The sequence below is a fragment of the Glycine soja genome, chromosome 14 (genome assembly GCF_004193775.1).
Source record: "Glycine soja cultivar W05 chromosome 14, ASM419377v2, whole genome shotgun sequence".
Classification (NCBI taxonomy): domain Eukaryota; kingdom Viridiplantae; phylum Streptophyta; class Magnoliopsida; order Fabales; family Fabaceae; genus Glycine; species Glycine soja.
The window spans coordinates 18,801,498-18,873,586 of record NC_041015.1 but is presented as its reverse complement, the minus strand read 5'-3'; the positions used below and the strand labels follow the sequence as shown (position 1 = coordinate 18,873,586).

The 72,089-nt window shown below is 33.7% G+C and overlaps 2 protein-coding genes and 1 long non-coding RNA gene across 7 annotated transcripts; 1 reads left to right on the top strand and 2 right to left on the bottom strand.

The window, feature by feature from the left end:
- Positions 1-33,044: 33,044 nt before the first annotated feature.
- LOC114385044 (glycosyltransferase BC10-like) lies at positions 33,045-42,014 on the bottom strand. 4 transcript variants are annotated; one of them, XM_028344981.1, is made up of 11 exons: positions 41,719-42,013; positions 40,799-41,208; positions 37,950-38,048; positions 37,296-37,396; positions 37,138-37,209; positions 36,899-36,989; positions 36,101-36,181; positions 35,279-35,341; positions 35,072-35,194; positions 33,729-33,767; positions 33,045-33,635 (listed from the first exon to the last, which is right to left on the bottom strand). In XM_028344981.1, exons 2-11 carry the CDS (start codon positions 41,183-41,185, stop codon positions 33,507-33,509), a joined length of 1,185 nt encoding a protein of 394 aa, XP_028200782.1. In that variant the 5' UTR covers positions 41,186-41,208; positions 41,719-42,013; the 3' UTR covers positions 33,045-33,506. The 4 variants fall into 4 exon arrangements, with proteins under 4 accessions (XP_028200782.1, XP_028200780.1, XP_028200781.1 ...); XM_028344979.1 differs by having other exon boundaries at positions 40,799-41,278; positions 41,719-42,012; XM_028344980.1 differs by having other exon boundaries at positions 40,799-41,240; positions 41,719-42,012.
- Positions 42,015-56,416: 14,402 nt separating this feature from the next.
- Positions 56,417-57,476, bottom strand: LOC114384320. The gene is made up of 2 exons (XR_003660648.1): positions 57,097-57,476; positions 56,417-56,966 (listed from the first exon to the last, which is right to left on the bottom strand). It is a non-coding gene; the product is annotated as an uncharacterized LOC114384320 (long non-coding RNA).
- A 5,109-nt stretch (positions 57,477-62,585) lies between these two features.
- Positions 62,586-66,723, top strand: LOC114384360 (putative RNA methyltransferase At5g10620). 2 transcript variants are annotated; one of them, XM_028344025.1, is made up of 7 exons: positions 62,586-62,741; positions 62,822-62,853; positions 63,393-63,535; positions 63,729-63,795; positions 64,806-64,883; positions 65,727-65,872; positions 66,479-66,723. In XM_028344025.1, exons 1-7 carry the CDS (start codon positions 62,696-62,698, stop codon positions 66,516-66,518), a joined length of 552 nt encoding a protein of 183 aa, XP_028199826.1. In that variant the 5' UTR covers positions 62,586-62,695; the 3' UTR covers positions 66,519-66,723. The 2 variants fall into 2 exon arrangements, with proteins under 2 accessions (XP_028199826.1, XP_028199828.1); XM_028344027.1 differs by lacking the exon at positions 66,479-66,723 and adding an exon at positions 65,945-66,467.
- The last annotated feature ends 5,366 nt before the right edge of the window (positions 66,724-72,089 follow it).

Below are 72,089 nucleotides of genomic sequence, written 5' to 3'. Positions count from 1 at the left end.
TAGCCACATGACAACCAACCTCTCTGAATGTATAAATAAGGTATTGAAGGATTGTCGCAACATACCGATAACAGCGTTGGTGAAATCAACATATAGTAGGTGTCGAAAGTACTTTGTTGATCGTGGTCACCACGCCCAACGACAATTAAATGAAGGACAAGTATATTGTTCTAAGGTTGTTAAAGAACTTAGAAAAAATCAAGAACAAGCTTGTTTGCACATCGTTCGCGTGTATGATATCCACTCGACAAGGTTTGAAGTAGAGGAGACCTTCAATCCTATAACGCAACATGGTGGACAAAAGTGGGCAATTAACTTGAATGGCCATTATTGTCAATGCGGAAAGTATTTTGCGCTTCACTATCCATGTTCACACATTATTGCAGCTTGTGGTTACGTGAGCATGAACTACTACCTATATATAGATGTTGTTTACACAAATGAGCTCATCTTAAAAGCTTACTCCGCACAATGGTGACCTCTTGGGAATGAAGCGGTAATTCCTCCTTCTGATGATGCATGGACACTTATCCCTGACCCAACTACAATTCGTGCGAAAGGTCGGCCAAAATCAACAAGGATAAGGAATGAGATGGATTGGCTCGAACCATCTGAGCACCGACAAAAATGTAGTAGATGTGGAGTAGAAGGGCACAATAGACGTCGATGTCCAATGCAATATGACCGTAGGAGTTGTTCATTTAATTGATTTATTTATGTTAGACGAGTGACTTGTATTGGTTTAAGTTCTCTTGAATGTATTTAGTTTGTGGTCTTCAATGAAATCGTTAGTTAGTAACATTACTTATTTTGGTTTGTGTAGTTTAGTTTTTTTTTTTACATTAGTTATTTAGGAATGTAGCAGTCTCTTAATGGCTTGCGACATATTGGCTTGTTTGATTTTTTACATCTGCATAAGATGGACCTCAAAACTGGCTTGCAACAACCTATAGCTTTGATTGATGAGGCAGGGTGCTGTTTTTTCCCTGAAATCTATGCTGCTTCTGGTGATGAACCTTATAATTTGAGCAAACAAGTGTTCATCGTTAGTTAGTAACATTAGTTATTTTAGTTTGTCTACTTTTTTTTTTTAACTTTATTTATTATTATAGTTTCATGTGTGACATAAACTGTATCCATTACTAAGCTTTAATAAACTGCATACGATAGATTAAGTGTCAAATTCAAATGACAAGCATACAACAAATTTAAACAGAGACGGAAAATAATTCATTATGATGTCCGTGATGACGTGAGGATGTGCCACATGGTCGATCCCATCTTCGCGTTTGACGATCAGGATTTCTTCGGCCGCGATGTCTCCCTGCTTCTACTTGCTCAGCCTCAGCAGAAAATTTGTGACACAAATCAACACCTAATAAGTCACCCATATCAGGTATTGCTCCGGGTACATTCCATTGCGGACCTAATGGGGCATTAGGTGTTGCAATTGGGGCATCATGTTGCTGTGAAGGGGTCATAGTCGGCCATGAAAAATAAGGATGTATTTCCGCGACACCCCCGAACGAATGTTCTCTTACAGAAGTATCAGTGTGATGACCTTCGAAAGGATACTGATACATCTGTGAAGGATACTGAGAAAATGTTGGTGGCGTGTAATACATTCCATGGCCACGCTCCTCCATTTGTTGGGAAAATTCTTCCGCTTCAACAGCCTCCCTTCATCTGCCAAAACCCTGAGTTTCAACACTTGACTGAAGCATGTGAAACTCTTGTGGTGGAAATCGACGTTCTGATGTTGGACCATGTGCCACAGGCTCAGTGATTCTCTCTTGCTCTTCGGATAAAATCGTTATCTTCTCCACATAAGGCACGAGATCATCAACTGTCCATATGTTCCTCGCGTGTGGTGACACCATATATTGTAATGTCTCTGCAACTTCACCCTGCAATTATTAGGATGAGGAAATTAATGTCGATGCTTTAAAAAATAATTTGAACTTAAAAATTCAAAAACAAATAAATACCAATGTAGTTGTGTTTGCATTCTTCGGGTCGACAAACATCTTCGTTTTTCGCCTATACCAGACCATGTAGTCAGAGTTAAAACTCAATAGGTCCTCTTGTCGGGAATAAACGTCGACCCTAAACTCAGCTCGATTGTTCCATTGATTGATCATTGGGGCGAACAATTGTCTCCAATTTTCATCTTGTTTGCCTTTCAGCGTTATGCCATGGGTATTCAGTGGTTGTGAAGGACACTCGGGAATAGGTTGTTGCATTCCAAATTGTCACAAAACTCTATCGGATTGGTGCCACTCAACAACATGGAAACAGATGAGTGGCACCACCGCGCACCATGCTACACTTCCAATCAAACAAATTGGAGGCAACGCTGACATAACAGTTGTTGTATAAGGCTCCCACTGAAACTGCATACAACAACACAGGTGTTAATTTTCACTGAAACATGACATATTATTTATTATTTAACCAATACATTACAATCTTCTTACCTCATGTCGCTTCATGATATCCAATTTGCGACGAAAAACTATCAGATCATCATTGCCAATATGCTGATTTCCACGTCTCAGCCACCTACAAAAAAATATGAAATCATCGTTGGCCACACATTACATTATTAATTATTTTAAAATGAAATCTAATTTTTAAACGACTAACCTATGTCTGAGTGGTTTATTTTCTATTACAGGAGGAGTCCTCTTTGGAGCCAAGGTCGTGCATCGTTCCTATGCCCACATTGGGATTAAGATGCACATACCTCCAATTGATTTAATTTTGTAATCGGTGGCACTACACATCTCTCTATATAAAAAAGCAAGCACGGAAGGTCCCATGCATACGTGTTGCACTGTCCAAAGTCACATAAAAATTGCAGGTACCTCAGGGAAACTTTGTTACTGCTTTTATCAACAAATATGACACCTCCTATGAATCTAAGGATCCATGCACGGGTAAACCTTTGCAGTTGTTGTATGTCACCGTCATGGTTATTTAATTGTGAAAAATGTTGAGCCAACCAACTTAATTTAACCACACTGCCTTGAAGTTCACCTTCATGTGGTCTGACTCCTAATAATTCTTCACATAAATCAGCCCAATAGAGATTTGTTGGACCAATTAATGGTGCTCCATCAACACGGAGACCTAATAATACAGAGACATCTTGAAGAGTAATTGTACACTCTCCGCATCTCATGTGAAACGTATATGTTTCGGACCTCCATCTTTCAATCAAAGCACTAATTAATGAGGCATTTATTTTTAAGTAACCCATCATCATAATCCAATAAAAACCAGATTGCCGAAGTAGAGAAATAATTTCCTCTGGTATTTCTTCTTGGCCTTGATAGGTAGGGACAGCTCATCTGATGTGTAATTTTTTGTCTTCTTCCCCATTCCAAATATGTTCTGAAATATGTTTAGCTTGCATCCATAAAACGTCACCATCAATTGGACCAGACTTAACGTGAATATTTGATGAACATGACGACGAAGATGTCATTGATACTGCAAAATAAAATATAATACAATAAGTTGACAAAAAAAATTTTAACATTATTTGTTCATAAAATAAAAAAAATTAACTACATTTATAAAAAATTAATTAATTATATATACAAATTAAATTATGTAATACAATATGTAACAAAAATTAATATGTAAAGAATAAATTAAAATTTATATACTACAAATAAAAATATATTTTTCACTAATAAATATTTTTCAATTAAAAATATATACTACAAATTAAAAATTAACACAATAAATATTGTTCACTAATAAAATATATACTACAAATATCAAACTTTAAATATATTCTACAAATAAATTAAAATACATACAAACACAACTTCAAATAAATAACAGATTATATATTTTTCAATAAAAAAATATATTATACAAATAACAAAATTTAAATATTTTTAACAAATAAATTAAATTACATGCAAACACAAATTTAAATAAATAACATAATATATATATATATATATATATATATATATATATATATATATATATATATATATATATATATATATATATATATTTGTGGACAAAAATTAAAACAATACATATAAAAAATTAATACAAACTAAATTAACGTATCAATATTAACTTGCAATACCTAAAACTAAAACTAATTTAACATACAAAACTAACAACTTAAAATACCTAAAATTAAAACTAACCGTACTATACAAAACAAAAAACTTAGGATACCTCAAACTAAAACTAACGTAATATATAACATTAAAATTAAAACTAACATACAAAACTAAAAAATTAGGATACCCCAAACTAAAACTAAGTACCATAAAAAATTATAACTAAAACTAACCTACAACTAAAACTAACAAATAATATTAACATAAAAAGTAAAACTAATTTACCATACAAACTTATAATACCTAAAATAAATAATATTAATATCTAAAATAATTACTAAATAAATAAACGTAAAAAATATTAATTAACTTGCCTAGTTTGACACATTGAAAGAACGGAAGATGGAGAACAATAACAAGCAAAGTTCCTCTTCAGCACAAGCGCAACACGAAGGATGAAGAGATGAGATGAAGGTGTGGCTTGTTTGGTTTAGGGAAGCGTTTTATAATGGAGGAGAGCACGAAGCTTGTCTCGCTAGGTGCAATGGCGAGACACTGCACGAAGAAAAAGCTGCCCTTCCTGCACCATAGTTGCACCTCCTGCGCCATAGCTAGCTAGCTAGCCTGCTCCTCTGCACTCAGCATGCCACCTCAGCTGTCTCGCCATTGGCACTGGCGAGACAGTGTCCACGTCAGCCCGTGTCTCATTGCTACAACTGGCGGCACCCATGTGGCACCTGTCTCGCCATTTGTCCTGGCGGCATCATCCACTTGTCTCCACCCCACTCATACCGCCATGCATGCTGGCGGGATAGGCTGGGGTTACGTAAAAAAAGTGACTCGGCTTGGAAATAGTTTTGAAATAGACCTATTTTGGGAATTAGTTTCTAAAACTAACCCCATTAGGTCAAAATGCCCCAAGTTTCCAATCAACTATTTGTATCTCTAACTCTAAAAAGGAGAACCAATATGTGGCCTCGTGGCAGTAGATATTAAGTTAGAGTATTACCAATTGGAGTTTTTCTTTATGACCTTAGGATATACCCTTTCTCCCTTTATTGGACGCATTTTGACATTTGATCTACGTTATATGCTTGGGTATATTGAACAATTTTGGTACCAATACAACGTACTTTATTTTATGTATGAGGTATTACTAAAATAATTTTGTTGTGGCTATTTATTTATGATTAAGTGATCAATATGTATGTTAAACTCGTTTCTTACAATGCACAAAAGTACACATAATTAAATTAAATAATATTTCCTTGCAATAAAATTATTTACGTAGTTACTATTAGTTAATTCAATATGGCATCACAAGCATTACCATTGAAAAATGTCACAAACCTCCTCCTTGGGGGAAAAGTCACTATCCTCCAAATTCTAGTCAACTTCATCTTCAGAAATTGCTTTTTTGTTTTTCTTTGTCACTTCTTCGGAAGTTGAACTCTTTCACCACTAAGTAAATTTCTGATTCTCCCACCTTGTCTCTTCCTCGGTAGAGCAATCTAGAATATTAGAAATCTCTATGCTATGAAAGCTACAAATTTCCAAAAAAAAAAATACAAACATAGGCAGATTATTGATACCAATTATCAAGTTTTCAAATATTTTGGCAATGCAAATAATAAGATATTATGTGACTTTTTGTGAGAAAAATATTAGTGTAAATGACCATTTCGGTCCTTGAAAGTGTAAATTGCATATAGATTAGTCTCTAAAAAATGAAAAAGATTAAATTTAATCCCAGAATGTGGAAAATGTGACACATTGGTCTTGTCATTAATTCATTTCTGTTAGCATTAAGTTTTATGCGTATATGACACCTCTAATGATAAAATGGTTGTGGGGACTAAATTGTAAGTAGAAAGTTTGTCCTTACTCTTCAGTACTAAATAGCAAAAAGTTTGGCCTTTTTACTACTTGAATAACATACAAAGGCATTCCTCATTTGTTATCTTGTTTCACCAAAGAAAAATCCTTTAGTCGTTTCTTCTTCCCACCTTGTATGAGTGAGTTCTACAACTCTGATGACCTCCATAGCCACCATCAACAAGCTTTTCCATTCTGTTATTTGAAGACGAAGCCTAACCTCTCATGGTCTACACCACATCACTGTTAGCAATTTTGGGTCATACGCGCGCGCGCGCACACACACACACACACACACACACACACACACACACACACACACACACACACACACATATATATATATATATATATATCACATAATTGAATGAGTTAGGGCCATTATATAATTAGTCAAAATATTAAAGCGGTCTAATCAATATAAAAGTATGGCTAAGGACATATATGTCATAAAAAGCTAATTGTGTAGATACCATCAGTGATATTATAATTTGATGATGGGCCAAATTATGATTATCAAGTTTGGGGTAACTGATGATAATTATCAATATAAGGGGTTATGGTTCCCATTTGTAGAGAGCAACGCAAAGCGTACAATTGCTCTCTTTATCTCGTCAGAAGAGAAAAATTCTGAGAAGAAAAATAAAGGGTTCTCTACAATTGGAAGATCATAAAACTAATCTTTTTTATCAACCTTTCATCATCATCATTCCATTATGGCTAATCCAGATACGCTTCCGCATCTAGTTTTTATCATGATTTTGAGTATGAGAACACAAAGGGGTTCTATTCATCTCTGTACAGTGATTTCTCTCTCTAAATGAATAGAAAGCATGTGGTCAGGATTGATGATTATCTGTTAGAATGAAATTAGACTGATTGATTGAATCCCAATATTTGGAATTGAATCCCAACATTTGGTATCACAACCACCCATACTTGATTCAAGTATGATGTTTGGAAAACATACACACATTAGGTACAATGTTTTGAGGAAACAAAATAAGATCATCACATTACTGCGGAATGAACAATGATATAAAGGGTGATTGGTAACAATAAATCAATGTCACACATGTAGAGTAACACTACGGTGCATGCATACAAATTTGATGTGTTAATGGGTTGCACATTTTATGAGTACCATGTACTTATTTCATGTGGGATAATAAGTATAAATTTACATGCATCATTTATGTGTTTGTTCTTACTTTTAGAGGCCATTGCAGTATATTAAAATAATAATCATAGGCCTCTAAAATTTAAAATAATTTACTCAAGAAACATTTTAATTTTGGATTTGGTGCTTCAATGTTCAAAATTTAGTTATGGTATATCATTTTAATTATTTAGCATTTAAATGAGCTAATTGAATCAAGATATCACCAAAGTGACCTTTCTTGTGTAGATTGTTCATGAGAAATGTTAAATGTTAACGTGTGTGATTATTTATATGAATGGTGATTGGTCCAAATGAAAGTTACCATTTAACTAAGTTACATACACACCTGTGATGTTAAACGTGTGATAATTAAGAGGTTTTGCATGTGAATGATAAATCACATCAAAAGATGAATTTGTTATTTGATATGTTTTTATCATCCATGTTTGAACATTACAACAAGGATATCACTAGTAGTTAATACCACTATCCAAAGACTTGATATTAATGGTGCACTAGATATCTTGAGATGGGATATACCATAATTTAAATGCATTGATGACTGTTACGTGAGCTTATTGTATTATTTGTTTTGATCTTTTTAGTTGTTGCTTCTATATATATGCTAATATGAATTCGGTTATAGTTCTTAATGGTGCAAATTTTAAGGACTGGAAAGAGAACATGCAAATTGTTCTTGGGTGCATGGATCTAGACCTTGCATTAAGGATTGAGTAACCCCCTTCTCCTACGGATTCCAGTACCTCTGAACAGAGGAAACTTCACGAGAAGTGGGATCACTCAAATCGCATGAGTCTTATGATCATTAAGCGTGGCATTCCTGAGGTTTTCGGGGCACTATTTCAGATGATATAACTAGTGTCAATTCCTTGCTGAAATTGAAAAGCGCTTTGCAAAAAGCGATAAGGCGGAAACAAGTACTCTCCTTCAAAACTTTGATTTCCATGAAGTATCAAGGAAAAGGAAATGTCAGGGAATACATTATGGGAATGTCAAATATTGCTTCAAAATTAAGGGCACTAAAGCTTAAGCTATCAAAAGACTTGCTTATTCATTTAGTGCTAATTTCTCTACCTTCACAGTTTAGTCAGTTTAAGATCTCTTATAACTGTCAGAAGGAGAAATGGTCTCTTGATGAGCTTATTTTATACTGTGTGCAAGAAGAGGAAAGGCTGAAGCAAGGAAGGACTGAAAGTGCTCATGTTGTGAGTACCTCTAAAGACAAAGGCAAAAGAAAAAGAACTGAGGAACCCAAGAATGAAGCTGCTAAGGATCCAACACAAAAGAAAAAAAATCAAGGTGACAACTGTTTCTTTTGCAGTAAGCATGGACATGTAAAGAAGAAATGTACCAAATATCATGCTTGGCGTGCAAAGAAGGGTATGTTTCTTACTTTGGTCTGTTCTGAAGTCAACTTAGCTTCAGCACCTAGAAACACTTGGTGGTTAGATTCTGGTGCCACTACTAACATCAGTGTTTTCAATGCAGGGTTGCCTAAACTACCGGAAGCCAATTGATTCTGAAAGATGGACCTATGTTGGAGATGGTAAATCGGTGGAAGTGGAAGCTATAGGGCACTTTAGATTATTATTATGTACTATTTTTATTTGGATTTGAAAGACACTTTTGTTGTACCATCATTTAGACGAAATTTGGTTTTAGTTTCTTATTTGGACAAATTGGGTTATTTGTGTTCATTTGGAAACAATGTGTTCAAGTTGTCTTTTAATTCAAATATTGTTGGAACTGGTTCAATCTTGGTTAATGATAATCTATATTTACTTGATATTGTAGCTTCCTACGGTGAATCCTTTAATGCAGAAATTGCGTGGTACTAAGCGTAGAATTGATAATACAAACTCAGGAGCATTATGGCATAAGCGCTTAGGTCACATTTCTAAGAACAAAATTGAATGACTTGTGTCAAACGGAATCTTGGATTCCATTGATTTCACGAGCTTTGATGTTTATGTTGAATGCGTTAAAGGTAAACAGACCAAAAACCAGAAATTAGGTGCATATAGAGCTACAGACGTCTTGGAATTGATACATACAGACATTTGTGGGCCATTTCATACACCTTCATGGAATGGCCAACAATATTTTATATCATTCATAGATGATTACTCCAGATATGCATACTTGTTTCTTATACATGAAAAGTCGCAATCTTTGGATGTGTTCAAAACATTTCAAGTTGAAGTTGAAAATAAGCTCAACAAAAGAATAAAGTGTGTCAAATCTTACCGTGGTGGTGAATACTATGGAAGATATGATGGTTTAGGTGAACAACGTCCGGGGCATTTTGCCAGGTACCTAGAGGAATGTGGAATCGTCCTATAGTACACCATGTCGAGGTCATCTAGCATGAATGGTGTGGCTGAAAGATGAAACAAAACTCTTAAGGATATGGTAAAAAGCATGATTTGTCATTCTAACTTACCAGAGTCACTCTGGAGAGAGGCACTAAAGACTGCAGCTTACATTCTAAATAGAGTGCCAACCAAGGCAGCTGCCAAAACACCTTATGAGCTTTAGGTTGGGCAAAAGCCTAGTCTGAAACATTTTCATGTATGGGGATGTCCAGCTGAGGAAAGGCCTTATAAGCCAAATGAAAGGAAATTGGACTCCCGAACAGTGAGCAACTACTTTATTGGTTATTCTGAAAGATCCAGAGGCTATAAATTTTATGATCCCAAATTAAAGACAATTTTTGAGACGGGAACCGCCACATTCTTTGAGGATATTGAGTTTGGGGGGAAGAATAAGGTTAGAGACTTTGTCTTAAAGGAAGAATCAGTAACAATTCCAAAACTGATTCATATAGTTGTTTTTGATAAAGCAAATTCAGAACCTCTACAAGATATTGTTATTGAATCCCCCACTCAAGATAATTTGGTCATTCATGAAGAACAAACTCAAGATCCTCAAGAACCTATGCTTCATGAGCCAGTACCTTTGCGGAGATCTACAAGAGAAAGGAGAAATGATATTCCTGATGATTATGTGGTATTTCTCCAGGAACATGAGGAAAATAATGGTATGATGGAAGATGACCCAGTTAACTTCCATCAAGCCATGCAAGATTCCAACTTAGAAAAGTGGATTAAAGCAATGAATGAGGAGTATAAGTCCATGCAAGACAACAAGGTTTGGGAACTTGTCCCATTACCAGAAGGTGTGAAATCCATCGGTTGCAAATGGATATTTAAGACCAAGCGGGATTCCAAAGGTAATGTGGAGAGCTATAAGGCTCGTCTTGTGGTGAAGAGCTATACCCAAAAGGAAGGGATTGACTTTAAAGAGACTTTCTCTCCAGTTTCATCGAAAGACTCTTTTAGGACAATCATGGCTCTTCTTGCACATTATGATTTGGAGCTTCATCAAATGGATGTCAAGACGACATTTCTCAATGGCAACATTGATGAGATAATTTATATGGTGCAACTAGAAAACTTTGTGTCAGGAGACCCAAAGAATATGGTTTGCAAACTGACAAAATCCATTTATGGGCTAAAACAGGCATCTTGTCAATGGTACCACAAATTTCATCAAGTAATTCTCTCATTTGGTTTCGAGATGAATCTTGTTGATGATTGTGTGTATCACAAATTCAGTGGGAGCAAGTACATTTTCTTAGTCTTATATGTTGATGACATACTGCTTGCCACTAATGATATAGGCATGTTGCACGAAACCAAGAGATTTCTATCAAGAAACTTCGAAATGAAAGATCTTGGTGACGCCTCCTTTGTATTAGGAATTCAGATACACCGAGATTGATCTCGGGGTATTCTAGGATTATCACAAAGTAGCTACATCAAAAAGGTACTAAAAAGGTTTGACATGCAAGAATGTAAATCCTGGGATACTCCAGTTGCTAAAGGAGACAAGTTTAGTCTTAAATAGTGCCCAAAAGGAAATTTGAAAATTCAGGAAATGCAGAAGATTTCCTATGCATCAACTGTAGGGAGTTTGATGTATGCCCAAGTATGTACGCATCCGGATATAGCATACATAGTTGGGGAATGAGGCAGATATTTGAGCAATTTAGGAATGGATCATTGGAAAACAGCCAAAAGAGTTATGAGCTATTTGAAGAGAACAAAGTATTATATGCTCACATACAAGAGGTCAGATCAGTTGAAGATCACTGGGTATTCTGACTCGGATTTTGCAGGATGCCTAGATAGCTTGAGATCCACTTCAGGTTACATTTTCATGTTAGCCGGTGGTGCGGTTTCTTGGCGCAGTGTCAAGCAAACCCTTACTACTTCATCCACCATGGCAGCAAAATTTGTGGCATGCTATGAGGCATCAAATCATGGAATATGGCTGAAAAATTTTGTCATAGGGCTACAAATTGTGGAAGCAATTGCAAGACCACTTAAGTTATATTGTGACAACAAATTAGTTGTATTGTATTCTAACAACAATAAGAGCTCGACCAAGTCGAAACATATTGACATCAAGTTCCTAGTTGTTAAGGAAAGGGTACAAAGTGGATAAATTTCCATAGAACACTTAGGGACAAAATCCATGATAGCAGATCCTCTTACTAAGGGATTTCCACCCAAGGTCTTTCATGAGCATGTTGCTCACATGGGTGTTTTACAGTTCAAGGAATCTTTGGTTTAGTGAGAGTTAGTCACTTTTATGTATTTTATGTTCTATGTTAGATTTTATGTAGCATACATTGACTTTTGGATATATTTGGTTATATATATATGGTTTATTATTCAGTTATTACACTTTGTACATTAAGGTTATTAAATGTCTTATTGAGGTAAAGTACGACCAATTGAAAATAGACGTGTATAAACCACCTTCACATAATTTTCATGCTACACATTTCATGATGAGTCTATGTCATTTGATTCTGTCAGCATTAGTGATCATTGATGGGTTTAGTTGTGATTGATACAATGAAAACTGCTTTGGTTCTACATGCGGATGTAATCAATGAAAAAGATTTTTAGAATATGCTCAAGGCATGTAATGGCAAATTTTGAGCTCATAAAGTCTATCACATTCATAAGGATTGTAAGGATATATATATATATATATATATATATATATATATATATATCACATAATTGAATGAGTTAGGGCCACAATATAATTAGGCAAAATATTAAAGTGGTCTAATCAATATAAAAGTATGGCTAAGGGCATATATGTCATGAAAGACTAATTGTGTAGATACCATCAATGATATTATAATTTGATGAGGGGCCAAATTATGATTATCAAGTTTGGGGTAACTGATGGCAGTTACCAATATAAGGGGTTATGGTCCCCATTTGTAGAGAACAACATAAAACAACACAACGCGTACAATTTCTCTTTATCCCCGTCAGAAGAGAAAAATTCAGAGAAGAAAACTAAAGGGCTCCCTACAATTGGAAGATCATAAAACCAATCTTCTAAGCAACCTTTCATCATCATCATCATTCCATTATGCCTAATCCAGGTACGCTTCCGCATCTAGTTTGAATCATGATTTTGAGTATGGGAACACAAAGGGGTTTTATTCATCTCTGTACAGTAATTTCTCTCTACATGAATAGGAAGCATGTGGTTAGGATTGATGATTATTTGTTAGAATGAAATTAGGTTGATTGATTGAATCCCAATATTTGGAATTCAATCCCAACAATCACAAGGTAAAACAATGAATAAACTTCAGTCCATTAATTTTTTTGCGTTAAAAAATCATTCCCTGCACCTCCTACTCAATAGAAACCAATCCCTACACGATGCAAACAAAATTTTTTAGTACCTAATGTTTACAACTTACTGACAAATAAGTCCCTGAACAATAGAACTTAATGTCATTTTAGTCCCTAAACAACAAAACTTAATGGCATTTTAGTCCATAAACAATACAACTTATTGACAGTATAGTCCATGAAACCCATTACAATTAGTCTAAAATGAAATTACATAACGAGTTACATCATCCCTAACCCAACAACGTACATTATCACTTCATTCAACGTTAGTGTTAGTCGGTCAATACGACTAACTTTTGTGTAAGAAACTGTTGTAAATTGTATACAACTCATCCCATTTATAGTTCTTTTTGTAGTATTGTAATTACTTTTTGTTAATATAGATAATCGGTACTCAATATCCCAATTTTGTATATTTAATGATCATTCCATTTCAATTTCAGGTAAAATGGGCAAGATTGGTGAAGTGTAGAATTCATTGACTTACTAAGCTGTTTCATGCGCTGAGCGAGCCATCCGCTAAGCGCGACATCCGCTGGTTGAGCGCATAGAAGACTATGGAAGAAGGATGAGTTGTCCAGAAGCATTGAGCGAGTGTCAACTCGCTAAGCACACCGCTTTCATCCTCCAGGCTGAGCGAGAAGACTGGCGCTAAGCCAAAAGCCACTTATGGGCGCTAAGCGAGCCATCTCGCGCTAAGCGCGCGCCACCGACACGATTGCCTATTTAAAGTTGAAATCTTGAATTTGGAATGGAGGTGAGCTTTTTAGAGAATTAACTTTTAGTTTTGGCTGTGGAGAGACTGAGAGATAGCTAAGCTTGATGAGGAAGCCATCTTGCAGAGCTTTGGATTAGATTTTGAGTGATTGTGAGGTTTCTAGAGGTGGAGGAGACATCCCCACTACTTGTACTTCTTCAGTCTTTCATTTTCTCTTTTCATTGTTGTAAAAGAAGCTTTCCTGCTATGGAGAGCTAAATCCGCAGTTGGTTCTTCCTATGGGGTACTTGATGTAAATACTTTCATATTTATCTAATGATGTTTTATGTGTTCACTATGCTATCAGTACTTCATTCTAGTGTGCCTTTGCCTTTATCACGCAATTGCATGCTTAGTTAGGGTCACTTAACATTGGGAAATGGTTTGACCCTTAAACTGGATAGGACGGGGCTAGCTTATCGTATTTTCATGAGACATCGGGGTACGATAACTTAGTTTTTGGTATGTTATGTCTTAATGTGGTTCTGGTTAAGTTTAGTCCAACAAGAGACATCTGAGGACGACGCTTGATTAGGATTAGGCTAAACATGCGCGAGACATCGGGATTTAGTAGTCCAGGAGACAACATAGAACATAGGAACATTGTTAGGTAGAGAACATCCTTAGTAACAACAATCCACCCAGTAGGAAGACCAACAAGTTGTATATCTGTCTTCACACACCGCTACTCACCTTTACGTGCTTTTGAATAGGTTAGTTTACATACCCATCCATACCACACACCAAACTTTTATCACAAGACGCTTATTTGTTGAACTAGAGCTTTACCAAGTAGAACAAGTTCCCCGAGAGTTTGATACTCGATATTCACTTACCATTTTATACTACTTGAGCGATCCAGTAATCTTGCCAGCCTTCGACCAAGTTTATGACACCGTTGCTGGGGAACTTCTTTCTATATGGAAATTTTAGTTCAGTTCTTTAAGTGTCTATTTGTTATTCTTTTATTACCTGTGAATAGTTGTTTTTGTTTATGTTTGTTTTCATCTTGAATTGGATAACCGTCCGTTGTTTCTGTCAGTGTTTTGTATGTACAGATCTCCTACAGGTAATCTAGTTCCTCTGGATTTGGAAATTGAAGCCACTTTGAGAAGGAACAGAGCCGAAAAGAGAAGGAAATTGTTGCAAGACAGGACAATAGCTTCCATTTTAGAAGAGGAGGTTCAATCCTCTGATTCTGCATCATCTTATTCATCGTCATCAAGGGAATCCACTACAGATTTACCAGAAGCCTCTGTCATGGCTGAAGAACATCAACACAGGGTTACCCTTGAAGATTACTTCAGTAGTTTTGTGCCGCAATTCTTTATAATTATAGCGCGGCCAGAAGTCCAAGCAAAAAATATAAACCATCCTCACTCTTTGATTCATCTGATACAGGGGAACCTATTTCATGGATTACCAAATGAGGACCCCTATGCACACTTAGCAACATACATAAAGATTTGTAACACTGTAAAGATTGTGGGAGTGCCAAACGATGCCATTAGACTCAACTTATTTTCATTTTCTTTGGCAGGAGAAGCCAAGAGGTGGCTCCATTCATTCAAAGGCAACATTCTGAAGACATAGGAGGAAGTTGTTGAAAAATTTCTGAAGAAATACTTCCCCGAGTCAAAGGCTACAGAAGGGAAGGCTATTATTTCATCATTCCACCAGTTCCCTGATGAGTCCTTGAGTGAAGCATTGGAGAGATTTCGTGGTTTGTTACGAAAGACTCCCACTCATGGGTTCTTTGAACCAATTCAGTTGAACATGTTTATAGATGGGCTGAGACCGCAAACCAAGCAGTTGTTAGATGCTTCAGCAGGAGGGAAGATAAAGCTGAAAACCCCTGAAGAGGCAACTGAATTGATTGAGAATATGTCTGCTAGTGATCATGTTATCCTGCTTGATAGAGTGCACCAACCCACCAAGAAAATCTTATTGGAGTTATCATCACAGGATGCTTTGTTGGCACAAAATAAGTTGCTCTCTAAGCAACTTGAAGTCTTAATAGAAACACTTAGTAAGTTGCCAACTAAATTTTCTACTGGTCAGCCTTCACATTCTTCTATTTTGCAGGTTGCAGGTTGTACCATTTGTGGTGGTGCTCATGAATCAGGCCATTGCATTTCCATTGAAAAGCATACTCAGGAAGTTAATTACATGGGAAATCAGCAAAGGCAAGGATACAACCAAGGAGGATTTTCATATTTCCAGCAAGGTCCCTACAATCAGCAAGGGCAATGGAGATCACTCACTGGCAATCAATTCAATAAGGACCAGGGTGGACCGTCCAATAGGCCACCTCAACAAAGGCCAAATCTTTTTCAGAGGACTACCAAACTGGAGGAGAATCTGGCTCAGTTCATGCAAGTGACCATGTCCAATCATAAGAGCACTGAGTCATCCCTGAAAAATCTTGAGATCCAGGTGGGTTAATTGGCTAAGCAGTTAGCTGAGACGTCATCCAGCAGCTTTGGAGTAAATACTGAGAAGAATCCCAAAGAAGAGTGCAAAGTTGTTATGACAAGAAGCAAGAGGCTTGTGGTAGCTGAGGATGAGGATACTGTTGCTTTGAAGAACGAAGTGTTTTGAAGGACACTACTAATAAAGAGAATGATGACGTAAAGGATGAGAGGAGTCAGTGGAGAGAAAAAAAATATTTGTCGGAAAGAAAGAAATAAAAGACAATGAAAAATAAATAGAGGGACAAAAACAAAAAAAAGAAGAAAAAGAAAAAAGTGAAAAAAATAAAGAAGGGGAAAAAATTAAGAGTGACAAAGCAAGAGAAAAAAAAAACCAACTTCAGATGAGGGAAAGGAAGTGCCATACCCTTTGGTACCTTCCAAGAAAGATAAGGAACGCCACCTGGTGAGATTCCTAAACATTTTTAGGAAACTGGAGATAACAATGCCCTTTGGAGAAACTCTACAACAGATGTCACTCTACTCAAAGTTTTTAAAAGACATGTTGACAAGGAAGCACAAGTACATTCACCAAGAAAATATAGTTGTGGAGGGTAATTGCAGTGTTGTGATCCAAAAAATCCTTCCACCGAAGCACAAAGACCCTGAGAGTGTGACCATTCCTTGCTCAATAGGTGAAGTCGTAGCAGGAAAAGCTCTCATTGACTTAGGAGCCAGTATCAATCTGATGCCACTCTCCATGTGCAAAAGGCTGGGAGAGTTGGAAATCATGCCTACTTGAATGACTTTACAGCTTGTCGATCACTCCATCACCAGGCCTTATAGGGTAATTGAAGATGTTCTGGTTCGAGTAAAATAGATTACCTTTCCAGCTGATTTTGTGGTTATGGATGTAGAGGAAGACTATGAGGTTCCCATCATTTTGGGACGTCCCTTTATGTTAACTGCTAGCTGTGTAGTTGACATGGGAAGAAAGAAATTGGAAATGGGCTTTGAAGATCAGAGGATTGATTTTGATTTATTTGAAGACAAGCCTGAGCCAGATCATAATGTTTGCTTGCAGGTGAAAGAGGTTGAACAAGAGGTCCTGAAGGTGAGGGCCAAATATAATATTACCCATTGAGGTATATGCGTCAAGCTAATGACATTAAAAAAGCGTTTCCTGGGAGGCAACCCAGTTCTCATTTCTTTCACTTTGTTTTTCTTGCATTGCATAAGTTGGAACTTTCTTAATGATGATTGAAAAGGGGAATATCAGCTTGTACTGAATTATAGATATTGGGGGTTTGTTTTAAACTTTGAGGAAGTGGACTGAAAATAACTTAGAAATTTTTTGTTTGAAAACAGTCCATTCGTTGAGCACAACACTTTAGTGCGCTAAGCGAGAATTGTTTGCGCTGAGTGCTCAAACCCCTGTTTCTTAAGCTGATTGGGCACGCTAACGAGCCATGAGAGAGCTAAGCCGAATTCAGTTTGGTCTGAATTGGGCTAAGCGAGTGTCTAACTCGCTAAGCGCATCATGTTTGCTTGCTAAGCACAGTATACCTGCATTGAGCCCTATTCGATTCGGCCAATTCATTGGTTTAATTGAACTACACGCGGCCCATTTGCGCTAAGCCCAATTCTTTGCGGCCTGAATTGCGCTAAGCGAGCAACTACTCGCTAAGCGCATGCATCCCTTTGCATACAAGATTCATTAAATTCACTAAGCCAGCCCTGAGCCAGGCTTAGCAAGAGTTGCAGGAATTAACATTTGCATTACTCGCTAAGCGCAATGCTTTATGCTAAGCCCAGCTTCAAAAAAAAATTTTGAAACTCAAAGTTGGGCTCAACACGTCAACCCGCTAAGCGAGAATTTTGAGAAACCAAACGTCTCTCTCACTCGCTTAGCGCGCTGACTCGCTAAGCGAGTTTGTCGAAAATTGCATAAGTTAAGTGTAATAGCAGTTACACTTACACTTAGCCACATTTGCAAAGAAAATTCCTACAACCTTTCTCCTCTGAAAAATTTTGCATTGCATATTCGAGCTTCCATCTTGCATCCTTCGTCAAATCTACACTGAACATCTTCAATTCAAGTAAGTTCCTGACTTTACTTATGCTTCTTCTATTGTTGATACTTTAGGATAGAAAACCTTAGGTTAGAAATTTAATTTTTAAGGGTTAGATTGTAAGTAGAATAGATAAAAATTAGGACTTTGTTAGGAGTTGTATTTTGTAGGTAGTTTCAATAATATTGCATGTCTGATAAGGGCCTATAAGAGGCTTAAAAGAAGAAGTTGAAAAACTTCTTCTGCATTTTTTCTGGAAAACACGATGAGCTCGCTAAGCGCATCTGATGCACTAAACGAGTTCATCAAATTGGCTTGAATTTATGCATATCCAGAAGAACTCGCTAAGCCAGCATGGCTCCGCTAAGCAAGTTCATCTTTTTGTTGAATGTTCATCTTCTATATGAACATTGTGGCTAAGCGACATTTGTGTGCGCTAAGCCCCTGAAAACTTCATTAATGACAAATTTGTGGCTAAGCGAGTGTTGTCTCGCTAAGCCTAGGTACCTTAGACAAATTTTTGTTGGCTGCCTCACGCTAAAATCCAACTTATCTGAGCTAAGCACAATTCGTTGCGACAGTTATTGGGCTAAGCGAGTCTGATTCGCTAAGCCCACATAACTTAGTTAAAATTTTAAAATTTTGCTCGCTTTAAGCGTAGCCCTGTTGGGCTAAGCCATATTCAACGCGGTTTGAATAAGGCTAAGCGAGCCATGCTCTCTAAGCCAATTAGTGTCCAGTAGTTGAGTCACGGTAAGCAAGCATTACTCGCTAAGCGTATGTGTGAAATAAATTTGTTCTGGGCTAAGCGAGTGTCTAGCTCGCTAAGCCAATTATGCAAAACAAAAATATTTTGTCATAACTCGCTAAGCGTGCCCTTGTTGTGCTAAGCTAGTGAGTTATTTTTCATAAGGCCTGGTAAGCGAGCTACGTCTTGCTAAGCGCCTACTGTCAATTTCAATTTTTATTTTATGTTTCCATTTTAATAAATTCTAGTCTAATAAATTGATGGGTTCTTCTCATTGCAGATGGAATCCATGAAAAGAAAAAGCACAACTTCCAGACCACAAGCTCAATATGATACCAGGCGATTCCACTCCTTGGAAGCCTAGAACAGATACAGAGATAACATTCTCGGCCAGAATATCCATCCGGAGAGAAATGTTCAACTATATCACACTGATTTTGATGAATTTAAAGTGGAGTAGGAGAGGCCTAATCTACACAAATTCCTCACCAACCTCTAGGTGGGAAGCATTGATGTGGCGGTTGTCAAAGAATTTTATGCCAATCTGTACAACCCTAAGGATCAGTCACCCAAGCAAGCAAGAGTAAGAGGACACTTAATAAAGATTGATGCAGACAGCCTCAATGATTTTCTTGAGACACCAGTTGTGCTAAAGGAAGGGGAGACCCTACCCACCTACTCTAGACTTTGTAGGTTGAGGTCTAATCCTCAAGAGATAGAGGCTAGACTGTGTATTCCCCACAAGGGTTTTGTTCTGAATGCCGAAGGCCAACCATGGAAGCTCCTCAGAAAGGACTTGACCATATTGGCCCAGACGTGGAGTGTCTTATCTTACTCCAACCTAGCTCCCACATCCCACACATCAGACTTAAACATGGATAGAGCTAGGTTGGTTTATGGTTTGGTAACTCACATGGATATGAACATTGGCGCCCTTATCTTGGGTCAGATTTCTTCTATTGCTCAAAGTAAATGCTCTAGGCTCGGATTTCCAGCCTTGATTACTGCTCTCTGCAGAGCTAGAGGAGTTACTTCTAATAGTTTGACCTACGAGAGCCTGAGCCTGGCCATTAATTTGGCCTACATTAAAAAGAACTGTTGGAATTTGGGTGATCTTACAGTTAATTTCAGAAGGGCAAGGAAGGCAAGGGCAAGACCAGCTGATGTTCCTTCTTCTTCTACTCCACCAGCTCCATCCACATCTACTACCCCTGCACCAGTACCTCTAGGCCCATCTACCCAGGGCTCTCAGAATGTAGAGTCTATGCTTCAGAGTTTATTTCAAAGGCAGATTTTGATAATGCAGACCCTGCAGGATGTGGATTTGCATAGACCCATTATGTCAGTGGAGCAGTTTTTGGAGAAGGTAACCTAGCTAGGAGCCCTGCCTTCTCTTGTGAAGGAAGGTGGAGGTCCCCAACTCAGGTACCTCAGTAGGTGGAAGATGCATCCTCTGAGGCAATAGTCCCCGAGCCATTTGTTTATGAGGCTAATAAGGCACGCAGAACACAAACAAAACAGGAGGTTGCTACTCCTGAAAGGACACCACCGGTTACAGCAGATCCACCCTCACCAATGGTGGATCTATCTTATCCTCAGTAGGTAGTAGACCCTCCTACTCCACTGCTTGAGATGCCAGATGACCCTGCCACACCAATCCTAAGACTGACTACCACTCCTCTAGTCACTCCTGTGTTACAATTTACATATGAGGAGGACACTCAGGATCAGGGCACCCAGCAGCAGGACCAATCTCAGGAGTTTTAAATTCCTGTTCTTCGTTTTTTATTAATATTATAATTATTATTTATGCCTTCAGTACACTTTTTTGTGATATTGGTTTAGATTTATGTTTACATACTTTTGTTGTGGATAAGTAGTATCTATTTCCTGAAGCATACTGAACAGTTTGACTTGATTCTCTGAGTATGCAGTGTGAACATAATTATTATTTTTTGAAATTGGTGTTGTGAGTTGATTGCATGAATGGATGAAGCATGTGTTAAATCATGAGTTTTGAATGAGCATGTATGTTAGATGAGAAAGAACAAGAAAGTAGGCTCACAATTAGAAATGTTAGTCAATGGATAGATTGATTGTGAAAGAAAAGCTTGAACCATAACCCGGTGAGAGTGTGAACTTAATTGTTGAGAGAACGACTAGTATAAAGCAATGATTTTTGTATCAATCTCTGAATTTTAGAATGAAATGCATGAATTTGGATATGATGATGGCATTTGTTGTGTTGGAAGCCACTTGACCAAGCTTACCTGTTTATCAATGATGATATCAATTGCACCCATCTTTGAGCTGAATTGTAATTGTCAAATTGAACCTTGAGCTTTGAAATGTCATCTCCATTCACCTTGCTTAGGTTTTAGGAGAGCACATTGGTTTAAGTCAATTTTTCCCCAAATTTGGGGGAGTTTGTTGGGTGGTTAATTCTAAAGGTAAGAAACAACAACACACACAGCAAATTAACAAAATGTTTTATGTGTTCAAAAAAAAAGAGGAGTTCAAATAAGTGTGTGTGCTGTTAGAACAAAGTCAACTGAAAGGCTAGTGAGTGAGCTAAGTGGATTAACAAGACAAATTAGGTAAGTCTAAGATTTGTGCTCTCTTAGAATTCAAGCTTTTGCATCCTAGAAAAACCAATATTTTTTGTAGCCCAGCCTCATTACAGGCCAATAAAAGTCCTTCTGATCCAATTTGTGTATTTCTAACTTTATGGCAAGAGATGAAGTACAAAGATTGGACCTCTTGTTAGTTGTCATTGCTAAATATCTTAAACACATGTGCTTGAGTAAAACAGTGGCCATGAGACTTTGGTTAAGCATCTTTCCTTGAAATCTATCTCCCTCCTAGCTTCATTTAGTTGTGTTGCTTACTAACATGTTCTTTTCTCTGAAAAACTGCATGCCTTGTGAAAAGCAATTGATAAAGGCATTATGTTTCATTTGTTATCATGTGATTAATTTGTGATCCACTCACCTTTGTACATAATCACTGCATGTTTTTATCACTTGGGGACCAGTGAGCTGTTCTTTATTTGCTTGAGGACAAGCAAAACTGTAAATTTGGGGGAGTTTGTTAGTCGGTCAATACGACTAAATTTTGTGTAAGAAACTGTTGTAAATTGTATACAACTCATCCCATTTATAGTTCTTTTTGTAGTATTGTAATTACTTTTTGTTAATATAGATAATCAGTACTCAGTATCCCAATTTTCTGTATTTAATGATCATTCCATTTCAATTTCACGTAAAATGGGCAAGATTGGTGAAGTGCAGAATTCATTGACTCGGTAAGCCATTTCACGCGCTAAGCGAGCCATCCGCTAAGCACGACATCCCCTGGTTGAGCGCATAGAAGACTATGGAAGAAGGATGAGTTGTACAGAAGTGTTGAGCGAGTGTCAACTCGCTAAGCGCACCGCCTTCATCCTCCAGGCTGAGCGAGAAGACTGGCACTAAGCCAAAAGCCACATATGCGCGCTAAGCGCGCCGCCACCGACAGGATTGCCTATTTAAAGCTGAAATCTCGAATTTGGAATGGAGGTGAGCTTTTTAGAGAATTAGCTTTTAGTTTTGGCTATGGAGAGACTGAGAGATAGCTGAGCTTGACGAGGAAGCCATCTTGTGGAGCTTTGGATGAGATTTTGAGTGATTGTGAGGTTTCTAGAAGTGGAGGAGACATCCCCACTACTTGTACTTCTTCAGTCTTTCATTTTCTCTTTTCATTATTGTAAAAGAAGCTTCCCTGTTATGGAGAGCTAAATCCTCAGTTGGTTCTTCCTATGGGGTACTTGATGTAAATACTTTCATATTTATTTAATGATGTTTTATGTGTTCACTGTGCTATCAGTTCTTCATTCTAGTGAGCCTTTTCCTTGATCACGCAATTGCATGCTTCGTTAGGGTCACTCAACATTGGGAAATGGTTTGACCCTTAGAACTGGATAGGACGGGGCTAGCTTATCGTACTTTCACGAGACATCAGGGTATGATAACTTAGTTTTTGGTATGTTATCTCTTAATGTGGTTCTGGTTAAGTTTAGTCCAACAAGAGACATCTGAGGATGACGCTTGATTAGGATTAGGCTAAACATGCGCGAGACATCGGGGTTTAGTAGTCCAGGAGACAACATAGAACATAGGAACATTGTTAGGTAGAGAACATCCTTAGTAACATCAGTCCACCCAGTAGGAAGACCAACAAGTTGTCTGTCTATCTTCACACACCGCTACTCACCTTTACGTGTTTTTCAATAGGTTAGTTTACATACCTGTCCATACCATACACCAAACTTTTATCACAAGACACTTATTTGCTGAACCAGAGCTTTACTAAGTAAAACAAGTTCCCCAAGAGTTCGATACTTGGTATTCACTTACTATTTTATACACTCTAAGCGATCCGTTACACTTGCCGACCTTCGACCAATTAGCTACAAGTTACAACATCCCTAAATCAGCCACAAGATGTAACAAAGCACCAACATATAAAACAGAAAAAATAGAGTATTTTATAATGTTTAACTACTTGTGTAAGTCATCAATATTCATCATCAGCTCTTCCATCCACTTCTCTTCAATAGGATTGACCCATTAAAATAATCACATTTTTTTAGTATCCTGCACATCAATGATGGCTACCCTGTCAGTGTATAAATTTTTTTAAAACAAAAAATAGAGCAACAAAAAACAAAGCTTAGTACAAAAAATGAAACAACATTCGGCAATGGGCAAGTATAGAATAGCTTCCTTGGGTTCTTTGTTGTTTTTTATGTTTGAATCACAAACTTCCTCCCACAATTACATTCAACATTACACCCATTGCATCCACTATAGATGGAAGACTAACATTCACCATGGATGACATTACCATGCCATTTCATTTTGCTTCTTTTTCCACCAAACCCAACCTTCGACCCTCCACCCATCCAATATTGACCCATGAAGTTTTTATGAAGACAACGATCAAACAAAAACAATGGCCACCTGCAGCAATGCATCAATGTCGTTGAGGGAGAAGAAAATATAAAGAAGAAGGGGAAGTATTTGTTGACTTTCAACAATGAGTAAGAAGGTTGATTGTTATAAAAAAAATTGAGACTGGCAACTTAGTTCATCATAAACATGTTGACAAATTAGTCTAACTCATTCATCAACAATATGACAATATGTTTGCACACATGTAGTGGCACGTAAAGAAGCAACATGCCAGGTGTACGCTCAATTAAGGATAAAAAAGGTGGGCTAATGGAAACATCAGTTTATCACCCTTTCTAATATGAACACGAAAATGGGACGGATTGCCTTAAAGTTTTCAGACTTAGAAATTGACTTAGTTTTCTTTTAGAGAAGGATATTGGCGTCACACTCTAGAAATAGGTGAGAAGGTGAGTGATAAGTCATAGATTTGATTGTCATAAGTGTAGATGCAATTGCCTTTGATGTTTTGATGATGATCATGATGATATGATGCAATTGATGTAAATGGGCTTTTCAAGATTAAATTCAAGGCAATACTTCAAGATTACAAGTCACAACATCAAGATGATCACTAGTATATTGGGAAGGGAATTCGTAATTGAATTTGCAAAGGTTTGGCCAAGTAATTTAAACTAAAAAGTGTTTTTCAAAGAATTTATTCTCTGGTAATCGATTACCAGAGGATGTAATCGATTACCAGTGGCCAAATATGTTTTATAACAGCTACTAAAATTTGAATTCGAAATTTTAGACAGTGTAATCGATTACACAATTTTGGTAATCGATTACCAGCAGTTTATAAACATTTTAATTCAAATTTTAAAAGCCATAATCGATTACACAATTCCTGTAATCGATTACCAGACAGGATTTTCAGAAAAATATTTCTAAGAGTCACAACTTTTCAAAGGCTTTATTCATGACTACCATTGGTCTATATATATGTGACTTATAACACGAATTTGCAGAGAGTTTTTCAGAACAAAAGTGTTTATCCTCTCAAAGAGCAAAATCATTTTTATCCTCTTAAGAATTCCTTGGCCAATTCAATTGCAATTCATTAAGGAATTATTTGAGTGCTCAATCTGTAAAATCTATCTCTTTCTAGAGAGATTCATTCTTCTTCTTCTTCTCATTCTCTAAGGGATTAAGAGATCGTGAGTCTCTTGTTGTAAAGGAATTCTAAACACAAAGGAAGGATTGTCCTTGTGTGTTTAGAACTTGTAAAAGGAATTTACAAGATAGTGGAACTCTCAAACGGGTTGCTTGGGGACTGGACGTAGGCACAAGGGTGTGGCCGAACCAGTATAAATCTGAGTTTGCACTTTCTCTTCCCTTAATCTCCTTTGTTTATTATTGCTTTATATTCATATTCAAATTGCTTTATTTGAATCAATATTTAAGAAGTTCATTATTAAGGGATTTTATAACTTGAATAAAAAGTGAAATAGATTTTTAATTGGGGAAGTAGTTTGGAATATCTTAATTCAACCCCCCCTTCTTAAGATATCTGAGGCCACTTGTCTAACAATAAGTTGTCTTGATAAGATCAGGTTTCGTTCTTTACCCAAGAACCAAAGGAAACTCTTACAAAAGAGAGAAAACACAAACTTTTATTTAGACTCAAATTTGCATCAAAGCTACAAAGTTCCTACTATTTATAGGCTAGGCTTTCTTCTAAACATCCCACTAGGAATTAATTTCCACTTAGAATTAAATTCTCACTTCGAATTAAATTCCCACCAACACTACATATCCACTAGCAATAAAACCCCTCTAACCCCTATAATAACTTGGGAAGCCTAAAAACATAAAAACTGACCTAAAAGAGGCCAACATCCATCTAAACTTATTACATGAAAATAAAATATGAAAATTAAAGGAAAATTAGAAAATGGGCCTTAATTAATTCTTTTGACCAAAAGCTATGTAATCCATCCAAATAAACTCCACCCCATAGATGCATTTTAAGTACAAACTCTTGCGCTCATTGTGTTCTTCAAATTATTGTCTTTAAGTTTGCTGAATTTATCTTCAAGTTCTACAAATGAGACAATTCTTGGTTTGAGAACTTGCATGACTAAGATTTGGAAAGGCTTCTTAGTTCTTTTCGGTCATGCTTTGGTCATTGGAGCTTTCATCCATTGCAAAAGATATTTGAAGTCATTGGACCCTTGTTGGATCATATCATTCCCTCCCTCTTCAAAAATATTTGTCCTCAAATCGAGTTCATCAGCTACATGAAAAAAAGTGAAGTCAACATCAATAAAAGTGGCATTGACTTGATACTTACCATGAAACTGAAGGTTATAAGCAGTATCATTGATCTTTTCAACCACTTGGAAAGGATAATTCCCCTTGGTTGCAACATCAAGTGTCTTTGAAAACTCAAGTTGATATTCATTTGATGTTTTGCTTTCCTCCTTTTGAAACAATTCTTCTAATCTTTTCACAAGATGATCATGACAATCAAACAATGGGTTAGAATAAAAATAAGAGCAATCATATTTCTCTTTATTTTTTGCTCTTTCTTTGTGCAAAATTTCTCTCCTTTTTTTAAAAAAAAAAAAGCAAAACTCAAAATTCAACTTAAAATTTGATGTTGAACACAAAGAAGATGAAGAGAAGAGCAAAGACACAAAACAAGAACAAGGAACCACAAAAGGAAAATGAAACGCGACAAAAAGAAAATAGAACAAAATGGAATAGATAAGAAAACAAGATGAACACAAACTAAAGAATAAGAACTAGAAAAAATGAAAAGAAGGATTAGAACATAGAAAAAAACTCAAACCTGAACATCAAGGAGCCGAAGCTCTGATACCAAATGATATGAACACGAAAACAGGACGAATCGGCTTGAAGTTTTCAGACTTAGAAATTAACTTAGTTTTCTTTTAGAGAAGGATATTGACGCCATACTCTAGAAATAGGTGAGAAGGTGAGTGATAAGGCATAAATTTGATCGCCACAAGTTGCCTTGATAAGATCAGATTCATCTTTTTAGCCAAGAACCAAAGGAAGCTCTCACAAAAGGGAGAAAACTCAAACTTTCATTTAGACTCAAATCTTCCTCAAAGCTACAAAGTTCCTACTATTTATAGGCTAGGTTTCCTTCTAAACATACCACTAGGAATTAATTTTCACTTAGAATTAAATTCCCACTTAGAATTAAATTCCCATTAACATTAAATATCCACTAGCAATAAATCCCCACTAACCACTATAATAACTTGGAAAGCCTAAAAACATAAAAACTGACCTAAAAGATGTCAATAACCATCTAAACTTATTACATGAAAATAAAATACAAAAATTAAAGGGAAATTAGAAAATGGGCCTTAATTATTCTTTTGACCAAAAGCTATGTAACCCATCCAAATAAACTCCAGCCCTTAGATGCATCTTGAGTATGAACTCTTGGGCTCATTGTGCTCTTGAAATTATTGTCTTTAAGTTTTCTGAATTTATCTTCAAGTTCTACAAATGAGACAACTCTTGGTTTGGGCACTTGCATGACTAAGCTTTGGAAAGGCTTCTTAGTTCTTTTCGGTCTTGCTTTGGTCATTGAGTCTTTCATCCATTGCAAAAGTTATTTGAATTCATTGGACCCTTGCTGGATCATATCACTTTCTTCTTCACATTTGAGGACTAAATTCAAAATTTTCATCTTTCAGGAATGAATTTGTTAGCGCTTACACTTACAAGGACCAAAATGGTCATTTACCCAAAATATTATTTAATAGTTAAATATGTTTTACATACCTGGAAAATAAGTCATTTTCAAGTTATTATCTAAAGTTCACTTTTGGTCATTTACGTACCTAGAATTATTTTTTCAATGTAATACATGTTGTTAGTCTTATTCTGTTAAGTGATGACGTGGCAGATGGAGTGTCATGTCATCGAGCCTAACCACTTAACATGTAGCCAAATTAAAGCCATGTCATTATTTATTATTTTATTTATTTTAAAAATCCAATTCAAAAAATGTCAGCACCCCTTCCAACCTCATAATAACACGAACCTGGAAGCCGTTGTAGGATTTCGAATTTGCCACTTCTTGATTTCAATAATTTTGGTTTCCTTTTTTTATTTCCCCCTAACTTGATTTCTCCAATTAGGGTTTTTAACTCTACTCGATCGCTTATTTTGTATACTCGAAGGCTCCAATCGTGTTGGGGGATTTCTGGTTTTGTTTAAAAAAGTTTCCATTTTTGGTGTTGGGTGATCAATGGTTATTTATTTTTTTCTGGCGATCAAGAATGGGTGAGGCTTTGGGAGCTGGTTCCACTGGTTGTTTTAGCTAGATGATGTCGTCAATGCCGAGTTTTCGCTTCCATCCCATAGATGAGGAGTTGGTGATGTACTATCTGAAGTGGAAGATTTGTGGGAAGAGGCTGAAGCTCAACGTGATTTGTGAAACTGATGTGTATAAGTGGGATCCTGAGGATTTGCTTGGTAATTGATCAACCCCTTTTATCTTGTATCTTTTTTTGTTGATGATTGTTATGGCGTTGGCTTGGGTCTATGTTTATTTTGATTTTGTTGTTTTGTTTGATTGATTAGAAGTCAACAATGGCAAATCCCTTTTCTTCAAAGACTTTGACAACACTAGCTCCACCCCTTGTGTTAGTGCCTCTTCCAGCCCCAACTGTGGGCCCCTCCCTGGCTTCTTCTGTAATGCCTTAAATTTTAAATTAAAAATATTTCTTGAAATCACTTTAATTTAATTTATTTTAGAAATGTGTGTCACCTTTTTCTTATCGTTACTTATGAATAATAAAGTATCTTCCTATACTCTTTTTTTATAAAACAAACCACGATAGTCAGAAAATGTTAAATACTTGCATCAAATTAAAATAAATGCAGATGTAGAGTAATTTGGTTTCCATACATAACTAAAATAAAACTTGTAGTGTCACAGAGAAATATACGAATACAACCCATAATAATGTAATAATAAACAAAATACATTTTTCATCCCCGTTACAACAAAATATATGTTTGTGGAGAAAATATTTCTCAAAATACATCAAAACAATAAAGAAACTAAGACCAAAGCAGACCACTTATCACACTAGAAGTACAGAACTAACTAAGATGTGTCCTCGAAAGAATCATCACTCTCCTCCTCAAACGTCTATTTCAACTACCTCAGTAGTTCCCGGTACTCTTCCATCTCCTCGGACGACATGTCTCAATGGTCACCTCAGTAACCTCCAGTGGGTGTACTCAATGCACATTATATCTGGTCTAACAGTTGGCACTAACGTGTAGTACGTGTTACAGTGCAGGGCCATACCTGCTCTCTTTGTGAGCTACACTAAGCCCGCAGACGCCTTTGTGTACTCGGCATCGTCAATACCTGAAAGTTGTTGGTTGTAGGGGTGAGTCCTCCACTCATCGAATGCCACAAACAACAGGAAATAGTAAAAAAAATAATTAAACCATACAATCAATGTAACCATTGTGTGTGGTTGTCTAAACAAACAACACTCTCGCATCCTAAGTGCGTAACTATCACACTTAATTCACCATTAGACCCAATCACTACCACCAATCCTCACAGGTCTCAATGGTCTTACTAAACCATGTAGATGACACTCAGGAGCGATCACTACATACAGATACATCGTACACCGACCCCTCATCTCCCAACTCAAAAAGCATAGTCTCGGAGCCCGTCAGGAGTAGCAAAGTGAGGTCTGTGAGTTACCCATGCTAAACGAGTGCACCAAATGTCGAGTAGTTACCACTCACTAATTCCCCTAGGTTCTTCGAACCTCTCCGCCCATCATACCCCAGTGTATCTATGTCCATCATCCACTTCTTCAACGTAACCTCACCTTCTCGCAGAAGGAAATAGAACCTATGGTTTCTCAATCTCTATACAATCCTCTTGATTGTTGTTGTTGCATTATGTGTGTAGCCCTCATGCCACATGCATCAACGGATACATACAAACAAACAAGAAAGAGAGACGGTGCCTGGGCCTATGTACTACTTTGAGGGAACCAGTCATGGCCCCTTAAGCGGTAAAACCACTTGTCACACAAAATAATCGGACAACATAACAATTGTAATTATGGCTATCTAACCAGACATAACAAATAATTTGCCGAGGGTTGAACGCCCCCGAAACCAAACCACATCACATACAAACAAAAATAACAATATGCAGACAATATATATTATAAAATAAATTTGCATGCCATAGATATAATTGTCGAAGTTCACATTCTGTCGATTTTATCATTCAATAATCATAATAGAATATAGGTACGCATTTCAGTAATTCTATCATCAGAGAAATATCACACTTTCAAAACATATATCAGTCATCAGATCTCGCATTTATCTTAACAATATAGAATAAATATATCAACAATTCCAGGAAATAAATAATTCTAAGATAATTTATACAAAGGCACGGATTCAAAAGTTAAGTTATTTATTGTAAAAAAATCTCATTGTCACTCAATTTTTCATAGTTTCACTCCTAGCTTATGTTTAGTGCTTTCAGTGCTCTGTGAGTTGTATTTTCGCAAATCTTATATGCTACCCTACATTTTTAAACCTAAAAAACTCATTTTTTAGGTCAAAACCTTAATAAAAAATAGTCCATACTATTGTAACTCTTAGTCCAAATTCGTGGCAGATTTTCATTTTACTAAAGGTCCTTAAACTTGTTTTATTTGTAACTTTTGCTAGGAAACTCCGATTTGTGTGAAATTTAAGACTAACTCTACGTTTTAACATGCAAAGAACTAATTTTGGGCATCAAAAAATCAATGAAAATATCTCAAAACATGGTTCAAGAGTTGGAGAGACTCCCCCTTACCTCCTGTAGACTCCACGAAATTTAGAAAGAAGAATGAAGAATATTCATGTTTTTCAAAGTTTCCCTTCATGAGTAAAACAAAAATGACAATTCCAAGTTATTATAGAAACTAGAACAAGAGAATGAAGAGGAATCAAGCCTAGGATGAAGAATGAAGCTCATTTACCCAAACTTGGTGACTCAAGGGCTCGAGAACACAAAGAACCAGCAGGGAAGAAGAAGAACAACAACTGAACTCCCCTCCCTCAAGCTTTAATTTCATGCAAAAAAAATGAAGGGATAAAACTACAAAAGATTTTTTTTCACAAAGGTCAATAAGCTATGGTGTAGACTCTCTTTTACAAGGCTTAGTGACACTTTAAATGACCCCCTTGGAAGCCAATTTGAACGTGCCAAGGCATACCACAAATAGGTAGTTTTGCTTTTTGCAAAACTACCAAAAATGGGTATTTTTGTTTTTTACCAAAACTAGTAAATCTTATCTTAATTGCCTAGGTTATTGTGCTAATCTCCCTAGGAATTCGTGTACCCAGAGTGATCCTCACACTGAGAACACTCTCACAGAGAGTTAAATTACACTATTGCTGAGTGTGTGGTGTAATTTAGTTACATATGGAATTTTTATTCAAGCAGTTTATAATTTCTGCCAACTAACTAAGTAAAATGTTCATACTAAAAATAAATAAAACTAACTCTAAACTTATACAATTAGTATCATACAGAGCATAAATTAAATCACACGGTCATATAATTAAATTACACAATGTAAAATTTACATTTTCTAGTCTTTAATAGTGAAATTTTTTACACATGTAAAAAAATGTAGAAGGAAATTCCAAGGTGTTACATCTTCTACAACACTCTGGTGAGTCCAATGCACTTCGCCATCACGACTGTGTAACCTAACACCATGGCAACCAACTTCACTGGGAGTAAACGACATCGCCGTTTTCACTAAGGAAATTCACGTCGCCTCATGAATCTTCCTTTGCATTGAATGGCAAGTACATTGAGTCAAAAGTCCTTTGCGCAGAGGCGTAGGGTTTGGCGATGAGGTCGCACATTCGGGAATAGACCTTATGCAGGTAGTGTACGGCAAGGCATGCGACCTCCTCACTGAGGATTAAGGTTCGTCACCACCACCTTCACTTCGGAGCCTAGATCTACGCTAAAGACCGTTGATTGTGACGAAGAGAACTGGAGCGCGGCAGAGAATAGTGTTTGGCCGCCGAGAAAGTGAGGGAAAATCAGGTGAATGCTGTTTTTTGTGGGGAAATGGAAGAGAGCATGGTGGTGGTGGTGGTGGTGTTGTGGGAAAATGGAAGAGTGAGTGCAAAGAGAGTGATGACGTGTTAGTAATTAAGCTTGATGACGTGGTATTCCATCTGTCATGTCATCACTTAATAAAATGAGACTAACAACAGATACTACATTGAAACATAAAAAAAATTAAAGTATGTAGATGACCAAAAGTGAATTAGAGGTAGTAAATTAAAAATGGCCTATTTTTCAAGTATGATAAACATATTTAAGTCTATTTAATATGCAAGGATAAAATTGTATACAATAATCCTCTCATACCTTCAAGCCTATTTAATATGCAAGGATAAAATTGTATACAATAATCCTCTCATACCTTCAGATAGCAAGGATCCTTCTAGAACCAAAGTATGTTAGTTTTTATCATTTTTATTCATTATAATATTATTTATCATGTTATTACTTATATGACTTATGCAATATTTGAGAAGGGATCAATTTACTCCAAGAATTACTCTATAAAGTTACTTTCTTAAAATAAAATAAAAACTCTAAAGAATTACTCTTCATCCTTGATATTCATTTTCTTAAAATCTAAATCTAATGATTGTGATGAGTATTTAATCTTAACCATTAAAATTTAAGAAAATAAATGACAATAATAAAAAATAATTCTTTTAAAGTTACTCTTAAAATAACTTAATCCCTCCTTATAATCTTTTATTAGTATTTTTTACAAGTGTCTTGATTTTGTGCTATTATAAAATAATAGTCTAAATATTATTTTAGTTATAAATTAAGAGATTTGCAGTGTTAACTTAATAAGGACTCGTGACATTATTCTGTTTTTTATATTATAGAGAAAGAGAACATCTATAAAAATACAATTTTATGCGCATTCATTGACGTTTAATACAAAGTTTTACTGATAAAACTCGTGAATTAAAATTCTCATCTCGATTTTTGCTTTCACACCAAACTCGCCTGCACATGTACTAAAATATAACCAAATACTACACGCTCAATAAATTTTAAGAAAAAAATCGTCGCATAAAACCATACATTTATCAATTTCTAAAACAAAATACTTCGTTCTTTGCAAAATTCTCCGCATAGCTGCTGAACCATTCATCAAGTAACATTTAATGCGTGAGTGCAGAAAAATTTTCAATGCAATAACAGTCATAAGTGACAGTTAGCTTCCAGAGACAAAATCAAAATCAAACCTTATCCCTCCCTCTCTAATCTCTATCAAGGATACTAAAACTTTTTATCCTTCAGGAGAATCTATGATTGTTTTAAATACTTAAAAAAAAGTACAATAGGAACAGCAAATTATCCAACAAGACAAGCTGAGCAGTTCCTTCCAGCCCCAGACAAGCAAATCTTAACTGAATCAGCTTCTTTGTCTTCCTAAGAAATTTTTCCAGTTGACATTGGGCACTTCTCAAAACAATTCGGTATGTGCATGATGGTGAGGCCGGGGATCACATGGTGTTGATTCACCAAAGAATGATGAGAAACATAAATACTTTAGAATATAGTAGAATTAGAGTAGAGTTGGATCAATTTATCCTGAGCTTCTGGGAAAAACTTCCGGGCAAATAGATAGCATGATCGTTTCGAGCCATTCAACACGCAAGGTGTAATCACCACTGTTCTCTGCAAGGCGATGAAAAGCAAATTAAATAACAATGCATTCCTTCTCAAGAAGTAGAAGCAATATCACATTATATAGAGGAATGAGATTCGTACCTTTGCATCACTTGTAAAATGTGGACTTTCGTCAATGTACTGCAGCGAATGAAATCACGTCATTAAGCAGAATTCAGGATAAATGCTGTTTTAGAACCATGAAGCAACAAGAGACATGGAAGTAACTAGGTGTGCAAATAAAAAATAGAAAGAAGAAAAATAGACAAGGGTCATGAGGGAAATAGAAAGCAAGTTCATTCAGATCAATGAAATTACAAGTAACAAGTTCATCTCGAATACACTCAAATCCTCACTGTTGAGGAGATTCTCCTATAACTAAAACTATCAGCCCAGTCACTCAGCTTCCATCACAAGACTCCTAGAAAATTATGTTGAGTCCATCATATAATTAAATACAATCTACTTTTTAACACAAGTGAAATTCTGGAAAAAATAATTCACTTAAGTAAATTTTCTATTTTATTTTCCTTATTTTCTATACTCCATAATTCTTCAAAGTTATTAAAGTTGCATTTTTTGGACACCAGTCTAAACACCAAATTGACACCTCTCATCAGAGATGACAAAAAAAAAGTATTCACTGAAATTCGCATGTAAAATCCTCTACGGGATTATTATAAATATATGTTTCAAAATTGTTTATTTTTAATATTATTTTATTTTTAATTCTTTAAAATGTTATATTTTAACAAATATTCACATATACCCGCTTAACAGATACCTGTATGAATACCGGCAGGTGATGAGGGACTACTACCTACACCCGCCTCATTGCCACCTCTACCTCATTTCTCTCCTTATCAAATCATATCACTCATCACATTTATCACTTCTCTCTTCTATTTCTTTCTCTCACCGGTGCAAATACCTCTACCGATGTCCAAACATTTTCCAAGTTATTAGGGTTCATGGGGAAATTTTTAAGGCAAAATTAGTATGGTTAAAAGTAAAATAACAAAAATGCGAAAGAGGCAAAATAACTGATTAAGAAGATAAAATCTTCTAGGTGGTAGGCAATGGCTGGTATGGGTGGCACGGTATGCAATAATAAACTTGGAACTTCTTACTGAGCAGGTCACAAATAGGCTTCAAGTATAATTCATTAAGATGAAACTTAGGTACAATTCCTTAAGTACTTTCAGTGTTATTCTTCAATCATAATCTAAGTTTCGCCTCAATAACCTGTTCTAACCATTATTACACATAATTGAAATCCTAGACAGCAATACCCAAAACGCATAAAAAGACTGCACATAAGTTTTGTCCAGTTTTAACACCATGCCACTCATGGGAAACATGAAAAAAAAATGGTTTGAAGATTCAACATGAGCAAAAAAAAAAAAACACACATCTGAAGGGAATGAGTAAAATTTGCCACATACTGCTATGTTTTTCATGACTTGATATGTAATATCCCGAGCTCTGAATGACCTTGGATGCCATTTTCCTTCAGACCAATCAACATATGTTATCGACCAATTTGCGATTCCACCAGGATCAAGCATCTAAATACACACCAAATGAGTTAGCTGCGAGTGAGATAGATGCCTATCATTGCAATTTAAAAGAGAACAGATTGGTGCACTGACAGTAAAGAAGGTTGGCAGATAATGCTCATCAGCATAGCAGTTGCGGTTTCCCTCCATATTTGGCTGGAAGTTAAAAGCATGAACAGTATTTTGTTAGTGAATCTATCTTTATATATCCTTCCAACAATTTCCAAAAATAGCATAAACAGGAAACAGTATAAATACTAACTCGTGAAAGAATGAAAGTAAAAAATAATTGTTGAAGTAATGCTACAGTGACTTTGCTCATCAGCATAAACAAAATAAAATTAACTGTCCGACTGTCAGTCAAATTATCAAGAGAAGCACATTTACTTTCAGAAAATCATAAAAACTCATGCATGCTGCAAGCAAGCACACTACTTATATCTGAATAAAAAATTATCAGTGACGTCATACTTTTAGCATATGCATTTCTTAATAGCAAATGAAGAAATATATTTACACATGAGGAATAACTAAAAAGCAGAAGAACGAAGAACCAATATATTTTATTGCTGGGTATTAGATATCAAAAAGCTACTGATAATTATGTCCAGGAAATCTTTATAATCTTCCGGCAAACTTAATCATGCGTAAGCTAATTACAATTTAGAAACTTATTATATCCTGCAGTAAAATGCTAATCAAGGGGATTTCTTAGTAAGTTAAAAAATTTGATTTCTAAAAGACAGTGGACAAAAATATTTGAATATAACTGGGCTATTGTAGTTCAGAAATCATATATGCATTTACCTACACTACCATTCTTAACAAAGATGATAAGATCATAGGAATAATACCAATCAAACAATTCATCCAGTCAGCATACAAATAAACAAGTGGTTCTTAACAACATAGTACCCTGCAATGGTGCTTGAATTTTGTAAAATAGAGACTATCTGCCATAACTATAATAGCATGCTGCCGTTTCATTGAGAACCACTGCATGAGAAACCACAAGATCCAAATCAGCTGCATGGCAGAAAAGTTTTCAATGGTTCCTTACAATTCTTTATTTGTAATATAAAACCCAATTTTCTTGCAAATTTTGACTATGATGAATGGTTATGCATTTTAGAGGAGACATGAATAACCAAAAGAAAGTACACTCTGAAGTCAAAAACTTCTGCCAGGTGTAAGTTTCACAAACTAAGAATGAAATTTGACAACTTAAAATGACTGGAAGACAGTTATATTGTCCAACAACAACTCTTAGGCATTAAATTATAAATAGGTAATATATCACGTAGAATTTATGAAACAGTGAAAGAAACAAGCTATTGTTTTTCTTTTTTTCATAGTGCACATCATGAAGGATTGCCTGATAAAGGAAAGGACAGCAAAATGGGACATAAATGAATTCCTCAGTGACATCAATCATATTATAAAGAGGAAAAAATACTTTATAACTGAAACCAATGATGTTCCCATTGTTTCTACAATCTGTAGATGTAAATACAAATCAGGGTATATAGAAAACAATGATGGGAGAAACAAGTCATAAAAGTAGGCAGTTGGCTTCTTGCAAACCAGATTAGCCATGCAATGCTAAGTGAAAGGGATAGCAGAAGAGAAGAGTGACCTCAATGAAACACTGCAATTGAATAGATGCTAAAATTTTCTAGTACAGGCAGATATCAACATCCGTAGAAATTATACCTGTGAACCCTTTCGGAAATCCTTCTTTTCTACTTCAGGCAGCATATGTTCTATATACCTGCCATTTCCATGAGGACCAGGATCCACATAGCTTTATCCAAAAAGGGAGGAGGGGGGGAGTAGAGAAAGATTAATCCATATTACCATCCAAAAATTCAGCAGGGTAGAATCTTTGATGAAAGGAATAAGTTAAGAGTTTCATAAACTAATTTGAAGAAAATTGTTTTATATTTTATTACCTGTCAATAAAGCTGACATTTGTTAATAATAAGTAGTTGTACACAAATTCAAAGCGGCGCACAGGTATACAACTGAAGCAAAAATGAATTGCAGTTGATTAGATTAAATCCCACAAATCATGACTTAACAGCGAAAAAGAACTAGAAAACAAAAGTACCTTTCAGACAATAAGACAAAATGTTGGTTATCAGGGTCTAAAAGTGCATGTGCCAAAAGTCTCCTTTCTGCCTCAACCATAGAAATTTTTCCCCAGCCTACCTGAAAGAAATTGAAAACCAGTTGGCACAAAGAAACAGATGGAAAGACCTTATGAAAATTGGATGCATGTTGAGTACCAGGTAATCATAAGAATAGAAGAAAGTTTTTTCTGTTTATTTTCTCTGATGTTCAGTGTCCTTATAGTTCTGGCTCCAATTAGAAAGAGACTCTCATGCTATCCTCTTAAGAGGGAAATTCATGTACTGTTTATTAGGAGAACCACTATATTCTTTTGTGTATATACAAAAAATACATGTCCCACATGAACTCTCCAGGCTTAGTTGAGAGACAAAGGGGCAGCTTTGGTACAGCTAATAGAAAAAACGGAGTAAATATGATCGTATGAAAACAGAGAGCAACAAAATAAAGAGACTATGAGAGATTTGTGTGATAATGTCCTCAAATTTCGATCAATTGTTAAGTTATGTTATTAAAAGTATACATTAAATTCTATATATGATCCACATTTTTTATCATCCTTAGCTTATGTTGGAACTTGAAACTGTCATATAAAAGTGCCTGTAAATCATATATTCAATGCTATACACCATACCGGTTCACTGTGAATGTCTCGGCCAACAAAGAAGGGGCTGACATGTATTGGTTTTTCCTTTGATGAATGTACATAAACAGAGAATTTTCCCTCATGACCCTGCATTTGGTAACAAGTACAATTCAAATATAAAGGAAGCAGCATATCTACATCACATTCAAAAGAAAAGGAATTGCACTTGGTATTTATATCCAGATTCCAGAATGACAAGCATTGAAATTGATATTTTATTAATATATCCTGGTATTCTTGCGGTCTGGCCTTATGGGAACAGGTATAGAACAATGCTCAAATTTCTATTACAAAAAGATAGGGAAAAAATAGCAAAAGTACATGGAAAATAAAATAGAAACTCAGAGATGCTAGAAGCTACTACTCTGCCCCTAAGGCCTAAGCCTCCCAGAGTTTTCTTCATACATTCAATACTAATAGGTTTGCTAATTGTGTGTCAAATGTAGACCACAAACCACTATATTTATATTCACGAGTGGGGTATAGTAATATTATTTAATCAAATCTTAATATGGACATATGCTAAAACTAACTTAAGTATGCGCAACATGTGTTAAATGTGCTACATCTAACACTGCCTCTCTGGATTATACAAATCATATGCACCAAGCTTGTTATAATTATAAATATATTCACGTTGGGGGATTTGAGGTCAGTAAGCTAATCTATGGAACTGACGAAGTTAATCATAGTTTTTCTGTGAGGACTTTTTGCCGAAAGAAGTGACAATCAATCTCTGTTTGGTCAGGAAGGGTGGGGGGAATCAGAAGTGGGCATGAAAGGCTGAACCTTAAGTGGGTATGGAGGGATAGTGATAGGTGCAAGAGCAATTGGTGGTGACTGGTGACAAAGATGAGTTCTAAAGGAAGGATTCAATTGGTAGACAATTAGCAGAAGAAAGGAAAGGGCAGGTCTTGAAGAAAGTGGCACCAATTGAGACAAAATAGTGCTAGAGATCATAAGAATAAAGCCCAATAACCTTTTTGTGAGTGGGAATAACCAAGGAATAAGAATTTGGGAGATTTTGCAACTAAACTGTCTTTGCCAAACGTGAGATCATGAACAAAACATGTGCAACCAGAGACCCGGAGAGGAAGAGAATACAATTGTTGCTTAGGAAACAATAGAGTGAGGAACTTCGTTGTTCAGCACAATAGAGGGCATGCAGTACAATATACCTAAAATAGTTATCTCATCACGCTGCACTTTTTCCTTCTTCATTTCTTCCAGCATTGATATGGCTTGGAAGTCATGCCCATGTGTTGCATAAGCAACAATCACTGCTGACCATGCCTGTGTCTCCTAAGCATGTCCCTGAACACAGAAACCACATCATCCAAACTCCCACATTAAGCATGCATATCTATACGTGCAGTATTTTCCTTAACATACTGATCATACCCATTCTTCCTGACATGCTCATGGATCCACATCCCTAAGTCCAATGACCCTAGCAAAGCACACGACAGAAGTGCAACAAGCATGGTGGCATTGGTTGGCTTGAGGCCACTCTCCTGCAATTGTCTGAACAAAGCCAAGGCCTCAATGGGCTAGCTATTCTGAAAATAGCTCAAGATGATTGCATTATACACGACACAACATGATCATCAATCTTGTCAAAGACCATTCTAGCAGTAGCCATGTCATTGCAAGCAGAGTATGTGTTTATGAGTATTGAACACACATACATGTTATCACTAACCCCAATTTAACAGCAAGGCAATGTAGTTTTTTTACCTTCCTGAAGTGCCTTTACCCTTGCACAGGCCTTGAGAAGGGAGGAGAAAGTGTAATCATCTGGAAGGAGGCCAAGCACAAGACTTGAGAAAATAGAAGGATCGCTCTGACTCTGAGAGGTACATCAAAGCATGCATACCTAATTTCTGGTTGGATATCCATTGATATAGAGTTGGACTTGGAGGAGATTACTCAATAACTTCCTATATTTGTTTTGCTGTTAATACCTAGCTTCTGGTCTAGCTCTATAAGAGTTTAAACTTTAAACACCAAGCTTACTCAATGAAATAGTCCATACATACCCAACAAAGCTATAATTTTAAGCTATTCTATAAAACCAACCAAATACAAGATTTTCTTAGTCCACAGTTATGACACAGTTCAATCACAAACAACTAGTGCGAAATGCAAAGATATCTAACACACAAAAACTGAAAATTTCACAAAACATTAAGATTCATAACTAAAATGAGAAGTGAAATGCAATGTTGCTGACTTTTTCAATGCTTATCAAATATCAAACAAATGGTTTGACAGTTATCTCCAACAAAAGTTATTTATCAACAGAAATTGTTCATTCCCTTATAGTGGTTTTTCCATTGTAATCCAAATGAATTTCTACCATGGATAGTAGGAAATAAATCCAGATTCCATCCACCATTCATCTCCACAACTTGAACACAAATTGCCAGCAGATTATCTGTTTAAAATAAACCAGTCCACCAAATAGGGATCATAAATTGTCTGGTTTGTACCAAGGAAATTAGTCTTGCCCACCAAGACATCTCTTATATGTAAAAGGTGCTCGTCTCATTTGTATTCATAGCTTCAACATAGCAACAGAAAGACAGAGCAGGACCTATAATATATTCTTCTGTTCTGTAAATTAGTTATGGTCCCATTCTCAAACTAGTGCCTATCAAAATACTACTGTGGCTATATCTGCAGATGCCTATGGTGAAGAACCCAAAGCTACAAGTAGTAGAATAAAATTACAAAGAATATGAGAAAAATAATTGATAAACTGTCTAAATACAGCATCCATATTACTTAAAAAAGAAGGCAGAAGAGCAAGGTTCTATAGAATAGGAATGCCATACCTGAAAGAACATGTGCCAGAGCTTCTCGAAAGGCAACGAGCCCGGAGTCAAAAACAAAAAAGCAACTTTAGGTTTCTTGGTTTGCACAGGATAATAGTTCAGGATCTCATTAATGACAACCCGAGACTGAACCTCCGCATCAGTCAATTCGCGGGTATGAGCAGCTGGAGGCAGTTCAAAAGCACTACTACCGCAACCATGGGAGGAAAAGACGGAGCACGAAGAAGGGCTAGGCGGGGGGTAAACATAGGCAGCAATCAGAAACACACACACTATGGAAAGCAGAACAATAATCCAAGTAGGCCTCCTCAACTGTGGCCGGCTTCTTGATCCAACCATGATCAAAAGATTCCTTATGAATTGCGGCCATGCACGTTCCTTCTTCATTTAAGTTCGAGGTACCTCACCAGCTTCCCCATACATCCACCATCCATCAACACCCCTTCATTAATTTATTCAAACTCAACAACACTGTTCTCACTGCCATTGCACACACCAAAGTAACAAAGAGACTCACGATAACAATAAGAATAATAAGCACTCCAATAACAATCAACATTACTATTCATTTTTTATCTCATTAACAATGAATCAAAAAACATAAGCCAGATCTTAACCACTACTTCTTACCCAAATTAAGACGCAAAAACATCATTAAAGCTCAATTATTACCAAAAACTAAACACAAAATAACAAGATCCACGAAGAGAGCACAAAAACACAAGAGTGTCGTGTTATGAACCCTAACACATAAATAATTTAAGTCAGACAAACAACACACACAATAAAAAAATAAAAATAAAAAAGTTCTCTCTCTCTCGATATGTGTGTGTGATGAAAAAGAGAGTGAGGATTCAGATTTCAGATCTTAAATTTAGTGATTGAAATAACATTGGAGAGAAGAGGGAAAATGTGAATACCTGTGATCCAGAGAGGGATCTAAGAGGGACGCAGCGAAAAAATCGAAGAAAGCACAATGCGAAGAAACGAAGATGAATAAATAATAAATTAAGAAAAAAGAAAAGAAAGAAAAATAAGAAATGGAGGGCGAAGAAGAAGAACGAAGATGATGAATGGGAGTGTGGGAAAATGAAATAACACAGCGACAGGGACAGAGTGTGGAAAGAAGAGAACAAAGAGAGGAGTGGTTAATGTGTTCTTTCAGATTTGTGAAGCCAAGTGGAGAGCGTTGATTCCGGTGAAGTTAAATTATTATTATTTAATTAGATTGGTTTAATTATTAATATGATGAATATAGGAGACATAAGACATAACATAACACAACGTGGGTGTGTGGGTGTTTGTGTGTTGAGACTGTTTCTCCGCCCAATCGCTGTTGCGCAACTTCAACTTGTCATCTCTCACTCTCCCTTCGGATACTATTCTATGCACGTGCATGTACATGTAAATGTAAACGTATATTCACACACCCTCCCTCGTATATTCTTTACTTTTCTAATCTTTCTTATTATATTTTATTACAAACACTTGTATTTTTTATTCATATAATAACAAATCATGTAATGATAATTAATATCTTGTAAATGATGAAGATCTGAATAGAATAAAATTCATAATTTGAAGCAAAAGTCTCGATTTTTTTTACCAAAGGGTATGAATAATGTCGATCTATCTCCTTAAATAAATATTAAGTTCAAGATTTGTTAATAAAAAAACATAATCAAGATGAAATAACACATAAAAAATTATCCATTAAATTTTTCAACAAACTATTCATACTATAACATATTGTTAAATTTGTATCAATAACATATAACAAAAGAAATATAATTTTGAAATTTTATGAAAAATTACTTTAATTTTCAACCTAAAATAAATAAGGGACCCATTTTGTAACTTTTTAAAAATAAAAAACTAAATTACAGCCTAAAATAAAGATAAGGGACAACAAACTACTTCAACTAAAAAAAACGGTAGTTAAGAAGAAGAAAAAATATTAAAAATGATAAATCAAATTCTTTAAAATTAATTTTCAACAAAATTAATGAGAATGTCACGTACATTTATAATATTATATTGGTGATTAAAAATATAGTAAATATTACAGTACTTATATAATTTATTTTATTATTTTGGCATTATATATACAACAAGATATTAATAATAATAGATTAAAAGAATTTTTTTCTATTATTTTTTGAAAAAATTTAATCACATTGTTTATTTTAACCATTTCATGTTGGACAAGTAGTCTCAATAACTTAAGACGGGATGAATTAAGTTTCAAAATTTTTTCACTAACAAATTTTAACCCCCTTTTAAATGATATATGATAGGTTCAGAATGCAGAAGAAGAAGTAATCAATTTAATAATATTCTTTTAAATGTGCAAGACATAGTAAACTGCAATAAAATAACTAAGATAAGAGAAGAGAAAAATGCAAATTCAATTTATACTAGTTTGGTCACTTCCCGTGTCTAACCTCATTCCTCAACCAACCCACTTGAGATTTTTCATTATCTCTGTAAATCTTTTACAGACTTTGAACACACTTTGGGATCACTCACCCTTGTGTTCAATATTCTGACAATCCAAGAGACAAACAATGTCTTGATTACAACTGAGTTTATGAGATGAACATAAAGATTTCTCTCCTTTAGAGTAAATGATACAAATTGAAGTTCCTAGAAGAATTCTTAATAGATTTGCAAGTGTTTTGCCCATAGTTATTTAGAGAGCATTTGACAATTAAGTTCTCTTATAATATCTCTCTTGCTTTTCGAAGTCAGACACATGTGTATAGGCCCATTGTGTCTTTTCAAAATGGTTTGAAGAGATATGTCTTTTCAAAAAAAAATTCTGAAATTTTTTCACTAGTAATCGATCATAGGATTCTGGTAATCGATTACACAATTATATTTTGAAGGATCGTGACTTTTTAAAGTGTCTTTTGAAGTATCGTTACTGGTAATCGATTACAAACATTTGATAATCGATTACAAGATTTAAAATTCAAATTCCAAAACCCTTTTGAAAAACTCATTTACAATCTTGTCTCTGGTAATCGATTACAATACCTGGTAATCAATTACGAATGCCTTGAGTTGTTGAAAATAATTACTTGAGGCCAAAACTGATCAACCAGTGAGATTCTTTTAACAAATAAACTCAGACCTTATCTTTTTCCTGATCTTGTTTATTTGACATTGAATCAATCTTGAAGCAATATTTGTTTGCTTAACCTTGAATGTTGTTTGAAGCAATCTTGTTTGATTATACTTTGGTATCATCAAAAACCTGTATTCATACATTCACATTCTCTTCCTTTTGATGATGACAATTATTATCAAGTAAATTCTTTTCGACATCATCAAAACCTTCATGATTCACATTTGATTATTTATAATATTTATCTTATTTAATTTATCACTTTATTTCATGATATTGATTATAATTGATTTCTTAAAAAATGACCATAATTGATTATAGCTTTTTATATTATTTTAAAATTTTATTTTAGGACACTTTAATTGCATAATTAAAGTATGAGTTTACTAAAGTTTGTGTTAAAAAAATTTATATTGGTTGAAAATATTTTGATACAATATGAAATTAAAAGTAGAATGCGTGATAGGAAAAGAAATAAGAATCACGCGTAAAAATATAATTAAAATAATTGGTATACAAATAAAAAATACAAGAGCTTGAAATCAATTAAAAATTATAATTATAATTATTCTAAAATTCACTTTTATGAATAAAAAAAAGAAATTTATATGGACATGTTTCTTTCTGTCACCTTATATTTATCAACTACTTTTTTGAAAAGGTCAATATTAGGTATAAATTTGTTAACTTTTGTTAATGAGAGGATTTAAACTCATGATTTCTTCTCCTTCAACCACTAAATTAATTTTATAACTCCTACTATATTTATTAACTATATTTAGCTTAACAATTCCCAAATTTTAGCTACGTTTTAGTTATTTTATTAAACATGGCCAAAAGCTTATATACTCCTTCCCTCTCGATTATAAGCAAAAAAAAGACATATTTTACACTTATTAAAAACATTTATTAACTTCATTAAACTGTGTTATTTTCAATTAAAAATAAATATTTTTTCTAAATTATTCTTCATTATTGAATCTTGATATTAAACATAAAAAAATGTTTAGACTTTATTAAATGAAGAATATTTTAAAAATAGTTTCGTTAAATAAGACATGGTAAATGATATTTGTTTATATTTAAAGAAAAAATAAAGAATTTGTGTTACTTACATTTAAGATGCGGTATTTCTCGGCTTGAGGTTGCTGTGTCAACCAGATCACTTTATCAAAGAATGTTGCATGTCAATCTTTATTTAAGAAAAATAACCGAAAACTTATAAATTAGAAGTTAGGAACTAAAAACCTTATAAACTAAAGGTTTGTTTGGGATAACGGCAAGTCTTTAATATTTGATTTTTTAAGCAAAACGTATTTTTTTATACTGAAAACAAAATGTATTTAACAAATAAAAAATTGAAATAATTTATGTAATTTTCAAAATACTTTTATATTCATTTTTAAAACAAAAAAAAATGAATTGGTAAATTTGATTTTTAATTTTAAATTAAAAGAGAACGCATTCTCTTGCATTTAACAAGTGTCCTTTGCGTTGCCACCACTACATGTGTACATACGTACATACGTATTTATATCTATGATCAATATTAATATTGTTTTTGAATTATTAAAATTTTAAAAATTGACCAATGATTATTTTTGATTAAGTTTAATGTGGAAATTTACATTTTAAATATATATTTAAAAATAAAATAGACATACGCTAGAAATTGAATTGTTTTATGCAAACTAAAAATCTGAAAATTCAAACAAAACATTTAAAAAATTGAAACAAGTTTAAATTGAAACAATATTTTCAGCCAAATTTCTCCACAACTATTAGTTGAACAACTTTTTTTTTACGGGTAAGAAGCAAAGATAGATATTTATCATCAAAGAGTTGAGCTTACAATAATTTACCTGCCGAGTCAATTGAGTATTTGAGCTACACCCCTTTAGAAGATATTTTTAAAAAATGACTATTAAATATTAATAACTCTCAATCACTCAAAGAGCATTTCAAAGCAATTAAATACGGTGAGGGATTAAGAAGTCTCGTTACGACCGCCACTAACGAATTTAAAAGAAAAAATGAACAAGTTGAATAGGACTTGATAGATTAAGAAGTGTCTCAAAACACTTTGATTATCTTGAGATAGAAAATTACTTGTTGAGATTGTATATTTGTTTGCAAGATGATTGAAAGCTAGTCATTACACAAAATATAAATAAATTTTTTAATTTGTACTAGAGTCAGTAATGGTTTGCTAGGACAAAGAATATTGTTTGTAAAAGCTTGGTGTAGAGCTTGAGCTCTAGAATTAAAATGACAATGATTAATATTTGTAACTTGTTGAAGTCAATGAAACTTGGTAATTTGTCAAGAATTAGATATAATCTCAGTGGTTGAGATGAACCAATATATAACTTCTTGTGTCTTATCTTGCTTGTTTTCATATTTTGTGTTTTAAACTGACAGAAGGTGCTTTTGAAAATCTTTATTCGCTTTATAAAATTAAAGGCCATCGTATGAACTATCTTGCGAAAATCAAATCTTTATTCTTTGACGTTTTTATTATTAGATGATAACATTGTTGATTTAGAAAAATGTTTTAAAATTTCTAAAAAAACATAATTCAATGCCCCTTCTTATGATATTTTCCTTTAGAGTTTGGTATCAGAACTCAGCCTCTAAGGGTTGAGCACCTAACAGTGTATAGAGGAAAAGATTCTGATGACAAATAACAACAACAACGATCAGTTCATTGTTGAGGGAGCATGTCTCATAAGACCACTAGGCTTCACAAGAGAGGACTATCCATGCTGGAAGGACAAAATGGAGATGTACATCAAGTCCACTCTGTACATACTTTGGTTGATTATTACAAATGGAGATATATCCATTCCTAGACCAAAAGCAGAATGGACAAACACAAATCTTGCTATAATTAAGCTTAACAAAAAACCTCATTATACTCTGACATGTGCTCTATCCAGAAATGAGTACAACAAGATTTGTGGACTAAAGATAGCCAAAGAGATTAGGTAGTCGTTGAGCATCAACTATGAAGGAACAAAAGATGTTCAACTTAGAAAAGTTGTCGCTCTGACGAGACACTATGAGAGCTTCTCCATGAGAGACAAAGAATCTATGGATGACATGTTTGGAAGACTTCAAGTACTTCTAAAGAAACTTGAAGCTCTAGGACACACCTTCATCAAAGCTCAGATAAATCTAAAGATCCATGACAATTTTCCCAAGGTATGGGAACCGAAAACAATGGTCATCCAAGAAGCTCAAAATTTGAAAACCTAGCATGGGTTGTGATGTGTAAAATATGTTAGGCTCGAACAAGGGCAAGTGTACCCTATACAATAGTAAAAGTGGACTCGAAAGTTCGAATATCAAACCCAAAGGTCCAATTCTATTCCCAATGAGTTAAGTTTATTAAACTAATAGTAGAGATGATTAAAAAAAATATTTAAATATTTTTGCGGTTTTGGCTTTTATAAGAAAACAATTAAATGAATATAAAGAGAGGTTTTGAGTTATAATAATAGTGACTAAGGGTTATGGCTCACTAGTACCAATTTTCCCTCAATCTTAGTCCTACTGAAATTTTTCCCCCGGTTAATTACCAATTCCCAAAATCAACTAAAGCCTATGATCAAGGTCAGAAGATATTTTTGTCTTAAATCAATATCCCAATGATCATGGATCTATCAAAGGATAAAATCAATTCTAAGGATGATTAATTAAATATTAACTAATCTATCAGAGATTAACTAAATATTTTGGTCATGCAATTTTGTGCAAAACATTGTCTACCTAAATCTACCAATTACATGTAGATAATCACTACTATGCAATCGATTGAGTATTAGAATGATCGGTTCCAAATAAACATTAAAGTAAGGAATATAATTGATTAACATAAAAAAATGAGGAATTCCATTAAGAACAAAGAGAGGAGTATATTTAGACACTTACATCATAATCCCGGACTAGGGGATCTAGTCACTTATGATCAGAGTAAAACTAACAGTCCTATAAAAAGTAAACATAGACATAGCAATTGGCAGATACAATGATCACGATCCGTCCTAGTAGTGTTTTCCACGCTATTCCGCTCTCAAAAGCCCTCAAGGTTCTCTCAAATTCGTAAAAATATAAGAATAAAACTCAAGAATAAATTTTACAAAGACAGAGACCTCTATAGGTAGCTTCCAAAAGATAACAACATAAAAAGGTACACTACGACCGTGGTGGGTTCACCACGGCCATGATCGGAAGTGACGTTGAAGCCTTGGGCCATTATGAATTGACTATGCCTCTCTTGGTTGATGTTAACCCCTTGGCAAGTGTACCAATTCGTCCAAGTAGTATTTTAAAATGATAAGATCGAGTGTCGAGTCCACAGGGACTTTGACTGTACTCAGAGTTTGTATATGTCCAATTTTAAGCAATTAATGAATTGAATTGAATATTTGTAAAGTAATGACGCATAAATGTAAATTCGACGTAAATTAAACTACAGAGCTAGCATGTGCAAGGGTGAGATAACAAACACTCAGAGCAGTGAAGTAATAGTTGATCCAGACTTATGGGCATGTTGGGGGCTCAGCCTACCAGAACTACTTTTGATGCAATGTTATGATTTTTCTCTATTTAATATTATTCCAATTATTACCTACATCTACTAACCTACTCTAGCTATGATTCCTTACATAAGAGAGCCTAATTTACCTAATTTCATTCCTAATCCCTTAAGAGCTACATCAGACAAATTGCATTATAAGTAGATATGCATAATTTAGGCTAAATAATACAATTTTATCCCTATAGAATAGCCCAAGTTCCCTCCTCTTTTTCCTTTAAATGCAGCACGGTCATGTTTTTCGACATCGATGTGCACTAAGAAGGATAGGCGCACTAAGCGCAATGCACACCTATCCAGCTAGCTTAAGTGATCACATGCTAAGCTTCATGGTGTTCGCTTAGCACACTTGCGCGTGACAGCTGACTTCCAAAGTGGATTCCTGTGCAAAGCGATCTTCTTAGGCTGAGTAAACCTGATGCGCTAAGCGAGACAGTCGCATTGAGCATGATACTTTAGTTCTTTAATCCTCTTCCATGCCTCCTGTTGTATCTCTACAAAAAGTATACAACCAAAAACATTATAAATTTACTAACTTTAACATCTAATGGACAAAACTCAGAAGAAGCTAAATTCCTAATATTTTGACACAAAAGAAGTAATTAAAGAGAGGAAAATTAGATAATTGTGATGTAATTTAAATACACAAATTACGTATGTATAACAGTTATTAGTTGACAACGACCCTCATAAATTTATCATGACTCTCATGAATTGACCTCTCTTTGTTGACCATGACCCTCATGATTAAACCATGGTTGTTGTCAGATCTTGACGTTATTTTAAAGGATTGTTATCACTTTATTGTGGTCATGTTGTTCAATGTACCATGGCCATGATCTAGTGCAAAGTCTTTAAATCTTCATAAGTTTATGCAATTTCCAACTCATTCCCTCAATTAAGTGGTTGTGCTTATGCAATTCATAACTAGTTTCCAAATATGAGTTCTGACAAGAAAATGCAAGCAAAATGGCACAAAAACTCATACAAAATACAACTCTGAGAGTGGTTTATCAAGAGGAACTATTAGGAAAACCCATCTTTTTTGTAAATCATGTAAACAAAGGAAACAAATAAAAACTTCTTTTAAATATAAAGATGTTTCCACTACTAGGTCATTACAATTGTTCCACATGGATTTGTTCGGACCAACTCGAATGTTGAGTCTGGGAGGTAAGAAATATGGCTTTGTCATGATTGATGACTATTCAAGCTATACATGGGTTTACTCTCTTGCATTTAAACATGAGTCTTTCAAGGTCTTTGAGATTTTATGTAAATGGGTTCAAAATGAAAAGCATTTTTGTATTTCTTCTATCAAAAGTGACCATGGAACTAAGTTTGTGAATGCTGAGTTCATATCATTGTATGAAAGGAATGGTATTTTTCTTAACTTCTCTTTGTCTAGAACACCTCAACAAAATGTGGTAGTTGAAAAGAAAAATAGAAGTTGGCGAAAACTTACTTCTTAAACACTTTTGGGTAGAAACAGTGAACGTAACTTGCTATGTTCAAAACAAAATATTGATAAGACCATTGATCAAAAAGACTCTTTATGAATTATGCAGAGGAAAAAGACCAATAGTGTGAGTGTTTTATCCTTAACACTAGAGATCAACACATAAAGTTTGATTCAAAGGTGGATAAAGGAATCTTTCTAGGGTATTCTGATACATCTAAAGCTTACAGTTTGTTTAACTCAAGAACTTTTGTCATGGAAGAATCCATCCATGTTAAGTTCAATGATAGTCTAACAATTTATAGGTAGCTATTAGACATTGAGGATGATTTTGCATATATGCATATTGGTTTGTCTATTGCACTCAAGATATATAAGGTCAAGCAGTCTGATGAAATCCCTTCTCAGTTTGGAGAATTATCAAGGCAATAACCTCAGACTAAGGACTGAAAATTTGCTAACTACCACCCTCAAGATCAGATCATTGGAGATCAAATTGAAGGAGTCAGAACCAAATCATCATTCAAAGATCTAGCATCTTGTGTCTGAAACAAAACCTAAAATGATAGATGAAGCACTAACTGATGATGACTAGATCATTTTAATGGAAGAAGAACTCTACCAATTCACCAGAAACGATATCTAGACACTTGTTCCCAAGCCAAAGAACAAAAGCATCATTGGAACAAGATGGGTATTCAAAAATAAGTTGGATGAACAAGGTACGGAGGTAAGAAACAAAGCTAGGTTAATAGCTTGAGGCTATAGCCAGGAAAAAGGTATAGACTTTACAAAAACCTTTACTCATGTTGTTAGACTTGAAGCTATAAGAATCATGCTTGCCTTTGTTGCTCATAAAAATATATAGCTATTTCAAATGGATGTTAAAAGTGTTATTTTAAATAGCTTTTTAGATGAAGCAGTGTACGTAAAACAACCTCCTGGGTACACTTCTTGACCATGTTTACAAACTCAAAAAGGCTTTGTATGGTTTGAAATAGGCGCCACATGCTTGGTATGACAAACTAAGTTCTTTTCTTCTATAAAATGGTTTTATGAGGGGCAAAGTATATACTACTCTTTTAAAAAAAGAAGCTAGCAAATATTTCATTATAGTTAAAATTTATGTTAATGATATCATTTTGGAGCTAATAATGAATCTCTATGTAAGAATTTCTCTTATCTAATAAAGAGTGAGTTTGAAATGAGCATGATGGGAAAACCTAAGTTATTTCTTGGGCTTCAGATCAAGCAAGACAATAAAGGTATATATATTTATCAGTAGAAATAACTAAAAAGCTTCTGAAGAAGTTCAAGATGGAAGGCGACAAACTAATTAAAACACTTATGCATGATTCTAATCCTCTAAGCATAGACGAATCAGGTAAACCAATAGATTAGATGATCTATAGGTATGATTGGCTCACTTCTATATCTGATTGCAAGTAGACCTGATATTATGTACAATGTATGTCTGTGTGCTAGATTTCAGTTTGATCCTCGAGTGTCACATCTCAAAGCTGTTAAGAGGATCTTACCCTATCTAGTAGGTACTACTAACCAAAGTTTTTTCTATAAGAAAAATCAAGATTTCATGTTAATATGATATTGTGATGCAAACTATGCAAGATAGAGATGATAAATCACTTTTTGAGTGATATTTTGTGTAAGTTTTTGTGCCATTTTACATGTATTTTCTTGACAAAACTCATGTTTGGACAACTAGTTTTGTATTGTAGAAGTATAGTTTCTCAATCAAGTGAAAGAGTTGGAAATTGCATGATTTTATGAAGATTTGAAGACTCGATAGTTGATAATATTCGTGGTACATTTACCATGGTCATGGTAAGTAGCATGGGCAACACTGTGAAGACAGATCATGATCATCGTTCCTACCTTATTAATATGTTTATGTCTATTTCATATTAGACTTCTAGTTTTGCTTTGACCATAAGCAGCTAATTCCCCTAGTCCAATGGTTATGATGTAACTGCCTAATTGTACCTTTTTCTTTGTTCTTAATGGAATTCCTTAGTATTTTATATTAATTCACTCACTTCCTTATTCTTATTATTTATTTGGGAATTAATCTATCCTACTTAATCGAATTTAATGTGGTGATCATCTGCGTATGTTGGGCACACCTAGGTAGAGAATGTTTTACACCAAATTGCATGATCAAACCTTTTGGGTAATCTCCGGTAGATTAATTAATCTTTAATTGGTCATCCTTGAATTTTTTTACCCTTTAACTTAAATTGATATATCCATGATCATTGGAATATTGATTTAAGGCAAAGACATCTTCTGACCTTGATCATAAACTTTAGTTGATTTTGAGCATCGGTAATTAAATGTAGGAGGAATTTCATAGGAGCCTAGATTGGGAGAAAATTAGTACTAGTGAATCATAATCTTCGATCGCTTTTAATATCATTCAAATCTCTCTTTTGGGTATTTTACTTGTTTTCTTTTAAAACCAAAACTATAAAATCAATTCCTCTTTTGGTTAATCCAATGTTTAGTTTAATAATTTTGACTAATTGGGAACACAAATTGTCCTTAGGGTTCGATATTCAAACTTTTAGTCCACTATTCTACTCTGTAGGATACACTTGCCCTAGTGCGGGTATTATTTTTAAGCATCAACAGAGTTGAAGGAAAAAGCACAAGTGGTGGATGCCATTATATTGGACCCTATTTGATATCTTGGGCAAGTAAGAAGCAAAACTCCATTGTTCTACCCATGACAAAGGCTGAGTATGTGTCAATTGCAAGTTGTTGTTCACAACTATTATGGGTAAAGTATCAGTTAGAATATTACTTTAGTTTTGAGAATAATAGACCAACATATTATGACAATACTAGTGCAATCAATTTGTCTACCTCATACAACATTCAAAGGCAAAACATATTGAGATAAGATATCATTTCATTCATGATTATGTGCAAAAAGGTGTGCTTGATATAAAGTTTGTATACACAAATCATCAATGGACTGATATCTTTACTAAGCTTTTGTCTGAAGACAAATTTGTTTGTATTAAGGAACACCTAAATATGATTAACTTATCAGAATGATGATGTATGCTACATTGTCTCAGACAATGACATCATCTTGAAATATTTTATTAAGTGCATGTTTGGATCTTCATTCTGCAAAAAAGGCACGCTTTCCAAGAAAGAAAACTGAAGCTATTTTTCTAGTTTTTGCATATTTGGTATGAAATGCTAGACGTAGAGAAAGAAAGTGTGATCCATATTTTTTAAATTTTTTTAAAACACACACAAGCTTATAGTGTAGTATAATTTATCATTTTTTTCCTCTCATTTTTTTTGCTTCACTAGAGCTATAAAGTTTATCCTTCAAGTATTTAAAGCAACTGCATACCCGAGACCTTAGTTAAGCCAGAAAAACTTCATGTTAGTTGATCTACACACTTGGTAGTTTTTGTCTCGATTTTATTCGTACTTTTTCAATAAAATTTCCACTCTATTTTTCGCAAAACAAAAAAAGCCCTAATCTCTAGTACCTCCCATGTGTCATATAACTTTCCTTGTGACTTGTAGTATCTAGCCACCACCCTCGCCATAGTCGGTCTCCCTACCACCCTAAATGTTGATGGTCTCAAGGCCCTCTGTGTTTACTACCACACTATTGTTTTTCTCCATAGGTTCCTCTCTTTTCTCTTTCTCGAGTTGCTTCTTGTTATTATTTGAAAGATTTGTATGACATAATTTTTATTTTACTATTGTCGCAATCTACCCTTCGACAGGAGGGTGATGTGAAAAGTAAAAGTGTGTCTTCTCATGAAGAAAATGCGTGAAGTCGCCACCAATGTTTATTCGAAGAAAACGTTAAAAAAACCAAAAATAGGTTTGTGAATATTGAAAAGAAGGGTTCGGGAGTTGCTTATGCATGGGGAAAGTATTAGCACCCCACGCGCCCGTCACAAAGGACGGCAGCCTTTAATCGAGTGTGCGTAACGTGACTTCAAAAATTATGTATTTTCCCTTTTTATGTTTATTATGTTTTTGGGGTCGACAAGGGTGTTGTCCTTGCTCCTACGTATCCTTAGATGCGATGAGGAATTCAAACCTATGTAGTTCTTTAAGTCTGAAAGTTTGTGTGTTGAGTTGGTTTTATGCTTTTGAAAGATCCATTTTAATTGCGAACAAAAAGTCATTTAAGGCATTGGACCTTGAAACGATGTTTTAAATTTGAAAAGTGGAGAGAATCGTTTAAGGCATTAGACCTTGAAATGATCTTTTGCTTTTGAAAAGAGGAGATCGTTGTTAAGGCATTGGACCTTGAAACGATCTCAAGTGATATTTGATAAAAAGAAATTAGTTATGAGTTGGTTTTATCTTGGTCTTGTTTATTAACCTTCAATCTTTTTAAAGATAACTTTACAACACTTAGTGATCGGTTAAGATTGAACTTTACAAAGAAAAAAAGATTAACGATGATAGATGGAGAAGATGAATGTGCACAAAGCAACAAGGGGGACCCCTAAGGGTACATAGATCACATTCAATCCTCAATAACAAAGCTAACCAACGGTAGCACAAAGAATACCGAACGAGGAACGATCTAGAGATTGATCACAGTCGTGATTTGGCAGCGCCTCAGCTTCATTTCCTCTTCTTTCTTCTTCTTCTTCTTCTTTCTTAATTCTTTCAATTCCCTCAAGTACTGAACCTTGGAACTTCTCCTCATCCTCCCTAGCACACCTATTTATAGGAAAATGGGCACTTGGGGCAATGGCAGCTCGCCCAGGCGAGCTGATGCTTACTCCTAAAGTAACTGGCTCGCCCAAGCGAGCTGGTTCCTTCACCTTGAAGTAATTTGGGGGCCCAGGCGAGCCAGAGGCTAGCCTGGGCGAGCTAGGGTCCAGGAAATTCAATGAAAAGACCCTTTTGCCCCTCTTTTTTGGTATTTTTCACATTCCTGATCGAAACACTGAATGGTTCCTTGCTTTACATTATAACTGGCGTTTAACACCGTAAGTCAACTAGCAAGGATCAAAAGATCAACGAACGATAGTCCCCGAAGGAAATTAGGGTATGACAACTATTATTGCGAGTCCTTATTTAGATAGTATTTCTTAACCACCAACAAAGTGGATTAATGAGTGTGAGATTATTTCATTTTAACCAAAAGTCTCGGATTCGAGTCTTAGTTTTGGTACCTATAATGGTCCTATCCGATTCAAATAGAATTACCACAAGTGAAAGATATATGTGATATAGAAAAGAAAAAAAAAGATAGTTTTTCTAAGTGTTGTTTCCATTTTCCTAATAAAATTCGATGGTATGTTTAATTTAAAGTGCTTTATCATTTCCATGTTTAATTCAAAGTGCTAGAAAAACCAACATCTATTAATTAGGTGAGAGCAACAATGATTGGCCATTTTGAAATGAATTGCATTTATGTAGTATGTCCAACATGTTGGAAAAAGCTTGGTTTGGAAATTGAAATTTTGGATGTAAGTTGTTTTCTCAATAAAAGAGATGTGGAAGCTGCTAGGACCATATATCTTTTAGGGAGGGGGGCTCAGACAGCATGAACTAACCCGTGCAAGTTAGTGCCTATACGAATATGTAAGGCAACAAAAACCTGTCTAGATTCATAAATGAAACGAATACCTAATCTCTTACTCTTTCCCTTATGCATGACTCCACAATGCATAAACTTCAACTTTGATTAGCATCAAGAATATTCAACTTGCAGCCACCATAACAGAACTTATATAAAATGTATAAAAAAACATGTCATTTTATTTTATGATCTCAGATTATTTTTAAAAAATATTTAAAAATAAAAATGTAATTTAAAATAATATTTTAGTTTTTGAGTGACTAATAATTTAAAATATATTAAGTATTTAATGTCACACTAGATTAACCAAATTAGAATGAGAGAAATCTATAGGATGTACGAATATAAGATTGGATAGATGAAGATAACTTAAAGAAATTAATTGGTATTATCTATATCAATAAGATACATCTAAGTTTTGATAGTCTACGAAAAATTCTGACCAACAAAAATATTAAATAAAGTGTCTACATGTAAAGTATTATAGAGTGTGAGTCGTCGATAAGTCAACAATTAAAAACATTATAAACATGTTCTTTTATATATATGAGATGATTTAACTACTAATTTTACCAAACACTTCATATTCAATTAGCTAATTTATTTATCAAGTATTAACTATAAACTCATCCACTATCTGTTATACACTGGTTTTTGTTTTTCCTCAAATAGAGCCTAAAAGTATAATTAAACTTGATTATAATGTCCTTGACACTTAAGTAAGTTGAGTCTCAGATAGTGTTCCCCAGCCCCACCAAAGGTGGAGGTTGGGTTCCATCCCACATTCTTCATCCCTTGCCCAAACCCCCCGTCCCAAAGAAAAAAAATAAAAAATCTTTTTGCCACTGTCATAAATGAAAATGATAGATCAATTACATCAACCAAAAAATGTTAACTTCCAGGAATATGGAAATGGAAAGATTGTATCACTGTCTCACTAACAAGTTAATTACAGTACATTGCACCTTATAACACACTAGTCCATTTGAGACAAAATCTGCAGCTTAAGAGTAACGTGGTCTTTTCAAGCTCCTACTCATATACACTATTAATCATATTATCATACATGAAATACTCATATACACTATTAATCATATTATCATACATGAAATTGTGCAGTGTCAAGATACAAACTTGACAGAACTTTCACTGAAGGCCTGAAGGAATTTTTTCTTATCACATTTTGATTTCATATTCTTTGAAAAACAAACAGGGAACCTCTGGAACCCAATCCTAACCTGAATTTCTCATCAACATAAGTGATTCTGAGTTTAACTTCACTCTGGCCACCATACAGTGCCTACCATGATCCTACCTTCAATTCAGGCGCTTCAAATATAACTTGAATCCATTCACTATCCAGAGCCTTGAGTTTTCCTGTCTCACATTAGCATGCATCAAATCAGAAAGAAGTTTAACAATAAACGAAAACTTGGATTTGGATCACATATTCACAGACTAGAATATTGATGAATTTTTTTATCAAACAATGAAATGAAGGGTTTACCTTAGAGAGAATGGAAGCAACAAGATCGACATTCATCAGGACCGGTTCGCACGTTGGGGCTGGAAACGGAAACGGAAACGGAAGCAGCGACTCATAAGGCGTTATAACGGCGATTGAGGGGAGGGAAACGGAGCGTAACGGTAACAGAGTTGGGCGTTGGAGGGTTGAGTTTGAACGGAGAAGAGGGAAGGAAGAGAGACGCAGCCATGGCGATTCCACTTAGCCGTAACGCGACAGTGACGCAAAATAAAGCTGAAGCCTCACACGTGCCACGTGTGATGAAAATCGAGTTGGGGTCTTACATGAGTAGAATTATTGGGTTTTGTGATGCCACGTAGGCAACCCTTCCTCGCCTTATCTTGGAGGCTTTTTTTTTTTTTTTTTTTTCTTTTTCCAGGATCATAGATGACATGTTGTCACGCTAAATATATCTTTCTCATTCAGTATAATTGATTAAATAAAAATATATAAGATGTTCTATATTTTTTTAATTTTATTTTTAATGTCTATAAATAAAAAAATATTTCTCACACATGTAAAGATAATGAGAGGACATTTGTTTCATGCGCTATTACTATTGCATTTGTTTTGGAATGCAATGAGAAGTATAGAACCGGCCGGATCTAACATGGGTTATGTAAAATTATAAATAATGGGATATTAAAGTATTAATAAATATAAATATCTCCTGAAATTGTACGGGTGATATATTTTTTTTAATGTAAATCGAGTTTAAAAATATAGATTAAAATAAAAAATAAATAAATATGTTTAAAATTATGGATAAATGTGTGTGATTGTTTTTGAATAAATGAAAGTCTAAATAGTTTAGGTGTAAGAAGAAAGAAAATGAGTAAATTTCAAAAAGTTTGAAAACAAAATAGCTTGAAAGTGCAAGCAATTGAGATTTGAAATGAAAAGGAAGATTTAATAGGAATCATTTACTTTAATTCAATATAATTAAAAAGTTTGAATTTTAAGGAGTAATTTTTTTACTTAAAAATTAAAAGTAAATAAAAATTAAAATTTTTAAAAATATATAAAAATTACTAAAGAAATGTTATCACACTTTAAAGTAAAGACTCAGATTTATTGTACTAGTGGATAAAAGGGTATGTAAGTTGGATAAATGTGCTTAAAAAAATCTATTGGTTTTCTAATTACGATGGTTACAAAATATAAACTAACTTTTTAGATCAAATCTTGTCATTGTACATACTTTTCAAGTTTATTGACATCTATCATGTATTATTTTATTTTATTTTCTCTGTGCTTTTCCTCTCAGCGATTTCATATGGCTAAAATAAAATTGTGTTCTTTTATTTTGTCTAATTTGTAATTTTGGTTTGTTATTTTAAAATAGAAGTATTTAATTTTTTAATTTTTGAAAATTCATAATTTTATCTAATCTTTAATTTTGACTACAATTATTTTATTATTTTTTATAATTTAATTAATTAAATTATTTCTTGATAATAATGAATATATTAAAACTAAGGTACAATCAATCAAAATAGAAGAAATGAAAATATGCAAAATTAAAATTTGGACAATTTTTTTTAAAAAAACTAAAGAATTAAATGTATGTATGTATTTTAAATTGTGACAATCAAAATTATAGAATTAACTAATTCGCCTTTCCATAAATGCCACTATAGCTTTTGTCAACACTTAACATTGTAAAGTTAAGAAGGACAATAAGCAACTGATAAGATTAAGCCAACCATACAAGTATGGTTTATAAATAAATTTGCAAGTGGACAAAATCACATGGTGCCGGGTGGCGGACAATTTTGAAACTTTTGAATTACTAAACGGATAAGATTTGATCTAAAGTTCATTATATATTATCTAAATTTAGATAAACACTATGTATATGATTTTATTAGTCATGTAATCGTGTTTCTAGTGTACTTAGTCATGATTCCGAATTAAATAAAGTTAACATGCATCACTCGGGCTCCTAAACTACAAGCAAGATCCCACCTTGTAGTCCAGTTGTCTAAGTTAAGACAAAAATGTTTTTTAAATGCAAGAATAATTTATATCTTCCAAGTAAAAGAAACTTAAGAGTGTGTTTGGAAGAAAGAATTTAAAATTTTAAGAATTTTAAATATTTTAATTGAATTTTTTTTTTAAAAAAGTTTGTGTTTTGATAAAAAAAATTAAAATTGTGAGAATGAAAGAAAATAAATGCAAAAAGAAGAGAATATATAGTTAGTGTGCTTCCAAAGACAAGAATATTGATGCGGTATGGGAAGTCGCAGAAATATCGAGACACGACGAGACGTACACTATCATACCCAACCATAATATTTAGTTAACGATGCAATACATGACTCAGACCCTCCACCACGTGATAGGTAGTGACGGCTGCTCCCTGACTGGCGGGTGTAGTTTTACGTGTCCTCTACGCCCGTACCCGATTGAAGTTTCACAAGCTTAGATGGTATTTCTTGAAGAAGAGGATCATCAGTATAATGGAAGAATCGTGAGTTCAATAATGAGATTTCAAGAACTTTCAGGTAGAAGAAAAGATGAAGGTTATAAAGAAAATACGCAAACATTTTGAAAGGTTTTTCTATCCAGAAGAAAATTTCAATTTTTCACATTTTAGAAGGAAATTAAAATTCCACGTTTTTAGTTCTTTAAAATTTTATTTTAAAATTCCAAAAATTTAAATTTTTCATAAAAAACATCTAAATAATGAATTTTAGATTAAAAAAATTTAAATTCTCTGATAAATTACTTTTTTCATTTAAAATTTTCTATCCAAACGCACTCTAATTTCTTGAATAAGTTTTTTTTTCATTGTAGAAAGGAAAGCCTTAATTTGTTTGTCCACCAATTTTAATCAACTTGAAAAAGGAGTTATGATATATTAGTGCAAGTAATATTAAGAGATAATGCTCATTATCTGTAGCAAGACTGCAAGAGCCTTTCATAATTTATAATGTGTCTTTGATTTTTGTTTTTTTAATTTAATTTTAAATCTAAGAGGAATGCATCACGCCTCATTCTTTCTGGACTCAAATAACACTCATGAGAGCAACTAATTTCAAATATTAGGGGATTCTTTTGCGTTATTGAGAGTGAGGGAAAATATAAATGTTTAAATAAGTTTTAGGTCGTTAGGGTGTTTTAATTTTAGTCATTTAATTATGATTTGTTTAGTTTTAATTCTTTTAAAAAAATCTTTGTTGTCTAATGGCAATGCTAACATTAATGTTAGCAACTCATTAACTTATCATATCATTAAGAGATCTAATAAGATAATCACATATAATTTTTTTTTGGTAAACTGTATTTTTAATACGTTCATCAATTCGTTCAACGTTATCAACTATTTTGAACAGATGAAAATTTAAAAATGCAGTTTATAAAAAGATACATGTGCATGTCTTGTTAGACTCCTTAATGACTTAACAAGTCATGGAGTGACAATGGTGTCGTTACATCGTCATTTAACATTATTACTTAACAATAGAGATTAAAATAAATAAAAAAATCTTTAAGGGGTTAAAATTGAAATAAAAAAACCTGAAAGTTTCTAATTGAATATGAAGGAAGAGTTATTCTAAATTCTCAATATCTTTCTTTGATTGTTAGGATAAGAAAAATTGAAATAAAATTTTTTAAAATGATAAAATAAAAATTCCTATTTTAGAGGGAAAAAACTTATTTAAGCCAAAAATAAATATGTTCATGCCATGGAGAGGATCTAATTCATATACCTATTAGAATAACCATCTTTAACATTATCATAGAGGCCCAAAAAAAGGTATTTTCTTACTTGGGGATTGTATGTTTTAGCCGGTGCAATTACTTAATGCATCCTATTTTTTGCTTGGTGTACTCCCAAATTTCTAATATTCTCTTTTTATCCTTCCTCTTCCTAGCAACCACCATTGCCACACTCAAACGCCTTCATGCCACCATCCTCTTCGTCCTCCTCCTCATCACTCTTTGGCTTCTCGTTCTCCTTCGCATCCATCATGTCCAAGTACTTCAACAACTAATCAACCTGAAAACCCTAGATCGATAATCCTTCACACACGTCATGGGGCACTCGTATAGATCCAGCGTTGTCTAGGTAATGCAGCTTCTAGAATCGCTCTAGAAGGCTCGGTGGAGGTAACTGCCCCTAGACGCACTTAATAAGGTTGTCTAGGATTACCATCCGCGCGACCGCATGGGCCTTCTCGTCGTTCAACGTCGTTTCCATAGCCCCTCTCCCAAATCTTGTCCATCAAATACAATTGGATTGAATTGAAAACTGGTGCAAAGTGCAAACACACACCCAACGTGCTTTTGTCTCAAAATTGAATTGAAAACAAAAACACTACAGTGGGCAATCCATAATACATCTGTATTACAAATTACCATTTTTTCCTGAGTGCTCTTCATTTAATGATGGCCACTTTTTGATTCTTCGTCGCGTCTCTTTACCATGCCTTTTCTTTTGTCACTGGCTAGTGGCTACATTGTCTTTGGTGGCAGTGAGGTGGAGAAAAACTACTACTTAGGACATAATAGTCCATTTTGATTCATTATTTTAACCTGCTCTTTAAGTAACTAAGCTAATAAGTTAAATATATTAACAAATAATTAATGTTAATATATATACCATTAAAATTTTTAATTTATATTTAATACACATATAAGTTTACATAATTAATTTTGTAACAATTAATTTTGATATAATAATAATCTTTTTACATATATAAATTTTTATTAAATCTATATGTAAACTTATATTTAAAATTTATATATGTAAAAAAATATTATTAGATGAAATTAATTGTTATACAATTTATTATGTTAAGTTATATGTGTATTAAATATGCATTAGAAATTTTAGTGTCATATATATCGATGTTAATCTATTAGCTTAGTTGGTTAGAATTTTATGCTAATAATGCAAAAGTCATAGAATTTTATGCTAATAATTCAAGACCTACATGAGCCATTAATTTTAAATTATTTCGGATTGTTAATATGTATGACCAATACGGATCATAGATTGATCTTACGGAAAGAAGAAGTAAAAATGATAAAGTTAAACTTTTTAAAGATATGTTAGGTGTATAAGAATTTGATGGGTGTAAAAAGAATAACTCCAATAAAAAATAGACTTGACCCAAAATAAAAATCTTAAATGAAAGAATAAAATTACCATTGGGAATGTGATATAGTTTTTATTTATTTATTTAGTCCTATGTGTTAAGAAAATTTTGCTTAAAATCTACCTTGTGTTATAAATGTGAATCTTTATATTAAATGAAAATATTATCAAGAACTATTTTTGTAAAAAAGAAAACGTTTTCAAGAGCTGTTTTCTATAATTTTAATTATAGAAATAATATTTATCTTGTCCTAGCTAAATTATTAATTTTATTTTACTGCCCTTAAAAAATATTAATTTTATTTATTATAAATTTAAATATACTATTTAATAAATTCCCCCCTACGTTTTTTGTGATCCTTGCCTTGCCCGGTTAATTCTCACTCTGTAGCTATCTCCTTCCTTCATCCATTTCCTGAACGAAACCAACTTCACTTTCCTTCCGCCATTTGCATTTCTCACTTTCTCTTCTGAATGGGCACTGCACTGCACCTCTGCGTTAGTTTCAATCCTGCTCAAGGTTTTTACTCACCCACACGCTTTTCTCTCTGCAACGCATTCTCTTCACATTCTTTAAAACTTACGCCCAAAATTTTTCAGGTAGAAAATGCAAGTACGAAGCCCAATCAGTGGTACAAACTCTCTCCCTCACAGTTCGAACTTCAATTCCCCCAACCTAACTCTTTCACTTTCAACACGACCATCAATTAATAAAAATTACCAAACAATTTTGCTCCGTTGAAAAAGAAAATTAAAAAACAAATGTGAAACTGTTAGGGTTTACATCGTTTATTATATTAGTATGTGACAAGTGACAACAAGGTTTTGATCGCGTGTATTATTGAGTTTAATTTCTATCCACTGTCGGTGTAGAAAATTTTGCAGTCAACTAATATCTAAGCTTGTGTATCAACTGGCGCAGGTTGTTCTAGCTTAAGTAGTGGTCTTGATTTTGAGTCCTAAATATGTAGTTGTATTACAAAAAATAAGAAAAAGAAATCATGTATTTTTTATGACTAAAGTAGTTGTTGTAAAACTCAACAAAGTTGTAAAACTAAAAAAAGTTACTGAATGTGACAATTTGTGACTGGATGACAACGGAAAAAACGTAAAAATGTTAGTGCATAGAATATTTACTCTACTATTTATTTTGAGTTTGTGAATTGTGTAGAGAGCACTTCCTATACGTATATTATCAGTGGGGAAGAAGCGATCACGTGGACTGCAACTCATGGTTGATGAGTATGTGGATAAGCTCAGGTACTATTGCAGTGTTGAGGATGTTCAAATACGGCCAAATCCTCAAAATGCACGGTGAGTTCTGTTCACTGTGTTACTTTTGTTTGAGCACAGTTGCATTTTGTCATGCTTTGAATGACAAATGTGAGTTTCAAATTAGTATTTTTTGTGTGTGTAAGATGTTATCTGCCAGTTTTAGTTACAAATAGTTGTACAGAAGAATTTTTGTTGTCTAATAGTAAGGGTGGATCATTTGTTTGCCTTGTAGTGACCAAAGGGCTCAGGTTGATGCCGAAGATGAGGCAGTGATGAACCTTATAAGGTCTGATGATTGGGTATAGTCTCCAACATGCATGAATTTGAATTACAGTAGTAAATGATTTTTTTCCCTTATTTTTACTTGTGTGTTATGTTTTGTGGTGGAGATGAGAAATATAGTGGAATAAAGGAATTTCCATCATATTCAGAACAAATTTTGCTTGGCCTTTGAAAATTCGATGTTATGTGGTTTTGGTACCGGTGAAGTTTTATTTGTTTTTAGTCCTTAAAAATTACTAAAAAAACCATGTGTTTTTAGTCCTGGGTGAGGGACTGGGACTTAAACCATATTGGTTTTTAAGGGACTTAAGCACATGTTTTTTTGTAATTTTTAAGGACTTAACAAATAAAATTTGTATATCAGTGAAAACCAAAAAACATCATAATCTTGGGGACAAAAAATATAGGTAAGCGAAGTTATAAAGATGCTTCCATTCGTTCTGCAGTTTCTCTGAATTGTTTTGAATTTTCTCCTTCTTACCCCACTTTTGTGATGGCACACAGATCTATATTTGAAGCCTCGTTGTATCCTTGTATCCTTGCCTGAATTGTGTAGTGTAAGTTATTATTATGTTTATATACTCCTTTAGCTCTGTGTCTTGTGGTGATGGAACAGTGGAGTCCAATTAAGCCTAAGTATAAGTTAGTGTTAATTCTGTATTATGTTTTGATTGTAATGGTCTTTATACACTTATCCATGGTATTGGAACTAAAACCAACCCATAGACTGCTACACCCACTTTGAACTCAACCCATAAAATCACACTACCCATGAAGATCTGTCATACGTTTTAATTACCATGATTGATGATTGACACAGCTCCAGTTTCTGCTAACACTGTAACAGTGTCTACTTTAAGTCCTTGCTTGAAAATTGAAAGTCAAAACCTACTTGCAAGTTGCAACTCATATTTCTCAAGATAGTATGGCATATACAGATTTATAGATCTTTATTTTATCAGCTAGAATTTGCCTTTTCTTCCCATCTAATTAGGTTTTCTGTAATGTAATGTACCTGCACTTATAGGTTGTGATGTTGGATGAACGTGGGCAAGACATTGGATCTGAGCAAATGGCAGAGTTGGTGGGTGATGCAGGAAATACTGTAAGAACATTTTGTAAATGATCACTTCCATACATGCAAGTTCTTTAAGTATGGGCATAATATAAGTATTGAGTATTGCCTGTTGGCACTATGATGAAAGAAAACATCATAAGTTGTCGATCATGTAACAGGCCTTTGATATCATGTCTACATTGAGATTGAATAATCAATTCTGTTCACTTTATGTGGTAGTAAAATAATATCATTCATATTTCTCACTCTTTCGGTGCTTATATCAATCATTTTTTTGTATAGAATCTTTCACGTACTTTGTTTATAGTGAATTGACTTAGTTATCACTAATCCATTTTTAGCCACCAGAATTATCAAATCTACTTTTAGTTTTGCAAACTTGCAACTCACCGCAGTTTTATAATTGACCTTTGTCTTGTTACTTGTAAAAATTGAACTATCTCTGACTCAGGCTAAAATAGGTTCTCAGTTTTGAACTCCTGAAGTGTGATTTCTTTTCCTGTGATGTAAGTTTGTATTTTAATCATATTTAGTGTTAGATGCATCTCAAAATACAGCATCACCAATTTTAGTGTTTCTATTTATCTAAGGAATGGATCTTTGTCACCTCTGACTCTGAGACTTTGCTTTGCAGTTTATAAATGTTGACAGATTCACCTGTGTGCTAAGATAAATTTTACATGTTTATTGCATTGTTGAATTTCTGTTTTCAAGCCGAAGTTGTTTTCTATTTTTGTGTGGATAGTGTCAATGTCCATTCCCTTGTGATTTCCATTTATAGCTCTTTTCTTCTTTTTAACATGAAAATACCTTTGAGTAAAATTTATTGTTAAATAAAAATAAATTTCATTGATTTCTGCTTTCTCACAGGGTGCTTCACGATTATCCTTTTGTATTGGTGGGCCATATGGACATGGAAGAAAAATGAGGGAACGGGCTAACTTATCAATCAAGTTATCCTCGCTGGTCTTAAATCATCAAATAGCATTACTTGTGCTCGTGGAACAGCTTTACAGGTAGCAATAATTTAATCTCTTGATTTTGTGTTTGTTTTTTTTTTTGTCTAAAAATGTAGCTCTATGAATCAGGATAATGTAGTAAGACTTCGACTTGTACCATACATTGGTTGCTTATTGTTGGCTTGCTTGCTTTTTTGAGTAAATGAAGACTTTTGGGGAACAAGGAAAAGCCAAAACTTCATAGAGCCACCTTTGGGCTTTTGCATAGGATAAACGAATTCAAATGGGCCCTATCCCACTCACAAATTATAGGTTGTTGTTTCCTGCACCCTTTTCGCCTTTTCAGATAGGCTAATTCAAAATGTAAAATTACATTCCTGATTGGTTGCACCTCTTACATTTCGGATTGCCCAATCTGGAAGGTAAAAAAAAATCTGAAAAGGTGCGGGAAGCAATTTTTGGGGGTGCAGGAAGACAGCCCAATGTATAACTTTTCTTTTCACTTGTATGGATGGTAAAATCCCAATTAAATTGATTCCATTTAATGACTCACAAAATAAGGTATGGTCTTCATAATTATCTAATAGAATTGCCATTTGATCATGTATGTTCATGAGACTATTAGTTGTAAGTGGCTAACAAATTTCAATCTCTGATTTGTAGGTCGTGGACAATTTTAAAAGGACAAAAGTATCATCATTAGATATCCTTTCTTATTTTGCTTATCTATATGTCTTTTATGATCAATCGAGCTTTCCCCGGAACTTTTATCTCTTGTCTTCTATTTAACATTATTTCCTTCTTTTGAATTTTGGAGTAGTCTTGTTATGTATAGGTGAATTTGATTATTTGAGTGTATATATGAAGTGACGTGAATAGTCTTGAGGTGGTTGTTTTTCTTGTTTAAATTTCTTGATTTTGCACTACAAATTTTGTGTTTGGAGCTAGCACTGAATTTATTTGAACATTATTACATTGTTGTTTAAATTTGCTATGGAATTTCTAAATAGGATATGACATTACTTTTTTGCAAATCACCATACCCTATTTGATTTGAAAAAACTTTTAGAGCAAATTTAAACACCAATGCAATGTCGAAATAAATTATGAGATAGCTAAACTTTTTTTCTTGTCTAAAAATATAAACTCAACAAGTCATTTTAGTTAGTTTTTAACTTTTTTTTACTGGCTGAAAAGTCTGTTTGATGGTTCAATAAACATTTTTTTTTTTAGTTTTTAACGTTTTTTTGAAACGCTACTTAAATTAGTGATTTTTAAAATGCTAATTTTTAGTTTTTTATATTTTATTCTTAAAATATTTATTCAATTTTTTTATTATTCTTTTTAAATATATTATTTTATATTTTTTAGCTATTTAAGAGTTAGTTCTATCGAACATGTATGATTTAATAATTTAGCATAAAAGCTTTTTAACTACCTGTTAACTTCTTAACTTCTAGTTAGATTTTCAACTAGTTTTATTAAATATAATCTTTAACTAAAGTCAACCCCTCTAAAAAAACTAAAGTCAACTCACCTTAATGATGATATTAATTAATCGATTAATTTTAGTTTAAAAAGTATTTCATTTTTAACTTGAGAGTTTAAGGAAAATATTTCCCAAAAAAACCTAAAATCAAATTAATTGTTTTGTTTTTCATTTTTATAGTACTTTAGATAACAATTTTACTATTAAAAATTTTATCCAATGTGATTTAAGAATAAAAAAACAAACATAATTTATAAGAACTAAAAAATAAAAAAAATAATTTTACAAAGATGAAAAATAAAAATAAAATACTAAATTATAAGGAACTTAAAATCAATTTTAAAATCAAAATCATTTTTTTAACGAAACCAAATGCATACCTAATGTATGTTGTATTGGCGTCAAATGGAAGTTAACCTGCGTCATACTGAAGCAAATATTATTTGCTTTTATGTTTTCTTTTCTGAATTTTGACAAATATAAAATAATCCAGATCCATACACCTTATAATTAGTTTTAGCTTTTAGGACTCCTAGGTTATAGATTTTTTAAGTACTATGCCTGCAATACTAATTAAAGAATTAATAATATTTTTAATAAAAAATATATATTAAAAATTATGATAAAAGGCATTATTAATATTTTTTAGTTTAATTTCTATTCACAACTTGTAGGGGAGAATATGTTATGAATTAATAAGAAATCATTTTGAGTATGACTTTTAAAAACTATAAAGTTAACTAGTACTATATAATAATATATGCTACAAGATAATGTAAGTGGTTTTAAACTAATTTCATTTTTTAATACAAGAATTCTATTTTTAATTTGTTGATCTAGTTTGTAAAGATATGAATTTTACCTTTTAAACACATGAATTTGAATGAATTTGAATCTTGCTATTGATGTGAATATTTCATTACTAAGTAACTCATAAATATAAGTATTCATTAAACCTTAAGGTAATTTTAGTGATGTATTTTCTAAATTTATTTTGAGTAAACTCCCATTTTGGTCAATAATTTTTTGAAACATTGTTATAATAGTCTTTTTAATTAGAAAAATATAAATGAATGAATAAAATTTGTTAGTCACATGAGTTCAACCCTTAAATTCTCATTTTCAACCACCAAGTTAACTTTATAATTCTTTATAATGTGAATTTTTTTTTATAAGGATCACTTAAATCTATTGAGTTTTGAGAAGTAGTGTAACAACATGAGTTTAAATCTAACTCAATCCTATAAATCGACTTTTAAGACAATGATTGATCTTTACTTAAGGATGACAATAGAGCCTATCCTACTAGATCCATTGGTGGACCTACTTATAAGGTGTTTAACACGCTCTAGGCGCGTAGCCTTGAGCGTGAAGGAAAGTGTTGGAAAGCTACCTTGATTCTCGTCACTCCTAGATAGTTGTGGGCAAAGAGAGTGTGTTGAAGTCTCACATTATGACCAATAGCTATAGGAAAAAAGGGACATGTAGAGATAGTGTCGAAATAAAATATATAAGTCAGAAACAATTCTTATCTTATAAGATGAGTTTGTAGGATTGAATTAGTGTGTCGAAATAAAATATATAAGTGAGAAACAATTATCCTCTTATAAATTGATTTTGTAGGATTGCGTCAGGCCCAAATCCACATTGTTACAAGTAGGAAATGGATAAAGAATTTGTTTCTCTTTTTTATACATATAAAAACTTATTTCAACCAACAAAAATTGTTTGTGGAGTAGTACTGGGTTCAGTCCTCTTAAGTAAGATATCAAATTTGAGCTTAGTAGATGGAAAAGACATTGGGAAGGGAGACCCTACTAAAGGTGATCAATCAAGTTTCTCAATAAAGATTAATTATCAACAAAAGTGATAAATACTATGCACCAATAACATTGTAGTAAAAAAACAACTCATTTCTAGGTGCATTACTGGGAGATGATATGAGTCTTATTAATTGCACCCTACCAATATCTTTATATATAAAGCTAGCTAGGATCTTCTCCTAGGAATTCTCGACACGATAAAGGTGTTAAATCAAATAGAATCTTCTCCAAGGAAATTTTCCCACATTAATGGATGTTAGATCAAATTTAATGAAGTTTTTGAATGGAATCAAATCAAATTAATTGTTGTTTTCTTTTGATTTAAATTTATTTAATGTCAAAATTCTCCATAAAAGTCTTTCCATTATTATGAAATTTTTTAAATGGAAACAAATATAGTTAATTGTTGCTTTGAATTTATATAAATTTATTTAATATTGATATTATCCATAAAAACATTCCTATTATTTTCAAGTTTTATAAACGGAATCAAATTGAATTAATTGTTGTTTTTTTATTTAAATTTTTTAAATTTAGCTTTAAATGTAATTTTGGTTCATCTATTTTTCAAAATCCACAATTTTGATCCCAAATTTTAAAATAGAGATATTTAGTCTCCTATTTTTGTAAAATCTGTAATTTTGGTCCTTTCTTGAAACTGAAAATGTTGAGTGTTAAGAGATTAATATTGACTATGACATAGATTAAATAAATTATTTCATGTCACATTATTAAATTTGGGTCACATCAAGTTAGTTTCTTATCGATCAACACTTTTTGAATTTGATAGAAGGACTAAAATTGTAAATTTTACAAAACTGAAGGACTAAATATCTTTATTCTTTAAATATATAAAGCTAGGATCTTCTCCGGAGAATTCTCCACACATTAAAGAGTGTTAAATCAAATATAATCATCTCCAAAGGAAATCTCCACACATTAAAGGGTATTAAATAAAAGTTAATGAGGTTTTCTAAACAAAATCAAATCAAATTAGTTGTTGTTTTGATTTGATTTAAATTTATTTAATATCAAATTTCTCCATAAAAATATTCCTATTATTATGAACTTTTTTAAACATAAACATATATAGTTATTTGCTGCTTTAATTGATTCAAATTTATTTAACGTCGATATTCTCCATAAAAATATTCCTATCATTGTCAAGTTTTTTAAACATTGTCAAATAGAATTAATTGATGTCTTGTTTAGACTTAAATTTATTTAATTTAGGTTTAAATGTAATTTTGATCCATCTATTTTCAAAATCCCCAATTTTGGTCATTTTCTCAAACTGAAAGTGTTGACTATTAAAATATTAACATTAACTCTAACGTAGGTTAAACAAATTATCTCATGTCACATCACTAAATTTGAGTCACATCATGTAATTTCTTATCAATTAACGCTTTTTTAATTTGATGAAAGGACTAAAATTGTGAATTTTACAAAATCGAAGGATTAAATATCTCTACTCTTTAAATAGATAAAGCTAGAATCTTCTCCCTAGAATTCTCCACACAATAAAGGTGTTAAATCAAATATAATCTTCTCCAGGGAAATCTTCTTGCATTAAAGTATGCTAAATCTAATGAAGACTTTAGATGGCACCAAATCAAATTAATTATTGTTTTGATTTGATTTAAATTTATCTAATATTGAAATTCTCCATAAAAATCCCCCTATTGTTATGAAGTTTTTTAAACAAAAAGAAATATAGTTAATTGTTGCTTTGAATTGATTTACATTTATTTAATGTGAAAATTCCCCATAAAAATCTCCCTATTGTTTGGTTAACACCTTCCTACATTTCAAAACATCATTAATAGACTGCTTTGGTTTGCCATACATTTGAGCACAATTGTTTTGCTATTAATTAGAGCACTCAAAATTTCTCCCAAATGTTTTGTTTAGCTATCAGAAGGAGGTTTCCAAATTTCCAAACTTTTCAATGTCATCTTATAAGGCTATAAGTACAAGTAAAAATACAAGCAAAATGTTGTCAGTTTCAGAAAAAGTGATCAATCTCTTCTTTACGTAAAAACATTTTAGTCGTTTTTTTGGTTATGCTATATGTTTTTGTTAATAAAAAACCATGTGTTTCTTCATTGTTTTATCCAATCATTGATCCTCATTGCAGTCATACAAGCAATGGCGTTCGGGTTTACCTTGATTTCGAATATCATCCATGGAAAGATTCAATGGAAACTCAAGGCACAAGGCCTACGTCTTTGGGTTGTCCTTAAATTTAAAAATCCAAACAAAATTAGTAGTATTGAAATGTTGCTAATTGATGAAAAATGTAATTTTATAATATTTCAGTTGAGTTATGATTTTTTAGTAATCATTGCATATGTTGTTTTAGGGTGGAAAAATTCACGCGACAATTAAAAAATCTTATATTAAGATTTTCAAGGCTCTTCTTCAAAAAATATGTAGTTATTTGTTTGAAACTCTCTTGGTGAATAAATATGATCTAAAGCCCAGGACTACTAAGCATATTTTCAAGGTACTATTTATGAGCACCATTAGTTGCACTCAAACCAAGGCAGATGAAATACCATGTTAGGCTTTGATTTTATGTCTTTCTAAGATATTATTGTTCAAACTAGAGAAGATATACTACTTGGTTATTGATTTTTACTTTACCCATAAAATTCTTTATTTAGTTTTATAATTTATATAATTTATAATTGGTTTTCTACATTATTATGTTTGAAACAGATGTTATTGGTCATGTAGTTGAGAAGGATGACGTTAAGGAGATTGACAAGAATGGTAGCAAGCATAAACTTATCGACATTGTTTCCCAAGATTTAGAGTAATGTTATATATTAAACAATTTTTAGCCTTAATCCATTGAAATCACAATTTTAGAATGTTTGTATTTGATATAACATATTATATAAACTCATACTTTAAGTGACACAAAGTCAATTTTTTTCCAAAACCCTTGAAGAAT

Bases quoted from the DNA above. Each gene is read 5' to 3' on its own strand.
- LOC114385044 (XM_028344981.1), bottom strand. From the start codon at position 41,185: ATGAAGAAGGAACGTGCATGGCCGCAATTCATAAGGAATCTTTTGATC. The intron at 38,049-40,798 runs GTATGGCATTCC...TACCAAATGCAG, and splicing joins TCTGGCACATGTTCTTTCAG to GGTCATGAGGGAAAATTCTC. The intron at 36,990-37,137 runs GTAATAAAATAT...TTTTGGATAAAG, and splicing joins AATGTCAGCTTTATTGACAG to CTATGTGGATCCTGGTCCTC.
- LOC114384360 (XM_028344025.1), top strand. From the start codon at position 62,696: ATGGGCACTGCACTGCACCTCTGCGTTAGTTTCAATCCTGCTCAAG. The intron at 63,536-63,728 runs GTGAGTTCTGTT...TTTGCCTTGTAG, and splicing joins CCAAATCCTCAAAATGCACG to TGACCAAAGGGCTCAGGTTG. The intron at 65,873-66,478 runs GTAGCAATAATT...TCTGATTTGTAG, and splicing joins CTCGTGGAACAGCTTTACAG to GTCGTGGACAATTTTAAAAG.